This window comes from Dipteris shenzhenensis, chromosome 27 (assembly GCF_047967505.1).
Source record: "Dipteris shenzhenensis isolate YYH24624 ecotype China chromosome 27, Dip_SZ_1.0, whole genome shotgun sequence".
In the NCBI taxonomy this organism is placed as follows: Eukaryota; Viridiplantae; Streptophyta; class Polypodiopsida; order Gleicheniales; family Dipteridaceae; genus Dipteris; species Dipteris shenzhenensis.
Genome location: NC_141622.1, coordinates 22,722,205 through 22,794,293, shown reverse-complemented (window position 1 = coordinate 22,794,293; position 72,089 = coordinate 22,722,205). Strand labels below are relative to the sequence as shown.

The following is a 72,089-nucleotide window of genomic DNA, read 5'->3' as shown; positions in this document are numbered from 1 at the left end:
TCTTTCGACGAGATGCAGGATGGAAGCAATTTGTGAAGCAAAACAAGTGTAAGGAAAGACGCTACGATAAGAATATAAGCAAACAGCTAGCAGTAACAAAAGATCATGAAATAAATCTCACGATTCGATGCAATGGCTCTAATAGACTGATCTGTTGAACGCAAACAAGACGCGTCAAAGGGGGCTGCCATAAGCATATACACTGATTCATGGAAACAAAGTGGAGATTCCGGCAAAATACTTTGACTAATTCATGTAAACAAATGCAGCGTTCCGCAAATACTTTATGGGATCAATCGCCGAGCCGGGGAATTTGCTTCTATTCTTTCCCGACACTCATCACTTCTGTTGGACTAATGAATTCCCACCTCCGATTCGCCAATCTTTTGGGTCACAGCTCGTACTTGTCTCCTAGTCTGCAGCCTTTTATCACCACGCTCCCTTTCTGCAACTTTTCTCTAATTAAGCATTCGTTTGTGAGCACAAACGATTCGTTTTGGAGCTGCAAGCTGTTGGCAGTTCAGTTAGCTTTCCACGTTTGAATCACCGACTGCTTCCATTCCTCTAATCTAATAAGCAAAGGAACGATATTATGCAATTCTAATTCCTTACGCACGTGTTAAAAATCGCGACGCTTAACTCCAAAGAATTAGAGCTCTTGTCGCAAATTAAGCATGAAGATTTGTCAAAGTTTGTCCGTCCGAAGGTAAAATTCGAGTTTTATTTGTACGAGGAAGCTTATAGCTTCAGATCTCGCAACAAAAACGCAACGACGATGACTGCAAATTTGAACAACCTCGAGTCAACAATTTTGCATAGGTTGCAGCAACTTTGCGTGAATTCTGCATAGGCTGCAGAGTTTGCCATTGACCTTCCTATCTTGCAACAAGTTTGGAATCATTTCTGCATAGGCTTCACCAAACATGACTTTGCAATTCACTCCATATCTTGCACAAAGTATGGATATGTATTGTGAAATGCTCGGAATCCAGCCTATCAGTCGCTAGTCTCTTCCCTTTATTCATCATAGAATTGGTTATACCTTGACACATGGTGGCATGCTGACCATCATGCATGGCCTAGCACTTGGCGGCATGCTGCTTGCTGATCCCCCTCACACCTCCCCCTAATTTGCTACTTACACATTTGCTGCACAACTTGATCCGGCCCAATTTATGCATGAAAATCTCTAAGAGTCCTTTTTTGCAATTTGGGTACTACAAGGAAACCAGATGCCATGTGTTACACTGCACTTGAGCGCAACCATCGTTGTAGTTGCACTATTACCCTGCTTGAGCTAGCTGGATGTTTCTGAGGATGGATGATTGCATTATAGGCTGCACTTGCTCGAGATGCTAAAACCAATCCGTGGCGTCTTTGAAATGTGGGGGAATGTTCAGATTTGGAAACTAAGGTGCGAATTGAGGATCTCATCCATAGAGGGCTCAAAAAGGGCTTTTTTTTGTTGAAGCATGAACCGTTGTTTGGTATGCATGGAGAATATATAGAAGGACTTGATCCCAGTTATCATGTTGTCAGAATTTGTTAAGTCAAGCAAGTTAAGAAAAATGTTAGTGACGAACAATGTTAGTGATAAACATTGAATAAGGATCTGAATCGGTGCTACGAAAGGCTCCTATGTGAGGATGTCTCTAAAATCAGCTGTAACGCTCGTCTCTTGGCTTGGCTATATGTATACGAGATTGATCCAGGAATAACAACAGAGCTTTACATGTCTCTCTCTTGTTTCAATTCTTCCTCTCCCTTTGATCGTCAGTCTCTTGTTATCTTGTATTTCAGACATGGTATCAGAGTGTTGGTTCTGCCCTTGAGCCTGACGCCCACCAAGATCGAAGTATGCTGCAATTTGACGATGGGGGATGATCAAATGCAGAGTTTGAGGATGTAATGTTAGGAATGCTTCCACGGCTACCCAAACGTTAGATTGTTGAAGACGTCACCCGACTGAATGGCCTCTTCTCAGAATCTCTGAAAGAATTCAGAATCGTGGATCGATTTGATGGAACCAATTACCATCTGTGGAAGCTGCGCATAACTGCAACGCTTCAAGCAAAAGCTTTATGGAAGATTGTGAAGGGAGATGTTAAAAAGCCTTCGAAAGAGGAGGCGGGTGAACTTGTTGTGTGGGAACGTCAAGATGCAAAAGCCAAGCAGGAGATCTTCTACCATTTGGCTAACACTCAACTCCTTCATGTCAGCAGCGCCAGATCTCGTCAAAGGAAGTGTGGAAACTTCTCGCAACCCTGTATGAAACAAAATCATTGGCAAACAAGACTTACCTGAGGCGCCAACTACTCAATCTCAAGATGGATGAAGAGGACTCGATAACTGCACACATGTTGAAGTTCAAGATCTTCACTGACAACTGGTGTCAATTGGAACGACAATTGAGGAGGACGAGGAGTGCATTATGTTCCTGAATTCATTGCCCGAATCCTATGATCATCTTAACGTCATGCTAAGTGCTGTTACAGAAGAAATGAAGTTTGGAGAGCTGACCAGTATAATATTGCAGGAAGAGATTCGGCAAAAGCAAAATAAAGCTAAAGACAGGCATTCAGATGGGTTTATTTGCAGGTGGAAGACAATACAAGAAGAAAGAAAGCACCAAGGCTACAAGTTCATGGAACGGAGCTGGTCAAGTCGACATGAGCAAGAGGGAGTGTTTCTACTGCGGCAAGCTTAGGCACTTTGCTCGAAACTGCAGAAAGAAAGTGGAGGACTTGAAGCCTGGGAGGACTGAAGCGAATGCAGCAAGCATTGAGAAAGACTCAACGTTGAAATTCTTCTAAAGCTAAATGCTTAGAAAATTGTCAGATAAACAGATAGGTTATTAGACAAATTGTCAAATTGTTGGATAGATGGAGAGAATGCTTGACTGAAGGGAGGGTGTCAGAATTTGTTAAGTCAAGCAAGTTAAGAAAAATGTTAGAATTTGTTAAGTCAAGCAAGTTAAGAAAAATGTTAGTGATGAACAATGTTAGTGATAAACATTGAATACGGATCTGAATCACTAAAACATTGAATAAGGATCTGAATTGGTGCTACAGAAGGCTCCTATGTGAGGATGTCTCTAAAATCAGTTGTAACCCCCGTCTCTTGGCTATATGTATACGAGATTGATCCAAGAATAACAACAGAGCTTTACGTGTCTCTCTCTCTTCTTTCGGTTCTTCCTCTCCATTTGATCGTCAGTCTCTTGTTATCTTGTATTTCAGACACATGTGTGGAGCTGATATAAACTCGTAACATTTGTTTTACTGTCTTGTTGAGCCTCTATGTGAGACCAATCACCTGATGATGATGCACACTAGAGAAGGATAGTGTGACTCCCATGTATGCAACTAAAACTCACATCACTTGTGAAATCACCACGCTGGTTCTATTTTACTGTGGGTTGCAGCTAATCCTTAACAAGCAAAATGTATTTCCTTGCAACCACCACGCTGGTTCTATTTTAGTGCAGTGGTTGCCCACAGTTAAAAGTTTTCTTGCAAGAGTCTCTATGCTACGTCTTTGTGCAATATTAGACTATTCACAGACTTTCCTATAATTTACCTGCAACTCGCTACCTATCATCTATGCGCATCATTTCTAGTGCTTATTTAGATTTACAAACCACCGCGCTCATGTTGGCTTGGTGGTTCTTAGAGTTATTTTAGGTGGCACTCCTAATTAAACCCAAAAAAATGTATTTACCTTAATTGGATGGGGTCCCCTTTCATGTCGATAGGGACCTTGAGGGGTCCTCTTTAGGGCATGGGCCAAATAGACATGCCACATATGTCCAGTGGCATGCCACATATGTATATCCTTGTGCAACCACTGCGCTGATTCTTGAAATCAAGGAAAATGTATTTCCTAAACCAAGATTGAGATAACAAAGCATTTGAGAGATCATCTCTTTTGGTGGAATGTGCTTGGTTACAGCTCCTGCAAAAAGCGACGAAATTCATTTCCTACGAGGATTTCATGTGTTGGACCTCCATATCCATGCCACCATTTGCAGTTCTGACACTCCCAGTGATCCAGAGTGGTCCAAAACTTCTACTTGAGAAGCTGCTTTCGGTTCCGTGAACTTTTGAAGTTGTGGTGAATCTCTGTCTACTCCGACGTCTTCATTTCGCCATTTCCTGTGTGAGTGGGATCTCAACATCCCAGCCTCCATTTACAGAGCTGTCTATCCCGTTGGATTCGAGACTGCCTGAAACATTGTCTACAAAGTGGCTTGCCATTCCGTGAAGAATCGAGGGAGTTGTGATTCTCTGCATTTTTTTGTCGTCTCTTTGAAGGAAATTTCTCAAAGTTTCCAAGACCTTCTCATTGATTGCCATGTGGCATTTTGGCTAAGGTTAAGTTTCCTAAGGTTCATTTTTGCAAGTAAATGCAAGGGCTGACTGGCTCTTACTCCATCCTTGGATGAGATTTTGGAGTTGTGGCAGAAGAGAGATATTTACAAATTGTCTTGTTGAGTTTGATTATGCAATGACGCCCATGTTTTGAGACATCCCAAGTTTTATTTTCACTAGCGATCATTGCCATAAGGCCGTGATTTCTTAGATATACCTTACGCATATCATGTTGGTTGCAGTCTGAGCCATGTGTGCTCATTTGTGGTTTGCATTGGGTTGCAGTGGATGCTTTATAGGCCATTTGGATGCATTACGATCCTTGTTGGATGCGCTGATAGGCTCAGATTGCCTTGTGGGATGCTTTATTGATGGACGTTTAGCACAAAGATGCTATTTTATGCTGAGGGACAACTTTGACATATTGCAATGGCAAGTTGTGCTATGATCTTTTGGATGAGACATTATTGATGCTTATGCCCATGGACGGTGTTTATGCTTGAGGCATTTGGCTCTTATTGGCATTATATTTGCGATTGTTTTGTCATTGTGGGTTGACATTTTCTTTTGGGCCAGATTTGCTCATATGGATGCATAGTATATGCACATGAGTCAGATGCATTTTGATGCTTTGAGCCTTGATTTTTGGCGACACTATCCTTCATTAAACCAGACATATTGGGTGCACCTAGTATTTGGTGTGATTTCTCTTTTGTAGGTACTAGCATTTGGGATTTTGTTTCATTTCATCATGGCATCCTCTTCCATGTCTGAAAAGGAGTTTTTCAGCATTAAAAAGTTTGATGGGACAAGCTTTTCTTATGAAAAGAACAGATAAGGGATGTGCTTATTTGAAAGAAGCAAATTAAACCCTTGGCAGGGATTGAAGCTAAGCTTGCAGATATGTTTGAGAATGATTGGAATGAGTTGGATGCATTAGCAAAGTCTACTATTAGATTTCATCTTGCAGAGTCAGTTTATTTCACAGTAGTAAATGAGCAGACTACAGAAGATTTGTGGAAGAAATTGTGTGCCACTTATGAGAAGGAAACTGTCTCCATTGCTTCTCACTTGAATGAAATTAATATTATTTTCAGCCATCTTCAAGCTCAGAAGATGAATTTTGATGCGGAGACTAAGGCAATATTTCTCTTCTGTACAGCTATCAGTAACTCTGCACCTGGTGGAGTACTAAAGTTTGATGATGTTGTGGGTAGCTTGTTGGCCAAGGAAATTAGACAGAAGTCTATGGATGGCAACAAGCAGTATGCAGCCTTAAATGTGCAAAGGGGCAGATCACAGTTCAGGGGGAAGTCCCAAGAAAGAGGGAAGTCTCGTAGCAAATCCAGGGCACGGAACATTGAGTGTTACCACTATGGCAAGAAGGGCCATATGAAAAAGGACTGCTACAAGCTGAAAAGAGAGCAAAAGGATAAGAAAAAGAATGCAAATTGGGGTGCAAATAAGAAGGAAGAGAGTCCAAGGAAGGACAAAGGAAAAATGAAGATCGAGGAGATTAATGCAATCACTGATGATAGTGACAATGACATTCTCTTCATGTCTAGTCTACCTGCAGACTTGCTCACCACTTTAGATGATGCATATTCCCAGGATTGGATTTTGGATTCTGGTGCTTCATTCCATGTTACTCCCCATAGGGAATGGTTCTCCACTTATGACAATGGAAAGACAAGTTGTGTGCATCTTGGAAATAACTATGCATGTGACATAGTGGGAGCAAGTGACATAAAATTTTCTTTTGCAAATGGGTTTGCATTTGTTTTGAAAAATGTGAGACATGTGCCTAAGTTGACCAAGAGTCTTATTTCAGTGGATCAGCTAGATGATGCTAGTTTTCACACCACTTTTGGTTTTCAGAGTTGGAAAATTCAAAAGGGCTCTATGGTTTTGGCTAGGGGTGCCAAGTATGGGAGTTTCTATCTCGTACATGTATCAGGGGTGTCTGATCATGTTGTTCCAATAAGCGAGCAGCCAAGTACTTCTTTGTGGCATTGCAGGTTGGGGCACATGAGCCAAAATGGAATGAAACTCTTATGCCGTTTGGGTTATGTACTGCATTTGAGTTTTTCTTATTTTGAATTTTGTGAGCACTATCTCTATGGGAAGCAGACTAAATCAGCCCATAAAAGAAGGGGAAAGAAAGAGCTTAAAAGGCTTAATTTGGTGCATTCAGACGTATGTGGTCCCATGCCTACACAGTCATTAGGTGGGGCTAAATACTATGTGACATTCATTGATGATGTAACTAGGAAAGTGTGGGCTTATGCAATAGCTTGGAAGAGCGATGTGTTCCAGGTATTTCAAAAATGGTTGGCTTTGGCTGAAAATCAGTCAGGTAGAATGCTTAAATGCCTACGAACTGGTAATGGTGGAGAGTATATTTCTCATGACTTTCAGCATTTATGTGATACACGTGGGATTAAGAGGGAGTTCACGTCCCCTCATACTCTAGAGCAGAATCCAGTTGTAGAACAGATTAACCACACCATTCAAGAAAGGTTGCAATGTATGCTTTCCAATGCAAGTCTTTCTGGTGGTTTTTGGGGTGAGGCAATGAAGACTGCAGTGCATGTGATCAATAGATCACCTACTAGGAGTTTGGATGGTGGTATTCCTGAAGAGGCATCGAGTGGCAACAAGCCCTCTTACTCTCATTTGCGTATATTTGGGTGTGAGGCATATGCACATGTGCCAAAAGAGCTTCGGAAGAAGCTAGATCCTAAGTCTAGGAAATGCATATTTCTAGGTTATGGTGAAAGTCGAGAGATGGGCTATCGTCTCTGGGATCCAGAAGCAAAGAAAATCATACGAAGCCATGATGTGGTCTTCAATGAGAAGAAGATGCATAAGACACCCATGAGGGATGTGGAAATGAGGAGAATCACTTTCCAGGTTGTGAATCCACCCGCATATGTTGATAGACAGCAAGCTGTCCATGCACCAAATGTGCACGAAATGGTGCCACCAAGTACTCCCACAGGTACAGAATCAAGGGCACATGATGGATCATCTATTGGTGGAAATGATGAGCCAAATGTGGCTGATATGCAAGTGGGACAGCAAGCTGAAATGCCCTTGAGAAGAACAACTAGGGTGTCTAGACCGCCTGAGAGATTTGTTCCAAGGGTAGACTATGTTGAGATATCGAGCTCCACTCGCGATATGCCAGGGTGACCGTTGTGCATTTATGTCACCGACTTGTTAGCTTCAGATGCGGTTGGCACACCGCCCATGAATAATAGCTGGATGATAGCTATCCTTATGTACTCTAGTTCGTGGCTTAGTTAGTATGCCACCTTAGTTAGCTGAGTTTGGTTTGAGACCCACATATAGGGTTCTTCCATTTCTTTGTACTAGAGTTCTTTGGCTTTCACAACTAAGAAGAGGAAAACTGTTTCCAGCCTCCACCTTTGTGTGTCTTCCCCCATTGTGTATGTGAGAAAGTTGCAAGTGAGCTTCCTTCCTTCTCTCTCACTATCTTCACATGGTATCAGAGCCTGGTTCGTGGTAAGGAGCTCAAGAAAGCAAACCAAGTTCGCTGTGTCTTGGTAAGAGGACCAGTGTTGCTTTCCTTTTTCGAGTTTGGGAGCAAATCTCTGCAGGTAGCATAACCGAAAAGTGCAAGAGTGCATTGTCTCAGATTGAGACGCCCTTCGCGATGTAGCGTGAGGACAATATATGCTGTAGGAAGTGGGCGTAGCCCTTGGTGACTTTATTTTTCTGATTCGAGGCCATTTCGGGGCCCGTTTTAGAGGTGGAAGTTCTTTGCAAGCACTGAGAAAAAGGCCTTGTTTTTGCTGTGCGACCACTGCTCTCCAGGTCGGTGAAAAGTTGCCACAGAAATTGCATCGTATGCCTGTGTGCAGAGATACTCGGAGTTATAAAATCATCCTTATTGCCTGTTGATGCAAAATCATCACTAGGAAGTGACTGTGTGGTCAAATACCACTTTCGTCAGTTTTGCAGATTTGCCCATGTGAGGCAGAAGCTGTGTTTTTTGCAGTGTTCTATAATGGCGTCTGATTCTCTTTCACAGATTGTCACTGAAAAGCTTGACAAGAATAACTTCCAAGCATGGAAGTTTAGAATGACGAATTTCCTTATGGGAAAAGCCTATTGGGAGTTCATTATAGGAAATGAAGAAGAACCAGTTCTTCCTAATGTTCCCAATCAACAGGAAATGCAGGCATTTAAAGGATGGCATGAGAGAGCCAGAAAAGTTATGTACTGGCTGTCTATCAGTATTTCAGATTCTATGATTGTGCATATTCAGGATGCAAGTACGCCAAAGGAGGCATGGGATACTTTGGCAAAAATGTACAGTACAAATACGCAAGCCAGGAAAATGCAGCTCAAGCAAGAGTTTTGTGCAGAGAGAAAATATGAGCATCAATGACTACCACATGAAGGTGAAGAAATTTGTAGATGCACTTACTTCCATTGGGTCGCCAATGGAAGATGATGATCTAGTTTCTGTGACCTTGAATGGTCTAGGAAAGGATTATGCATAGTTCTGAACATGCATTGCCGTCCGTGAAAAATTTCCTGATTTTGAGGAGTTGTTTGCTCTTCTAATTTTTGAAGAGCAGAGAAATGGTGGTGCATCTTCTTCAGGAGAAACTTCAAAAGAAAGTGTCTTCTACTCAAATGCTGGAAGAGGTAGAGGCAAAGGTAGAGGAGGCCGCTCTGGAGGCTGTGGTAGAAATTAGAATATGCAGCAAACTCAAGAAAACCAGTCCAGTGGAGGAGGACATGGTAACTCTAGAGGCAGGGGGAGCCAAAGAGGTCGTGGTGGATGGCAGAGAGGCCAAAATGCAAACAGCAGTGTTGAATGCTACTATTGTGGTAAAATGGGCCATATGGCTAAAGACTGCTACAAAAAGCAGAATAACATTATGAATGGAAAATTGTAGTAAGGCAATTATGCATCCTCTAGTAGACAGGGTGATGACAGAAATGAGCATTTATTTATGATGCAGCACATGACCAATTCTGTGACAAGTGCAGAAGAAAGCAATGATGTGTGGTATGTTGACTCAGGTGCATCAAACCACATGATAGGTCATGCAGAATGGATGCAGGATGCAAGGAAAATGGAAAGACCAGGATTTGTGGAGACTGGTGATGATACTGCACATCCTATTGTGCAGATTGGTAAAATTCCTTTGTCCATGCAGGATGGGAAAAAAAAAATACCTCTCTGATGTATTTCATGTCCCGAATATCACTAAGAACCTGGTTTCTGTTGGTCAAATGGTTGAGCAGGGCTTGCAGGTCAAATTTAATCCTCATGGATGCTTTGTTGAGGATATGAAAAATAATAGCCACTTAATAGCAAAAGGAAAGAAGAAGGGCAGGATGTTTACGTTGGATGCGGACATGCCTGAATTGAGTGCAGCAATGTTTGCACATGGGACCGGTGTAGTTGCAGATATTGATATCTGGCATAAACGCATCGGTCATGTTAATGTACAGCGACTTAAATCAATACAGGCCCAAAATATTGTTGCAGGATTGCCTAAATTCAAGGTTGTAGAAATGCATAAGGTATGTGAAGCCTGTCAATTTGGAAAACAAGCAAGGAAACCATTTCCTTGACATGTTCAAGAGAGTAAGAAGCCATTGGAATGAATCCACTCTGATGTGTGGACTACTAAAGCTGCATCTATTGGAGGCTGTCATTATTTTGTCACTTTTATTGATGACTACAGCAGAAAACTTTGGGTGTATTTTATGAAAAAGAAACGTGAAGTGTTTGGGCATTTCAAAGCTTTTAAAGCTATGGTTGAAAAAGAAATAGGCAAGCAAATAAAATGCCTAAGGCCAGATGGAGGGGGAGAGTACCTCTCAAATGAGTTTGCAAGGTTCCTGCAGGAGCATGGCATAAAGCAGCATTTTATGCAATCATACCCCACTGCAAAATGGACTTGTAGAAAGGATAAACAGGCATATTGGAGAGGTATCTCGGGCCATGCTAAATGAAAAAGACCTACCAGATTATTATTGGGCTGAAGCAATTGCTACAGCAGTTTACATAATGAATAGGAATCCCACTATAGCAATACATGGCATGATGCTAGAGGAGATGTATACTGGTAGGAAACCAGATATTTCTCATTTGAAAATTTTTGGTTGCATTGCCTATGTTCATGTGCCAGATGAGTTGAGGTCCAAGTTGGATCCAAAAGCTGAGAAGTGCATCTTTATTGGTTATTCTCTATAGCAGAAAGGGTATAGATGCTATAACCCTTCTACTCGTAAGTTTACAGTGAGCAGAGATGTTGTTTTTGATGAGATGAGCAGCTGGTATAAACCAATAAATGTGATTGATGATATAGATGCAAAAAATGGTAATGCTGCACAGAATTCATAGCAGCAATCACAAAATATTAGTGGACCTGCAGTGTCCTCTAGCACTAGTTCACATACTTCACCGTGGACAGGTAGATTGAGATCAGGAGAATCTCCTCAAAGCAATCCAGATAGTGGTATGTAGGTATCACGAAAAGGAAAAGAGAAGGTAGATCAGCCCATGTTTGATGTGAATGCAGGTCACTCTTATGTGGATGGTGAATCCAGTGGCTCAGAATAGAGCATTGATGATGAGTTGGGTATTCCTTCTGTTGTTACACCTAGAGTAAGGAAGACTAGGGATGTTTTGAGAGCACCTGGAAGTGAGCCTATTTTGCGCAGGTCTACCAGAGCTAGGTATCCTGTGGATAGGCTGAAATATGATGGATTTACAACCATTCACTATGCCTATATGGTCAAAGTGATACAGGAAACAGAACCCACTTCTTTTGAGCAAGCCATGGGAAAAGAAAAATGGGAGAAAGCCATGGATGAAGAAATGAATGCCTTGAAAGCAAATGCTACATGGGAATTGGTGCCTTTAGCTGAGTTTGGTTTGAGACCCACATATAGGGTTCTTATATTTCTTTGTACTAGAGTTCTTTTGGCTTTCACAACTAAGAAGAGGAAACTTGTTTTCAGCCTCCACCTTTGTGTGTATTCCCCCATTGTGTATGTGAGAAAGTGGCAAGTGAGCTTCCTTCCTTCTCTCCCACTATCTTCATAGACTATGTGATGCTTACTGATTGCAGGGAGCCTTCTTGCTACAGAGAGACTATGATGTGCGAGGATCAGCGCAAGTGGCAGTATGCTTTGCAATCAGAGATGAGTTCACTCATAAAGAATAAGACTTGGGACTCATGGAAAGAAAGCATTGCCATGTAAATGGGTCTACAAGATGAAGGTCACAGGTGATGACGTGCCTAAGTACAAGGCCCGTTTAGTTGCTAAAGGGTTCAAGCAAGAGAAGGTGTGGACTTTGATGAGATATTCTGTTCGGTTGTGAAGATGACCACACTTAGATGTGTACTTGGACTTGTGGCAATAGAGGATATGGAGCTTATGCAGATGGATGTCAAGACAACTTTCTTGCATGGGGATTTGCATGAGGAAATTTACATGATACAGTCGGAAGGCTTTGAAGAAAAGGGAAAAGAGCATTTGGTTTGCAAGCTGGAAAAGAGTATCTATGGCCTTAACCAAGTGCCTAGAGAATGGTATCACATGTTTTATGCTTTCATTCGGTCCCAGGGTTTCAAAAGAAGTGAGATTGATCACTGCCTCTACACTAAAAGGGCTTAGGATAATATCCTGATATTCCTGGCACTTTATGTGGATGATATGTTATTGGGGCTAGCAAGAACACTTATGAGCTTGATGCATTGAAGGCCAAGTTGTATGAGGCCCTTGACATGAAGGATTTGGGACCTATAGGTCATATTCTTGGTATGCGCATCATGTGTGATCGGAGTAGGAAACTCCTTTGGCTTTCACAGATGGAGTATGTTACAAAGTGTTGTAGCATTTCAATATAGAGGGGGGGAAGGTAGTAAGTACTCCATTGCCTCCATATGTGAAATTGAGTCAGGCAGATAGTCCCAAATCAGATGATGAGAGGGTCATGATGGCCAAGGTTCCTTATGCGTCAACAGTTGGGAGTCTTATGTATGCTATGATAGCTACTAGACCAGACATTGCATTTGCAATGGGAGTTGTTAGCCCGGTATATGGCTAATCTAGGAAAGAGGCATTGGGAGGTAGTTAAGTGCATCATGAGGTACATGAAGGGTACCAAGGAGGTGTGTATCAACTTTGGCAGAGGAGAGATGAGTGTATTTGGGTACACATATTTTGACTATGCAAGGCATGTTGATAGCAGGAGATCCACTTCTGGTTATGTATTCACCTTTGCAGGCGGTGCAGTGTCGTGGATGTCTCGTGCACAGAAGTGCATTGCTTTGTCTACCACAAAGGCTGAGTTTGTTGCAGCCACATAGCATTGCAATGATCTACATTCCTTGGGAAAAGTTGACACTTCCTCTGCAGTCCTTTTCTTTTTTTCTACATCATTGTAAACTCTTTATTAATATCAGCTTGTAGACACGAACATAAGAAAACCAAGACACATAGAGTGAAGAGTATACCAAGTTTTGTTAGATATGCTCAATGACCCACCCTCCTAGTAACCACCAGTGGTCCAAGGTGCTCAAGTTGTAAGGCCCTCATATGAGGAGAAGCCATGTGTGAGTTCAGGACACTGGATGGATCCTGACTTGCATGTCAGATGAGGTCTATCAAATGAGACTATTGATGGTAGAAAGGTGATTGTGTGGGAGCCCCTTATTCTTGCTGGGGCCTGGGGGTCAACAGCCCCCCCGGTGGGGGTTTGGGGGCGAGAGCCCCCGAGGCGACGGTATAGGGAATATTCCCTAAATATTCCATGAACGACTAGTCGGTTCCATCAACTAAGTTGATTGGTTGGCTTCATCGACTATGTCGGTTCCACTGACTACATTAATAGCTATAAAGAGGCAACCTCCCCAATCCATCGCACCAGATCAGATCTTCCAGGAGAGATCTTCCAGCTAGTAGCTCTTCACCTAGTATCTGTCTAGATTGCCATCTAAGCTCCACTATGGGAGCACACGGGTGGATGGAGCTATCATCTGTACTACATCTGTATTGAAGGAAAATTTTGTTCATCTCGAGTTTGTTGTGTACTCTCTATTTTTTGTTCCACTGCGTCGTGTAATTTAACATGGTATCAGAGACCAGGCGGCTCTAAGGATCAAAGAATAGAAGAGGGGTGAGGGCTTCAACATCATATGGAGTGATGGCAACGGGAAGTAGCTCAACAGGAAGCGGCTCAAGTTCCAGCAGCTGCTGTTGCACCAACAATTCAGGCGTGGAGGATTCACCCACCAACCTTCACTAAAGGCAAGCTAGATGCTACGAACTACACTCTGTGGAAGTTTAAAATTACTAATATTCTAGATTCATATGAGCTTCTGGAGACAGTACTGGGGATTGACCAAGAACCACAAGGAACCCCCAACCCAGCAAATCCAAGGAGTACAATACCTCCTAATGCCGACCTTCTATGAGCTTGGAAATGCAGGAATGCAAATGCTCTGTGTGCCCTGGTTACAAGTACTACTGATAGTGTTTTGACCTTGATTCAGCATACATCTAAGGCAATTGTGGCTTGGAACATATTGAAGAGTCACTATGAGACGTGGAATCAGACAAAGATCCAGAACCTGGAGAATCAGCTCACAGCAGCTAAGAAGTTTAATGAAGGAGAGACAGTGGAGGCGTTCATCATTCGAATCAAAAACCTGCGTGACCAGATGGCTGGTGTTCGAATACAAAAGACTAGTGAAGAGCTAGCTTGGCGGTGTCTCCGGATATGTCCACCAAGGTTTGATGGACTGGTAACAACACTTCACACTCAGGTGAGACCCCAACCATTGTCATTTGAGAAGTTCTGTGCTTTACTTATGGAGGAGGAATTGAGGCTTAAAGCTCGAGATGGAGGTGGCAATGGGGATGTTGTGTTCTCTGCCACTGCGAAAGGCAAAGGTGGTTCCTCCACCAAAGGTGAGTCCTCTACTAGTGGTGACAAAAAGAAGAAGGGCAGCAAGAAGAAGTTTCAAGTAGAATGCTTCTACTGCAAGAGAAGATTGATAAGGGGAAAGAGACAGCTAACACAACAAAAGCAGAATTGGATCTATTCTGGCCAGAGAGAAAGAGTGTTCCTCAGTTCAAGAAGTGTCAACCTGTAATTCATGGGTGTTGGATAGTGGTGCCTCCCATCACATGACCTAGAAGAAGGGTCTATATTGTTCCATGCAGCCTCTACAGGAACCCATCACTGTGATGGTTGGAAATAATGCAAAATGCCCTGTTGAGGATACAGGTCAATTTCATTTGTTTCTGTAAATGGAGATGTTAAGAAACTATCTAATGTGCTATATGTCAAATCAAGAGAATTTTGCTATCAGTTGCTTTCATAACTGACCTTGACCATGAGGTGAGGTTCAACAAAATAGGAGCAAAAATTCTGGATAGTGATGGCAATCTTGTTGGCTTAGGAGTAAGGAGGAACAACCTATATGAGCTAAGTGCTCTTACAGCCACTGTTGGAGTGGGCACAAGCAGACTTTAGCACGAAAGATTTGGCCACATCGGATTTGTAGTGCTAAAGGAGATGTAGAAGCAAGGTATGGTTGTTCACTTACCTGCAGTAGCAGAAATCAAAGAACCATGTGAAGCTTGCATTATGGGCAAGCAACAGAGAAAGGCATTCCCACAAGAAAGCAAGGATAGATAAACGCTCCTCTAGAGTTGGTGCATGTTGACTTGTGCGGTAAGATGCCTACATAGGCCTTGGGGGGATCTTCCTATTTTTTATTAATTGTCAACGACTATAGTAGGAAGATGTGGGTGTATTTTCTTTGCGAAAAGGCTCAAGCTTTTGGTAAATAAAAAGAATGGCTACAACTTGTTGAAAATGAAATAGGGAGAAAAGTGAAGGAAATTAGATCGGATGGTGGTGGTGAGTTTGTTTCTACAGAGTTTGGAGATTTTTGCAAGAGCAAAGGGATCAAGTGACAAATGACAACACCACATACGCCTCAGCAAAATTTGGTTGTTGAATGCCGAATGCAGACCACTGTGGAGATAGGTAGGTGTATGTTAAAAGGTGCTGGACTGCCAAACCACTTTTGGGCTGAGGCTGTCAATACTGCAGTTTACATCCTTAATCGCAGCTATACGAAGGCACTCAAAGATAAAACACCACATGAGGCTTACAACAGTAAGAAACCATCTGTCTCTCACTTCAGAATGTTTGGGTGTGAATGCTATGCACATGTACCAGTCAAAGAGAGAAACAAGCTACAACCAAAAAGCACCAAATGTATCTTCTTAGGCTATTGTGATGAGAAGAAAGCCTATACGTTGTATGACCGAGAGGCAAAGATGATCATAGGCGAGCCGCGATGTGGTGTTCAGAGAGAAGCCACATGCAGTGGAGGCAGAGAAGAGCTCTTCCACTTTATCATCAAGCAAAGAGGTAATTCACTATGGACTTGTCCCAAGAGCTATAAAGGAGGAGGAAATATCTGATGATGAAGGTATAAGTCACCAACCTATTGTTACAACACCGGAAAAGCCATTGCCACTATGGGTAAGGCAGCTCTATGACCATGATAACTAGATGCCTATGTTTGTTGAGCAGCATGCAGATGGACCAAGGTGGTCTCAGAGAATCGAGGAGCAAAGGAGGGCTTCTGCTCACATAGTCACTATGGCCTTGATGGTTGAGATTATTGCAGAAGTAAAGGGGCTTGTGAGTTTGGAGGAAGCACTTGCAGACCAAGATTGGAAAAATGCTAGAATATGATAGCATCATGAAGAATGAAACTTGGGAGCTGGTAGATCGACCACCTAAGATAAAGGTTATTGGCACCAAGTGGGTTTGGAAGGTAAAGTACAAGACCAATGGGACTTTGGAAAAGTACAAAGCCAAATTGGTTGCACAAGGATTTTTGCAGGTTGAAGGGTTTGATTTTCAGGAATCTTTCACTCCGACTACTAGAATGACCACTATTCGCACAGTACTATCAGTGGTTGCTCATAAAAAGTGGCCAGTTTATCAAATGGATGTTAAATCATCATTCTTGAATGGTGACCTCAAGGAGGAGGTGTACGTGGCTCAGCCACCTGGGTTTGAGGTCCCCCATTCTGAGAACAAGGTATGTAAGCTAAAGAAGGCTCTGTATGGGCTGAAACAAGCCCCAAGAGCATGGTACCAACTAATAGACAAATTCTTTCATAAATTAAACTTCAAAATATGTGCCTCAAATGCTAACTTGTATGTGTACAGGAAAGGTGGAAATTTTGCTACTATTGTTCTATATGTGGATGATCTCCTTATTATAGGTGACTATGAAGACATGATCCAACAAACTAGAAAGGCATTGAGCACAGAATTTGAGATGACAGCAGACTTAGGCTTGATGCACTACTGTTTGGGGATTGAAGTCTAGCAAGAGCTAGGCAAGATCTTCATCTCTCAGCAGAAATATGCAAGGGAGATCTTCAAGGCATTTGGTATGTCCGAGTGCAAGGAGATAGCTACACCTATGGAGGTAAATGCAAGGTTGTCTATGGAGGATGCCTCACCACCTGTAGACATCAGGAGGTACAGGAAGTTGGTCGACAGTTTCATCTATTTGTGCAACACCAGACCAGACATCAGTTTTGCTATTGGCATTTTGAGCAAGTTCTCCAATAAGCCCTGGGAGAATCATTGGAATGTAGGGATGTGGGTGCTCAGGTATGTGAAGGGCACTCTTGATTATGGCATCATTTATGGTACGACCACTTCTTTGGCTGGTCATTGTGACTTAGATTGGGCTGGAGATGTTGATTCCAGGAAATTCGTTTTTGGATATTGTTTCTCTTTAGGTTCAGGTATCTTCTCTTGGATCAGTAAGAAATAACCAACAGTGGCATTGTCTTCTACTGAGGGTGAGTACAAGGTAGCATGTTTTGTTGCTTGTGAAGCAGTGTGGCTAAGGAGGATCTTATGGAACATGGGAGTGCAAGAGGATGAGGCAACTGTGCTGAGGTGCGACAATCAAAGTTGCATGGCCATTGCTAAAAATTCTAGTGTTTCATGTGCGAACAAAACATATAGAGATTCAGTATCACTATGTGCATGATTTGATCGAGGATGGGATAGTGGAATTGGTCTACAATCCAACAGAGCAAAATGGAGTAGATATCTTCACCAAGGCACTCGGGAAGGATCAGCTTCAGTGTCATCTTCAGAGACTCGGCATTGGGCCGAGAAGGTAGTTCACCTATGGACATTGAGGGGGGGTGTTAGGTATGCTCAATGCCCCACCCTTCTAGTAACCACCAGTGGTCCAAGGTGCTCAAGTTGTAAGGCCCCCATATGAGGAGAAGCCATGTGTGAGCCTGAGACACCAGATGGATCCTGACTTGCACGTTAGATGAGGTCTATCAATGAGATTGTTGATGGTAGAGAGGTGATTGTGTGGGAGCCCCTTATTCTTGCTGGGGCCTGGGGGCCAATTGGCCCCCAGCTGGGGGGTCCCAGGGTGACCAATGGTCCCCCTAGTGGGGGTTTGGGGGCAAGAGCCCCCAAGGAGATGGTATAGGAAATATTCCCTAAATATTCCATGGATGACTAGTCGGTTCCACCAACTAGGTTGACTGGTTGGCTCCACCGACTAGGTCGGTTCCACCGACTACATTGATTCGACTATCATCCTCATAGCTATAAAGAGGCGACCTCCCCAGTTCATTGCACTAGATCAGATCTTCCAGCAGAGATCTTCCAGCTAGTAGCTCTTCACCTAGTATCTATCTAGATCACCATCTAAGCTCCACTGTGGGAGTGCACGGGTGGACGAAGCCACCATCTGTACTACATAAGTATTGAAGGAAAAAAAATTTCATCTCTAGTTTGATGTGTACTCTCTATTCTTTGTTCAGTTTCTGTTCCACTGTGCCATGTAATTTAACAAGTTTAGGATCATCTCTAAAAGAGAATTCTATACTGGGCCTTTTTTATATGTCTTGTCCTTATTATCTCTTTGATTTGACAAAGAAAATATATTTTCAAACCGTAAACAAGTAAAATTGAGCATAATATTAGGAAACCTACAAAATATACCTAAGAAGCAATTTTGTCTATTAGGTAGACCTCCAATAATGAAAATCACTTTCTTAAGCACTTTTTTCACAGTTGTGCTAAAGAAAGGAATATGGGCTATGAGGAAGGTTTCCAACAGCTTAAATCTTTGTGCTCAACTAAGCTATTAGGGCTCCAAAAAACCTCCTATAACAAGCCCAATTTCTTTCTTGATAATGTAATCATAGGAATATCAGGACAAATATAGTGATGATTCTACCTAGTTTAGGATGGTCTTTGAACAAAGAACTAAAAGTGAAGTCTAGAGACTTTTTCTACTAGGACTTCTTGGTTTTATCTTTTGGATTTGATTTTTTAAAATTATTTTTAAAGTGTGGCCAACCAAAATGTGAGAAGCAATGAAGAAAATATGCAAAATTGCTTGAGAAAGTGATTTGGCATGTTGGGCAGGCTTCTAATAGCAAAAATTGCCTTCTCAAACACTATTTCCAAATTGTGCTGAAGGAAGCAATTTGAACTATTGGGCATGCCTCCAACAGCACAAATTGCTTTGTTGAGCACTATTTCTATAAATGTTGTCAAAGTAGCTACTTGGGCACTAGAAGGCCTCTCAACAAGCCCAGTGGATTTCTTAAGTTAACCAATATATATTCAACATGTGAACACCTAGAATTTGCACATCCCCAGAGCAAGCCTTTGGAATGTGCTTAAGAAAGAGATTTGGCCTATTGGGTAGGATACCAACCATCCAAATTGCCTCTTAAGCACTATTCTAGCAATGATATGATTCTAAAAAACACTTGCTAATGCAAAGCCTTGTCTTTTAGATTTGGAAGGTTAAGGGAAAGACTTGCATATAGATCTGAAAGGTGGAGGTGGATGAAGGTGCAAATTGCCAGTTCTTTAAAAGATTAGAAGCATTGGAGACGAAAAGTTGTGCAAAGCAAAGGACAAAGACTAGTAGGACTATATATAGACTTTATCATTGTCCATACACACGTCATGATTTCATCACGTTTCTATATTTAGTGCCCACATTTTGAAATGTTTCTATTAAATTCCCATAGGTGGGACTCGCTTCTCAAGGCAACATGTTATTGTTTTGGTATGCTACTATTTATAGATATTCTTTTCCTTCATTTATTAATTTCAAGGGATCTTTCACCTCATTTGTTGATAGTCCCTCCGCCTTTCATTCCTGAGCATGATCACTATGTGTAAGCCAAATCTACCATAACTACAAATCTATCAATACTACTATAAGCATCAAAACATTGGTATATCTATGTGCTCCAATCAACATGTCCACTTTTTTCAACAGCACCCTTGCATGTTTTGATAGCACAAATTGTGTTAACAGGACGCATTTGAGTTTTGGGTCTCACAATGAAATCTGGGAGAGAAAATTGTGTGTGATGACTTGTTCACCAAAATGTGCTGAAGAAATCAATTCGGCATACTGAGGTTATCATCAACAATTAAAATCTCTTTCTTAAGACACCTTTTTGCAGTTTCTAATTTTGTTCTCTATCTAGGTTCTGAGTCTTCCTCCAAATGGTTTAGAAGTTAACAAAATGTTATGTTAGGAGCACAAATTTCATTCATGGATGCTTTTTGTATCGGAGTTTGTGCATTTTTTATCTATTGAATTGTCAAAGAAACATGTGCTTAAGAAAGCAATTTTCCTTGTTGGGCTAGCTCCCAAACCCCCAAATCTCTTTCTTGATCATCTTTCTTCTTTTCTCATTTTTATCTTCTATGTATGTGCTCTACTTCCTGTAGAGGGTTTGAAAGCTAACACAAATGTTGTAGTAGAAGCACAAGATTCAATAATGGATGCTTTTGGGTGTGGAATTTGTGCATTTATGATCTATAGATCTATTAAAGAAAAATGTGCTTAAGAAAGTGATATCGGTTGTTGGTTCAGCTTCCAAACTTGCAAATCATTTTCTTGAGTACAATTCTTTTTTTCTTATTTTTGTCTTCTATTTGGGTTCTCTTCTTCTTCCAAAGGGATTAGAAGCTAATAAAATGTTGTATTAGATGCAAAAAATCCATTCTTGGGTGCTTTTGGTTTCGAAAGTTGTCCATTTTTTATTTATTGAGCTGTCAAAACAAAAAGTGCTTAAGAAATCGATTTGGCCTATTGGGCATATCCTTAAGCCTTAAAATTGCTTTCTTAAGCACATTTCTATGTTTTTCTTTTTTTTGCCTATTTTGGGTGCTTTTCTTTCTGCAGAGGGCTTGAAAGCTAGCACAATGTTGCATTAGGAGCATAAATTGCAATTATGGATGGAATTTGTACATATTTTATATATTGAATTCTCAAAATAAAATGTTCTCAAGAAAGTGATGTTGCCTGTTGGCTCTTATCCCAAACTGCCAAATTGATTTCTTTGGCACTTTTTCAAATTTAGTTCTTGCTTGCAGGCTAGGAGAAATTCTTTCTTATGTCAAGGACAAAGCAAACAGCTAGGAGGGGGGCTGCTAGTAAAGGGCCTACTATTGCAAAAACAGCCACAGCAAAGGCTTCCAATCTTAGACTCATCAAAGGAAAGGGAATTCGATGCATATCCTCCAACGGGCCAAAGTGAGGAGGTTTTCACAAAAGGTGAGAGTGCTAAGGGAGATCAGGAAGCGACATAAGTCCATTGGATTTGTAGTCCCAAAGACTCTCTTTTAGAAGTTTATGAAGGAGATTTGTGACAATTGGTAGTTAGGATAAAGATGGTAGAGGACTGCATTATAAAGCCTCCAAAAGGCAACTTAATATTGGATGGTAGAGTTCTTCCTGTAAAGAATGAGGGAGAGAGATAGGAGACTCAAGTTTAGCTTTCTTCACAACACACAAAAAGAGAGAGGACACAAGGTTGGAGGGTGAAGCCTTTCTTCACTTTTGCACACAACAACAATACAATAGAAGAGGGAAATACCCTATATGTCAAAACCTAGAATACGTGGTTCATATGTGAACCCAAACCAAAAACATACGTGGTAGTCTAACTACACCACGAGTACAACTAACATAGGCGATGACATAAATGATAGTCATCCAGGAGATATATCGGGGGTAGAGCTTGATATCTCAACACTCCCCCTCAAGCTCAAATCCATCTCACGTACACCAAGCAAGCTCCTAAATCTGCGAAGCTTCTCGGTACCCAATGCCTTCGTAAATATATCAGCCACCTGCTCCTCAGTGCTGACATAGACAAGATCAATCTCACCAGCTAGAACCTTCTCTCTCACAAAGTGATAATGCACCTCAATGTGCTTCGTTCTAGCATGATAAACTGGGTTATTAGCAAGCATGATGCTGCTAATGTTGTCACAATGAATGACAACTGCTGCATGAACTGACTGTCCCATATCTCCAAGTAGCTTCCGTAACCAAGCTACCTCACATGCAGCCATTGCTGCACCCCTGTACTCAGCCTCTGTGCTTGACAAGGCAACTGTTGGCTGCTTCTTGCTGCTCCAACTGATGGCACCACTCCCAAGGGAAAACATAAAACCACTAGTAGATCTCCTGTCTGAGACACTACCAGCCCAGTCAGCATCTGTGTATCCATGTACCTGTAATGCACACCCAGCTTCATAAAATAGTCCATAATGCAATGTGGACTTCACATACCGCAGTATGTGCCTAGCCGCATCCAAATGTGGCTTCCTCGGTGCCTGCATAAACTGACTCACCAGCCCCACAGCATAGCTCAAATCTGGTCTGGTTATAGTCATGTAAATCAAGCTACCTACTATGCGCCTGTACATAGTAATATCTTCAAGAAGCTCACCAGACTCTGCATTGAGCTTCACATTCTGCTCCAATGGAACAGAGATAGGCTTACAGCCTGTCATCCCATATTTGGACAGCATGTCCAAACCGTATTGCCTTTGCAACAGCCATATCCCACTCGGGGATCTAATAACCTCAATGCCCAAGAAGTAACGCAGCTCTCCCAAATCCTTCATCTCAAATTTTTGCTTCAACAGTAGCTTCACTTCATTAATGTCTGCATCACTATCACCTGTAATAATCAAGTCATCAACATAGATGACTATAAGCACAATCCCTCTGTTTGTCCTTTTCACATAAAGTGAAAAATCTGAATTGGAAATCTGAAATCCAATAGTGACAAGATATTGCCCTATCTTGTCTGACCATGCCCTCGGCGCCTGTTTTAAGCCATACAAGGCTTTGCGCAACCTGCATACAAAATCGGGGTGTGAGTTATCCTCATAACCTTCTGGCTGCATCATATAAACCTCTTCCTGCAAATCACCATGCAAGAAGGCATTTTTCACATCCATCTGATGTAAAGACCATCCCTTTGCAGCACCCATAGCAATTACTGCTCTCACAGTTGCCATCCTTGCAACTGGGCTGAAAGTTTCCTCATAGTCAATTCCATATGTGTGCGCAAAACCTTTGGCAACCAATCTTGCCTTGTACCTGCTAACAGACCCATCAGCATTGTGCTTTACTTTGTAAACCCACTTGCAGCCAATAGCCTTCTTATCATGAGGCAAAGGCATCAAATCCCAAGTGTGGTTTGCATCCAAGGCAGCCATCTCTTCATCCATAGCTGCTTCCCAATTTTTATGCCCTGCTGCATCCTCAAAACATGTGGGCTCTGGCTCCTCTAGAACCTTGACCATATAAGCATAGTGATGTGCTGTATACCCATCATATCTCAGCCTATCAACTGGATACTTAATACGAGTGGACCTCCGTACAACTGGATCAGTTGCAGGAGTCTTTAAATCATGCCTGCTTTTCCTTGCACCAGGTGTAACAACAGAAGGAATCCCAAGTTCCTCATCAAGGCTCATTTCAGAGCCACTTGACTCTCCATCAACATGAGAGCTACCAGCAGACACATCAAACACTGGAGCATGGTCCACTTTTTCTTTTCCCTTATGTGGTGATACCTGCACAACACTATCAGGACTGCCATGTGACGATTCACTAGATCTCAATCTCCCTGTCCATGCATTAGATCCACTAGTAGAGGACTCTCTGGGTCCACTCAAGGCTTGAGATTGCTGCTCTGCATTTATTGCAGCATTCCCATTTCCTACATCTGCATCTCCTACCATAACAGTTGGTGCATACCAGCTGCTCATTTCATCAAAAACAACATCTCTGCTCACTTGCATTTTGCGGGTGGAAGGGTTATAACAGTGATACCCTTTCTGGTGCTGAGCATATCCAATAAAGATGCATTTTTCTGCCTTTGGATCCAGCTTTGTTCTCTTCTCATCAGGAACATGAACATAAGCTATGCAACCAAATACCTTCAAGTGAGAAATATCTGGTTTTGGGCCTGTATACATTTCTTCAGGCGTCATGCCATGGACAGCTGCAGTGGGGGTTCTGTTCATAATATAAACAGCAGTTGCTACTGCTTCAGCCCAAAAATAATCAGGCATGTTTTTCTCATTTAGGATCGCCCGTCCTACTTCTGCAATATGCATGTTCTTCCTTTCTGCAACCCCATTCTGCTGAGGGGTAGACCTGCATGAGTACTTCCTTTGAATTCCCTGTTCTTTCAGATATTCACAAAATTCTTCTGAAAAGTACTCTCCCCCTCCATCAGATCTTAGCACTTTAATATGCACACCTTTCTCTTTTTCAACCATGGCCTTAAAAGCCTTGAAATGGCTGAACACTTCACTTTTGTGCTTCATAAAATAAATCCACACCTTCCTAGTGTAGTCATCAATAAACGTCACATAATAATGGCATCCACCAATAGAAGCAGTTTTGGTTGTCCAAACATCTGAATGGATCACTTCCAAAGGTCTTCTGCTCACCTTAGCATTTTTGAGAAATGCATGTCTAGCCTGGTTACCCATTTGGCATGCTTCACATACCTTTTGCATTCCCTCAACTCTGAATTTAGGCAAACCTGCAACAATGTTTTTTGTTTGCATAGATTTCAGCCTTTGTATATTCACGTGCCCAATGCGCTTGTGCCATATCTCAATATCTGCAATGACACCTCTCCCATGCGCAAACATAGCAGCTTTCACCTCAGGCATATCAACATCCAAGGTGAACATTCTGCCATTTTTGTTGCCTTTCGCAACCAAGCGGCACTTATTTTTCAAGTCCTCAACAAAGCATCCATCAGGATTAAATCTAACCTGCAGACCTTGCTCAACCATCTGGCCTACTGAAACCAGGTTCTTAGTGATTTTTGGAACATGAAGTACATCTGCAAGTACTTCGTTTTGCCATCCTGCATAGCCAATGGCACTTTACCAACCTGCGTAATTGGGTGCGCAGTATCATCACCTGTTTCAACATAACCTGGTCCAAATTTCTAACATCATGAAACCACTCACCATGACTGGTCATGTGGTTAGAGGCACCTGAATCAACATACCAAACATCATTGCAAGCTGCAGCATCTCCTGACATGGAGTTAACCATATGCTGCATCACAAAAAGGTGCTCATTTCTGTCGTCACCATGCCCACTTGATGATGCATAGTTGCTTTGCTGCAACTTCCCACTTTTGATGTCATTCTGTTTTTTATAGCATGTATTCTCCTTGTGTCCAGGCTTTCCACAATAATAGCATTCTGTGCTGCTATTTACTTGCTGGTTCCTTTGCCATGAACCATGACCTCTTTGGCTCCCCCTGCCTCTAGAACTACCACGTCCTCCTCCATAGGACTGGTTTTCCTGTTGTTGCTGTTGGTTCTGATTTCCTGCACAGCCACCAAAACGGCCTCTTCCTCTACCTCTGCCTCTACCTGTATTCGAGTAGAAAGCAGTCTCTTGAGAAGTTGAGGTGGCTGAACCACCATTCCTTTGCTCTTCACTCAGCAAGAGAGCAATAAGTTCCTGAAAATCAGGAAATGTTTCACAGACTCCAATGGATGTCCGAAACTGTGCATAATCTTTCCCAAGACCATTCAAGGTCACGGACACTAAGTCCTCATCATCAACAAGTGCTCCAATGGAGGCAAGAGAATCTGCAAGGCCTTTCACCTTCAAGGAATACTCATTTATATTCAGATTTTTCCTTTGCACATTGTGCAACTCCTGCTTTAGCTGCATCTTTCGTGCTTTGGTATTTGTGCTATACAGCTTCACCAATGTATCCCATGCCTCCTTAGGCGTCTCTACATCCTATATATGCACAATCATAGAATCTGAAATGCTAACAGATAGCCAATACAAGCATTTTCTGGCTTTTTCATGCCATTCCTTAAAGGCCTTCAATTCAGCAGGAGTGGGAGCAGTACCCAAAACTGGTTCTGCAGTTTCACCACTGATGTTATCCCAAACTCCCTTTCCCATAAGGAAGTTTGTCATCCTGAACTTCCATGCTTGGAAGTTGTTCTTGTCAAGCTTCTCACTGACAATGGTAGACAGATTCTCAGACATTTTACAAATCACGAATTGCAACAGCAACCTGTAAACACAGCAAATGCCTCACAAGGGCAAATAGCAAAACTTCTGCGAAAAGCCTCACAGGGGCAGATCTGCAACACTGATGAAAGTGGTATTTCACCACACAGTCACTTCCTCGTGACGATTTTGCATCAACAGGCAACAGGCATGAATCTACAACTCCCAATATCTCTGCACATAGGCATACGATGCAATTTCTGTGGCACCTTTCCACCGACTAGCCACGCGGTGGTCGCACAGCAAAAATAGGGCCTATTTCTGAGTGCCTGCGAAGAACTTCCGCCTCCAAAACGGGCTTCGAAACGGCCTCAAATCAGAAAAATAAAGTCACCGAGGGCTTCGCCCCTTCCCGCAGCATATACTGCGCTCTCGCCACACCGCGAAGGGCCTCTCAATCTGAAATAGTGCACTCCTGCACTTCTGGCTGTGCTACCCGTAGAGATTTGCTCCCAAACTCGAAATAGGAAAGCAACACTGGTCCTCTTACCAGGACACCACAAACTTGGCTTGCTTTCTTGAGCTCCTTACCACGAACAAGGCTCTGATACCATGTAAAGAATGAGGGAGAGAGATAGGAGACTCAAGTTCAGCTTTCTTCACAACACACAAAAAGAGAGAGGACACAAGGTTGGAGGGTGAAGCCTTTCTTCACTTTTGCACACAACAACAATACAATAGAAGAGGGAAATACCCTATATGTCAAAACCTAGAATACGTGGTTCATATGTGAACCCAAACCAAAAACATATGTGGTAGTCTAACTACACCACGAGTACAACTAACATAGGCGATGACATAAATGATAGTCATCCAGGAGATATATCGGGGGTAGAGCTTGATATCTCAACACTTCCAAGATTCCATCCTTATTGTTTCTCATTCACATAGAGTGGTTAAAGATTTAGAGACACTTGAGTGAATAATGTATAGATCTAATTGGGTGGACCTGAAGATGAGAGATTTATTCTTGGTGCCACTAGCAAGGAAGCTAGAGAATGAAGGAATGAAAGCACCTAGATAACACATAACAAGTACACAAGGGGCAAGTATGCTTATTAAGAGTCCATGAGAGCCCAAAGAGATGCATCCAATGATAATTTATTCAAGAGAATACCATAAGGGATGTTCAAAATTTACAAAGACTAACTAAGTTGGGATCAAGGATTGTCACAAGTTGAGAGATATCGATTTAAAAAAAGAGATTTCTTTGACCATAGAAGGTCTCCTAGCCTTGAAGTCATAGACAACGTGGGTGACAAATACCCAAAAAAAAAAGTTTTTCTTAGGTAAGCGATCTTATTGCTTAGTGAAGATATGGACCAATTTTCTTATACACTACACTGACAATAATATTTTTACTCGCATGTACAAAGCAGAGCTAAAAGCAAAGTATCTAATTGAAGTTCATACACTTGATCCCTGAATCTCTTCCTTCCTAAGAAATATAAGGGTTTCTACTACCGATCTTGTCAAGTGGTTCAAGTACTACAACTTCAACTTCCAAGGTTGTCTACTGCCAATCTTATCAAGTGGTTCAAGTACTACAACTTCAGCTTGATCACTATTATTGTTTCCCCTCAATTTAGTTCAAAGCTTCTATCATTTATTGTTGTAATGTTCTCACTAGTTTATGTGTCTTGTTTGCAGTAACCATTGGAGCCTAGTTTGTATTGACCTTTAGTAGAAGCAAATGTATGGAACGACTCTATGGAACATAGAAGGAGCTTGATCTATATGTGTTCTTTACTATAGCCCTATTGAACTCCTGAATTATTACTTAAGTATTATTAACAATAGAATTATATTTTGTAGATGCCAGAAAAGGTTGTTGGATGTCTTGGATCATTGTCCTTCAAATGTAAATTTGCTAGATTCTATTTGAATATGTTACTTGAGGGGAAGACCATTTTAGGATGTTTAAAAATTTTGTTCCTCCTACATAAACAGCCTATTTTAAGGTTGTTATGTTTGTACAGGCACCACAATAGGAAGGTGCTTATTCATGAGGGTGGGGGACAATAATCCATGCCAAGTATATGCTAGATACCTAGTTTCTTTTATTTTAACCAAAGAGGGTAAATGTATATATCATATATATTCACAATGACTCTTGTACAAATTCTAGTAGGAGACAAGATATAATTGAATCTTTGTTACTCTTCGTCTTGCTTTTAGATTAAGTCGGAATCTAATGTGAAAGGTCCTCAAAAGCTAGGTGCTGACTAGGCAGAGGTTACAACTCCTCATATACAATGATCTAACGTAAGGAGCTTTTCTATGGCAATCGATCTATATCCAACCACATAGATTGATGTGTAAGTATCCTCTAGCTCCATAGGAGTAGTTGATGTCATCATAGTTATACTCTAAATTGGTTATGACTCAAGTACTCATTTTTGTATTGATACAATACCAATAATCATGAGTTTTAATTTATCTCAACAATCCCATTTGGGATGTCTTTGCATTAAATTATACTTTCTCTTCTTTGCAATACCTATTAACATAGTGTTAATTAATGGAATTAATTGGAAAGCATAAACAATGAATTAAAGTAAAGACTTGATGTTTACATTCTTGTTGTTGAGAATGAATAGAAATCCTTTTGAAAATTGCCCTCTGTCTCTATAATATGAATGTCATGGCACATTGTCTAAGTGATCTAAAAGTGAATTAAAGTAAAGACTTGATGTTTACATTCTTGTTGTTGAGAATGAATAGAAATCCTTTTGAAAATTGCCCTCTATCTCTATAATATGAATGTCATGGCACAATTGAGCCAGTGCACAACATTGTTTGAGTGATCTAAAACTGAACAAATTTCTAGTCTCATTAACCATAATGTCAAAGAGCAAAAGAGTTAAGATTTTGATCCATTGGAACCAGTTGCTTCCCAATTAAACTACTACATTTATAGTAAAAGTAAAATATAAAAGTATGAGTCACAGTCATGTACTTAAATTTGATCAAATTTCATTACAACCTCATAGTACCCTTTGTTGGATGTAGTCCTATCCCATCCATCATCTAAGAACTTTGGAATGCCTTCAACTCGATTTTCTTTATAAGTGAGCATTGTTTTGTAAACCTTAGTAGAAATGCTTGGCCATAAACACCATTTTACTTTTGTAAACAGCTTTGCTCTATATGTCTTTCTCCACTGCCATGAGGAATTGTCTAGTGCATGGTGTTCCATAGTGGGAGATATTGTTTTTGCAACACATCACACGTGTTACCCTTGTCCAATAGTTGGTTAAAATTATCATATACTTGATTGAGACAATTGTGTTACAGGTCTACCTTGATATTGCAATTCTCCTATCGCCCCATCTAATACATCAAAGAATCCTAAAATGCATTTAACAAGCTACCACTACTCATAAGATGAAGGGTATATGTCTAAATCAAAAATCAAATATTGTGGGTCAAGAACAAAGCAAAGAAGTACTCGTTACAAAATATGAAGACTCAAAGGAGTCAAGAATAAAGTAAAAAAGTTCTAGTTACAAACTAAGAAGGATCACAAAAGTCACCTACAATTGGATCTGAAGATAGTTTGGATAATTTTGCAACACAAGTTCTTATTTTGTTTATGGAATTTTTTCCATACATTGTTCTAAAATATTTCACCCTACCCTTCCAAGATGCCCTAAAAGTATTGCTTAATTGGGGCTCTTCCTTCTCATGTGTTGCATTAGCACCCAAGTTCCTTTTGAGAAAAATAATCTTTGCCACCAACCTTCTACACTAGCCTTGTCAGCAATTCTAATAGGAGATATAAAACATCAAAGAATCCTAAAATGCATTTAACAAGCTACCACTACTCATAAGATGAAGGGTATATGTCTAAATCAAAAATCAAATATTGCGGGTCAAGAACAAAGCAAAGAAGTACTCGTTACAAAATATGAAGACTCAAAGGAGTCAAGAATAAAGTAAAAAAGTTCTAGTTACAAACTAAGAAGGATCACAAAGTCACCTACAATTGGATTTGAAGATAGTTTGGATAATTTTGCAACACAAGTTCTTATTTTGTTTATGGAATTTTTTCCATCCATTGTTCTAAAATATTTCACCCTACCCTTCCAAGATTCCCTAAAAGTATTGCTTGATTGGGGCTCTTCCTTCTCATGTGTTACATTAGCACCCAAGTTCCTTTTGAGAAAGCTAATCTTTGCCACCAACCTTCTACACTAGCCTTGTCGGCAATTCTAATAGGAGATATAAAACATCAAAGAATCCTAAAATGCATTTAACAAGCTACCACTACTCATAAGATGAAGGGTATATGTCTAAATCAAAAATCAAATATTGCGGGTCAAGAACAAAGCAAAGAAGTACTCGTTACAAAATATGAAGACTCAAAGGAGTCAAGAATAAAGTAAAAAAGTTCTAGTTACAAACTAAAAAGGATCACAAAAGTCACCTACAATTAGATCTAAAGATAGTTTGGATAATTTTGCAACACAAGTTCTTATTTTGTTTATGGAATTTTTTCCATCCATTGTTCTAAAATATTTCACCCTACCCTTCCAAGATGCCCTAAAAGTATTGCTTGATTGGGGCTCTTCCTTCTCATGTGTTGCATTAGCGCCCAAGTTCCTTTTGAGAAAGCTAATCTTTGCGACCAACCTTCTACACTAGCCTTGTCGGCAATTCTAATAGGAGATATAAAACAAATAGGTTGATGAGGCACAGAACTCATGTCGATATCTTGGTCCTGGACATTTTTAACACACAGTGTTTTGAAACAAGTATGATCATGGTTTCTTGTTGGGCATTGAAAACTTATAAAAGATAATCCAACCTAGAACTTGAACACCTAGAAACTCAAAGAAATAGGTCAACAAGGCAAAGAGCTCACATCTATATCTTGGTTCTCAGCATTTTAATTTACATAGAGTTTCATACAATACACTGTCATATTCCATTGGAATTTTACAGAAGACAATTCAATATAAAACTTGAACATTTGAAAACTCAAATAATTTTAAAATTTTCCAAAATTTACATCTTTTTTTCTAAATTCAAAAGAAAAAATATAAAAATGTACTATGTTCTATCAATATTGTGAAACTTAAAAAACTAGGTCGATAGACTTTTGCCAAGATTTTATATTGAGATATAAGCATACCTTTGATAATAACATCCACATTTAGGAGGGAAAGTGGGAGAATCCTTGACTCATGAACAAGAAATAAACGTGACAATAGGTGAAATGCAAGCAGGAAAACTAGTTTAGGAGAGAAAGCACATTTGAATCTTTGATTTGTGAAAGAGAACTGAATATGTTAATGGGTTAAATGCAAGCAAAAACTAGTTTACGAGGGAAACCATGTTTGATTCATTGATCTTCTTCAAAGATGACATTGTCAGGTTTAGAGTCTCGTCTAGATCTAAAAAATATCATTTCATCTATCATTTACAATTGTATATCCATAAAGTATTGTTTCTCTCTCTTATTATGTGGAATTATGCTAGTTTTCCATAATTTTTGCAACATGACATTGGCCATCCTGTGATTGGTGGAGAGGGATTTTTCCTTTTGGCCAAAAGGCCCCAAAATGAGTTCCCCTTTTTCCTAATGATTCTATGAACTCTAATAATCTCTCTATTTTTTTATCCCTAGTTATTTCCACTACCTCTAGCCAAGAGACATATGCTAGTCTAAAATTAGCAAGTTAGTCTCTAGACATTATTCATTTGCTCTTGCACACTCTTCAAATGAAAGAGTTTAGGGTTAGCTTTAAACAAGCAGGAGGGAGACCTCCTACCTTGCCAAAATCACAAGAAGTGAGAAGTGCCTTGTGATCTAATAGTGTAAGGGTAGAAAAGAACTTAGAGAGTGACTAATGGTTTGTCTTGAAGATATTGAGAGAGGTAAAGTCTATCCAATCTGCCTCCCTCCTATTATCCCCTGTCTATCTATTGCTCGAAGTGAAAATGCTTGCCTTACCACCAGCATCAACTAGTTGTAGAGCATCCTTTATATTTTCCTAGACCTACAATTTAGCTCCCTTGGCCCTAGAACCTCTATTCATCCATCTATCGATGTGATTCACAACCATTTTAAAATCCACAAGCATTACAGTGTTACCCCTTAGTAGTGTTTTCAAGTTTGTGCCCATGTAGGAGCATAATTAGAGACAATTATGAACTATATTCCCTTCACTTTGCATTGTAGACCAGCCACCTCCTCTCCTTAATATGATTCCAGTGTCTAATGATACCATCTTAAAAGTGAGAGAGAATCCAAATGAAATCCCCCCTCTACCTTTTTCATGATTAGTGTAAAACCAAAACCTTCTTTTGTTCAGTATTTTTCAGTCTCATCTCAAGAATTTATTGTGTGACTTTAGCTTCTTTGTAGAGCTAAGAAGGTTTGGAAAGAGATTTTGACCTCAAACAACTAGCAACTCCCACCCTTTTCAGGGGTTAGTCAAACCAAACACATTTAGTGTGAGGAAGCACAAGGCTTTACTCAACATTGTTACTCTTCCCCTTCTTAGCCCAAGGGGGAGGGATTTTAGCCAAGATTGTTTCTTTCTAGAGTTGGGAAAGTCTCCTTTTGCTTTTCAAAGTTGCCAAAACCTTCCCTTGTATTGCAAAATCATTTTCCCATATCTCAAGGCCTAGGAGTTCCTCCTCAAATTTCTCCCCACAATTTTGTATCACAAAATCCCCTTGATTTATCTCATTCTCAAAATACATGGACCATCCAGGCCTGATTTCAATGTCTATCATATTTTCTTTATCTTTCTAAATCCAATCCTTAGTTTCCTTATCTACTAGTTCTTCCATGGCATTTTTTGATATGAGCCTTCTGCATCTAAGAAGGGTGAGGGGGGAGGGGGGGGGGGGGCAGGAGCTCTTTGGATGCCTTTCTCTTGTCCTTACTTTGAGGGAAATATTGTAGCCATCCCCATTCCTATTCAAAGTCACCAGAGTATCAAGTAGATCTTCTTCAGGATTTATTTTGACTCATACCTATGGATTGCCCCTTGGGTTAATGAATTTCTCCTTCCTGGGATTTTGGCTGCTCGGTAAATTCAAGAGACCAAGGGATCTAAATATCAGGTCCAAAATCCCTAATTCAAAGCTTTAAAGACCATTTCTCCTTTTCAAACAAAAATACATAGTAGCCCCTCCTAAGGAATCTAATGTTTGTGACTACTAATCATGTGTTGTTTCTCGCCCAGTTTTCTATGAAAAAGAGTAGGGGGTCAAGGCCCAAGGAGGAATCCTATCAAAAAGCAAGATCTCCACCATGCCATGGACTCAAAATGGAAATCCTCATCTATAAAAGAAAATTTTCATAAATTATAGAATTAGATCATGCTTTCTCTTCAAATTCCATGCCTCCCCGCCCTCTGTGTGAAGTTTTTGTGCATACTCCGATGCTCTGTTTCCTCATGCACCATTTCTCTTTACTACATGGGGGGGTCTTTGCATCATCATTTTGTTCAATATTTTAGAATCTTTCCTTTCAAATTGTACCTTGGTTCCTCTTCCTTCTTCACCTTCAAAATGGTCTCTAACTTCTCTTCCTTTTGATGACGGTTTAGGTGCGGTAGGTAGTGTAAGGTAAATGGAAGATATCATCTCTATCAAGTATTATTGGGTAACTAGTATTTGTATAGTTGCCTTTTGGGGGAAGCTGGAGGTGATAGGCTATCCCATCACCTCCATGCTCTCCTATGAATTATATTTTCTATCAAAGGATGCAAAGTTTTCATCCTTCCAAAATCCTATTTGATGATGGATATTACCAACTAGGAAGGTGCTTATAGCAAGAGCAAAGTGCTAGCAAGTAAGGTCAATGTCAGTCAAAGTTGATCTTCTCCAAGTTGAAACCCCTTTCTATCTTAATGCACTTAAAAAATAGTTATTGTGATGGGTGATAAAACTCTAGGTGAGGATGAGCGACAAATAGAATCTACAAGGAATTCTAGGATTCGGTAGACCCATTTTCTATTGCTTCTTTCAAAAGAAAGTGTGTAGCTTGCTTGTATCCCTTCTCACCTCAGTGGAGGAATAATCAAGTTGAGGTTCATAAGGAAATGAGAAGATAGATTTTGCCTTAGAAAAGATAGGCACCTCCTTGAGGCTATAAGTCTCTACAAGGGGTGAGTATGGTAACTCTATTCCACAAGATATCTGCTTTCTGAAGATATATTTTGATAATGAGTTATAGTGCAATATTTCACTTCAATTTCTGCAAGATGGGGGATTAAGGCCTATCTATGCGAACTTCATCAAGATTTTATTTGATAAATACGAGTGCAAATGTGTATCAATGTATCATGACTTCCTCTTTCCTTCTAGGTTGACCCATTGCCCCTTTCCTGTTTACAACTATGACAAACTCTCTAGAGTACTTGACAACAGTAGTGGAGACATGTCATCTTAAGAGGTATTTAAACTTCCTTCTAGAAAAGTGTGCTCAACCAACAATTTGTAAATGATACATATAATTAAGGAGCGGTCCATACTCTTATAGCTAAATTTTTACAAGGTAATGTGTTCAAACTCTAAACGACAAAGTATAGAGAAATATAATGGAAATTTAAGAATGCCAAGGCTCAATTGCAGATGTTATCCACATTTTTATTGCTTTTTAACATTCTAAAAGAGTTTGGAAGCTAGTACAACTCAAAACTCTTGAACCCAAAAATTAGGCCATTATGCTTTTAGGAGATGCCACCAAAATGAAGAGTGATGAGTGATTCACTTGAAAGTTATTCCTAGAAGTCCACAAGTGATGAGTGAATTATTTAAGATATCATACTTGCAGACTTCTAGCAATAACTTTCAACTTAACATCATTATGTTATTTATGCACTCGTTAGGCAAGAAAAGGACAAAGTGACGTAGAAGATCGATGCGTTGAATGGACAAGCTCATCCATCTCATAGAACAAGATCTCTAGCTTCATCGCGTCAAATTTCTATGCTCTCCTCAAAGTTGGCATCTTAAATTTTCATTTTGTATCTCTAATTTATCAAGAATTCATGGTTATTAGCCCTCTCTAGAGGTGATCTGCCAATGACTGGGTGAAATCTATGTAAAAGTTTTCATGCCATAAGTAGAGCACACTCTTTCTTTTGCAAAAAGGAAAGAAAGAAAAAGAGAGTGAAACATAACAAAAGTTCTATAATTGAGATAGATGAACCTTTGATGGTTGGAGGGAAATGGACTTGGGAGGCCTTTCCCGAGACACAAGCCCCGAGAAGGTGGCGAGCGGCCAGTAGGCCACAAGCCGCATTTTGTGCCAGCTTCTCATTTGGAAAAGGGCGACTAAAGTCCTTTCCTGGCCGTCAAGGGCCACTGAGAGGGGATAAACAGAGTGGCACTATAGTAACTGGACAATAAAGTTTTCAAAGAGGTAAATTTTGAGTCCGGGTAACCATGTGCTATCTACACGCTTGCCATGTGTTGATGCCCAAGCATCTGGTGTCTCTGCCCTCATATACATAGTTTGCCCCTCGCCTCTGCACCTTTTCCCCACCACGCTGACACGCCCCTTTGCCCCATCCATTCGGTGTGCCTTCCGGTCCTTCGAGTGCATTTACTTCTAATTCTCTAGGCATATGTTGCGCCTTCTAGTCCCATTCGGTGACATGAGTTCTATCCTTTGTCACACATTTATATTATGTGCCTCTGCTTCGCTTTACTGTGCCTTCTGGTACTCTACAGACACACAGTGGTAGCCAAAGTGGCTAGCGACTGACGCACAGGAAATGGTGTGGTTGTAGATAGACTTGGGGTTGCGTGGCGGCACCGAGCTAGGAGATGTCATATTTCTGTGTGTGTCAAGTTGTAATTTCATCATGGGTCCTTTTTGAATTGTGGGAATGCGTATGTGTAAGCTTGAAATGGGATTTGTCGATAGTTTTTACTTTCCTGAGGATCGATTTATCTCAAGTTCGACTTAGAAAGCTCATAGATCGGACGATGGAGGTTCACTTTCAAGGCCCTTCACGGTTGGACGGAAAGGGCCTTGGAAGACTGGGGCACCAACTCAATATGTATTATGTGGCTAGCCTCATCCAAAATCTAGGGTATTGGAGAAATATGTCCATATATAATGTGCATGGATTCCCTACGAAAGTTTTAAATATGCAAGGGGAAAAGACGACAATCTCTAGTCCTCCGTACCACAAAGCATAAGGTTTATACTTCAAAAAATATAAAAGATTTTAAAATTTGTACATTATTTCATAATATGTGAGACCCAAGAGGGGACGGGGCGGAGGGGGGGGGGTCTTTTGGATGAGAGGGGTTAAAACAAAAACTACTAAAGTATAAGAACCCAACTCCTTCAAAACCAGGTAACTTTTTCATGCGTTACCCAAATTTCAAGGTATAAAGACATATTTAAAGCTCTTTTAGTGTAGAACACAGCATGCTAATATGACTAACTTTTACTCATGGCATATTATTAAATTCATATCATACTCAAAAAATTTATAAGTATTCTTACTAAAGGGGAGTTGGCGCCCCAAGCTTGGGAGTCCTTTTCTAAGAGGGAATCCCCGAGAAGGTGGCAAGTGACCAGCATTATGTTTGCTAAAACACCAAGAAGGTGAGTGATTGTTTTAGCTTGCTTGGGATGCATCTGTTGCTGCTTCTCTTGAAAGAAACTTTAATCCATATTGCCCCAAGAACCCAACGGCAAGGGAGATCCCTTGCCACCTCCCTTGCTTTTCTTGCCCATCTGCTTTTCTTTCTATTTCTTCACTGTTTGGCCTCCCGACTATAAGCATTGGAGATTCACTATCAACTCCTTGAGAGGGAAGCCTCGGAAAGGTGGTGAGCAGCCAACATTATGTTTGCTAAAACACAAAGAAGGTGAGTGATTGTTTTAGCTTGCTTGCACTGTTGCTACTTCTCTTGACAGAAGCTTTAATACATATTGCCCTGAGAACCCTGTCCCATGGTGAGGGAGCTCCCTCACCACATCTTCTACTTTTCTTGCCCATTTGCCTTTCTTTGAACCCTGTCCCGTGGTGAGGGAGATCCCTCGCCACATCTTCTGCTTTTCTTGCCCATTTGCCTTTCTTTCTGTTTGTTCACTGTTTGGCCTATTATCAAATATTAAGTGAGTATTGCAAACCAATTCCTCCGACAGTTCCTCAATCTCAAGAATCAAACGCATTTTTCTCGACTGTAGACATTGGAGATCACTATCAACTCCCCAAGAGAGAGCCCCGAGAAGGTGGCAAGTGGCTGGCATTATTTTTGCTAAAACACAACGAAGGTGAGTGATTGTTTTAGCTTGCTTGCACTACAACTATTGTTGCTTCTCTTGAAGCTTTACTCCATATTGCCCTAAGAACCCCATGGCAAGGGACCTCCCTTGCTTTTCTTGCCCATCAGCCTTCCTTTCTGTTTCTTCACCGCTTGGCCTCCCCATTGTAGACATACTCTCATCGACTATGGTACAAAAGGACCCTTCAAGAGAGACTGGGAGTCGGGGGTTCAGGGGGCATCTTCAGGCTTTGTTCAGGATTCTTTGTTCAGGATTCTCCTCAACAACACCACCACCAAGTTACGCTTTGCTTTTGTTGTCGGCACCTTTTCTCACATGTGAGACTAGCATGTTCGAGGAACATTTCAACCGTGTTGAGCATTTCGAACAACACTTGTTAAAATATTGCGTGCTCCCCCATTTCTGATCTGGTCATACTACCTGCTCCCCCATTTCTGTTTTTGATCTGGCCATACTACCTCTAATAACTTCAACACATCATGATAGAGGAAAGAAGGTTACTTTTTGTCATGGGTGTGAGAGTTTCCTATGTGAAACTGTTGGGGCAAGTTATCAGGCATAGCTCCTTATCTAACTATGGCTAATTTTTCAAATGACTTTGCTTTCTATGCTTTTCCAAGCTAGCTCCTCCCACTCTCCTTGGCTAATTACTTCCCATTCCCCCCAACATTCTCTTCCCTATGTGCCCTCACTCTTGCTTAACTCACAAAGTGTTTCTCATATGTCTCCATGTCATTTTTTGGTTTTTGGAAAAAAATAGCTTTAGGTTTGCATCCAACGCTAACTCTCTTTGGCATTTTTATGTTCAATTATAGACCTACTGTAGAAGTAGAGAATTGTAATACATCTACCACCACCTCTAGAAAATGATATTTTCCTTGTGCTATTGCTTTTGGGAACATGCACTCGTATAGTTTTGCATCTTATGTCAAAACTGTTCATGTGTATGTTTTCTTAGGAAACTCAATTGAACGTTTTACACAATACTTCTATTAGGGCAAGATAAAACAAAACGCACTGGCTACTATAGGAAGCTTATTTATTTTTTGTCGTGTGACCTCACACAAAACCACATGGCTTCTTTGAGATTTTTATCTTAGAAAACATCAGGTGAAATAACTTAGCTTTTTTTTGCGCAAAAAGTAGTGCTAGTTATATTGCTTGAAAACGAGAGTACAAGAAGGCCTAAAGGCCAGCGGGCTGTAATCACAAAAAACAGATATAGCTCGTGGTAACAAAATAATTACAAGCCTCTCAGGGCATAATCATCTAAGTGTGGACAAACAGCCACGGTGGGGGGGAGTAATGCCACTGAAGACTCTGAGCAGAGTGCTGGAAGAACAGCTCTTGATGGTCCCAGTCGCGAAGGAAGCGTCGTCGCTTCTCCTTCCCTACCCGGGTCTCCCCCTGAATCTGATCCCACTGACCCTTGAGCGTGTGAATGATCGTGCTCCAGATGTCCGCTAGGGTCTGGATAGCAGAGGAAACCTGATCTCCTAGGGCCTGCGCACATCTGGAAGTCCAGATATGCCAACCTACAATACTCCCTATGATCTCCCAAACTGGGTGCCGAGTCATCGCTCCTGCATCTGTCTCTGCCAGATGCCAAGGGAAGCTGTCCATGTATGCCCAGGTGGCCTGCGTGATGAAGAAAACTGGATCCTGTCGAGAGAACTCATAAGCCAAGTGATGTCCCATCTTGGTGCTGCACCAGTAAACGGCTCCCCAAGTGACCGGTCCTAGCTCGGGTGCAGCCCTCGCTAAGATCCCCATGACTCCCTTCCACACTGTCTGAGCATGCGAGCAGCTCCAAAGGCAGTGCTTCAAGGACTCCTCCTGAAAACACATCTAGCAGTGCCCCTCCTGTCCCATCTGCCTCAACCATCTCCCAACTGGTAGCCCCTTGTGGACCACCATCCAAAGAAAATAAGAGATCTTCCTCGGCCGCCAACTTGCCCAGAGAGTCTTCCAAAATGTACGAAGAAAAACCAAAGATATATATCCCTTGGGCATACCAACTATGTGCTTGGGTGGGGTAGCATGCCCTGGAGAGCCCCAAGAGGACGCCTACCGATACGCGCACTGTATGAGAAGAAGGGGGTAGGGGACTCCAATGGTGGCCAACGCCAGTCCCCTAGGTCCCACTCCACCTCTGCCAAGGAGTGGCCCTCCCAAATCCAGTCTCTCCAGTCCTGGTCCTGAACAATCAGGGGGTCTATATGCCACGCTTTCCCTTGTAGCCCTAAGATGCGAAGGCGCTGCCAGGGAAGCTAGGGGTCGATCATGGCCTCTCTGCTCTAGAGATGGCTACCATCGGCGACGGAGAAGAAGTGGATCGAGTCGTCCGAGAAGAGGCCTGCAACCACCAATGGAATGCCACGGGTTGTGAACTGCCCTAGCCACCTTTCATCTCCTGGAAAGAGCTGTCTGGTGATTACTGGAATCCTCCAACCTGCAGGAATGGCAACATCGATCTTCGCTCGCTGAGCCTGGATCCCACGTGCCGTACCTACTGCTGCTGCCAGCTCGCCTGGGCCCAACTGGCTATAGACATCCAAACTCGGAGCGAGCGCGCAAGCCCACGCGCCCAAAGCGCCCATGGGATATGGGATCTCTCTCCAAGCTGGCAACCTATATCATTTGTCACCTGGCTGCTCCAAGTCAGGGGCTGTCTGTCTACCTCCTCTCGGCAGCTAGGGGAAAGCTGAGAGAGGCTATGCTGCAACTTCCTCCAAACCGAGATGAGGCCACGGAGGAAGGGGGAACGGGGCTGAGTCAGCGGGGTTAAAGTGAAAATCCACCGAATAGACGACTGCCAATCGCCCCCTCTCTAGGGGATACACGCACTGAGACCATGCTGAAGCAAGAGCTTCCACGTCTGCCCGCCTGGGATCAGACCGCGGATGACTAACTTGCCAAGTAATGCCTGGCTGTGCAGTTCTGGATCGATGATGCCAAGACCGCCCTCTGTCTGGGGGAGAATGACCGTCTGCCAGGTGACTCGGGCTCTGGTGGTGTCGAAACCATATGAGCTAGACCACAGAATGTTCTGCACCAGTCTCCTCAGCTGGGCTATGCATGATCTCGAGAAACACCAGCAAGAACCCATGTACCAGGCGGTGGCTAGAAGGACCTGATTGACCACAAGGGCCCTGCCTGCCAGAGATAGCCGAGCCATGCTCCAGAAGCCTAGCTTCCGTCGTATGGAAACTAGGACCGGTAGGAACTATTGAGCCGGTGTGATATCCAGCCCTACCTGGAATCCCACGTAATGTGTCGTCTGTCCTCTAGGGATCCAGTGAAACCCCTGGAAAATACCCCACTATGAACTGGCTCCCGATCCTAGCTTCCTTCGTATGGAAACTAGGACCGGTAGGAACTGCTGAGCCGGCGTGATATCCAGTCCTACCTGGAATCCGACGTAACATGTTGTCTGTCCTCTAGGGATCCAACGAAACCCCAGGAAAATACCCCACTATGAACTGGCTCCCGATCCGTAAGAAAATCGACTTATGCCAGTTGATTTTCGCCCCAGCGGCTAGGCAAAAAACCTCTAAAGACAGTCTCACTCACTCCAGTGACTCGATATCATCCTGCACATACAGGGCCGTGTCGCCTGCATACTCAAAATCCAGAAGTTCTACATTATCCCGAATAGGGAGGCGCATCCCTCGAAGACCAGTGGTACGAGCTCATAAGAAGTGATTCATGGCCTCCGCAAAAAAATAGGAAGAGATAGGGCGCAAGCGGGCAGCCCTGACGTACCAAGCGCTCGAGGGTGAATCTCTCCCCCATCCTGCCACTGATGATAACCCGGCTCGAGGCCGATCTGTAGAGGCTAGCAATACCCTGATCCACTCGTCCAAGAAACCGAACCGAGAAAGTGTGCCCTCCAAGAAGGACCAGTCTACCCTACCGTACGCCTTCTCAAAGTCAAGGAGGAGTATGGCAAGGTGCTGGCCACTATGCTGGGCCCACTCCGTCGCCTCTGCGAATGTGAAGATGTCCAAAATGTTGCGATCTTAGACAAAACCGGTCTACGTGTCATGGATCAAGTCATGTAGCAAAGTTCGGATGTGGCTACTGATCATCTTGGTGAGGATTTTATAAGCACTCGGGAGAAGGGTGATAGGTCGCCACTGTCTGATCTCCTGACGGTCCCCCCCTTTGGGGATGAGGCAAATCAAGCCTGTCGCAAGGCTCTCTGGCATCTGTCCGTTGGAGAAGATATGCTAGAAGGCTGCGAGCAAGGGCTGGTGGATCTGCTCCCAGAAGGGTGAAGAAAGCTCTAGAGAGACCATCCTCACCTGGGCATTTCTGCCCATCAATATCGCTCACAGCATCCTGCATCTCTGCCACGGTGAATGGGGCGAGAAGGGTTTCACTCATGCTAGGTTGCACGAGCAACGACATATACCTCCACACCTCCTCCCTGCATCGGCGAGCACGACAATGCGACCTCCTCAATGTGACTGTCCTCAAGGTAAAGAATGGACTGCAACCAGTCCATGATGTCTACTCATGAAGAGATGTAGCTAATGACTTCCATAAACAGACGTCTGGGAAAAGTCAGTGGCGTCCTGCTTCACCAAGGAGACCTGATGCTCTATCAATGTTATGAGGTAGGCTGAAGTAGGGAGGGTCCGTCCGTCTAGGCCATTGGTTCCGGACTTACAGCCGCCATACCGCACCGACAAACTGCGAAAGCTCCAAAAGGTGAGGGAAAGGAAGTGACAGAGGCGAGGGAGGGAGAAATGGGACGGAGACGAGGGAGGAAAGAGGGAGGGATGGAGATGTACGAGGAAGTGGGGGGAGGAGATGTGGTAGAGTGGGGAGAGAATGGCGAGGGAGGGGAGAAAAGGAGGAGGAAGGGGGGTGGCAACGCGGCGCAGGACGGGAAAGGGGAGGGAGGAGGGCGAGGGTGTGGCAACTCGACGCGAGGGGGGGCGGGAAAGCGAGGAGGAGAGGGAGGGGAGGGGGGGGATTGGCAGCGTGGCGCAAGGGTGGGGAAGGGGGAGGAAAGGGGCGGGGGGGGTGGTAGCACAACGCAGGGGGGGGGAGGCGAGGAAGGGTGGAGGGGCAGAGAAGGAAGGAGATAGGGGGGGGGTGGGGGGCAGATGGCGGGCAGAGAAGGATGAGAGGGGGACGTGGGGAGGCGCGGTGGCTGCGAGCGGAGAAGCGGCGGAGAGGGAGGAGGGGAAGGGGGGAGGGGGCCGCGCAGCGCGAGGGAGGTAGACGGGAGCAGGGAGGGGTGGAAGCATTCGCAGGAGCTTTAATGGAACTACTTACACAGCCAGCAACTTGTTTCACTATATCTCTACATGGTTTTCACCTAGTTGTTTTATCTTCACAGTTTCAGCGACGAGTCTGAAAGCTCTTGCAGCAGAGAGCTGGATAAAATCCAGCAAGAAAACCAGGCATTGGTGCAAGATTAAAACCCTGTAGTGCCTCTCTCTCATGCCCTAACATTATTCTCGCTTCAACACATTATTTGGTGCTCTTTTAATGATATTTTTTAGACACATGCAAGGAGCTCTGAGACGAATCTGACAAACAATACAGCTCGAAGTTTACAAGCCCAACAGGAACTCTCTGGATTCTCCCGTTGTCGGCTCCTTCATGATCGTGACTCATCTCTTCATGCATTTATGAAGCATATACATGTATGCCTTAATCGAAAAAGGACAACAAGACTTGATGGTGCTCCAACAAACCCAACCACTCCTGATTTAGGACCTTTTCCAATTCTCTGCTCTCACAATACACAACAGACAAGAAAGAACAGGGAGATCTGTTAGACAAAGAGATTGAGAAAGGGTCACAATTGTTATTTGTTTTTGGTTTGGATTGCAAACAAGAAGAGCAACCCATCGGCTATGAGCATGAGTACGCATCATTTATCATGAAATACCAGCTCATTTCTCATTTATTCAAGTTTTGTGCACATCTAGCATGCCTCGTGATACGTAAATACTATTTTCATTATCCCATACAACTAACCACAGATTCTTTCTTAAAGGTTATTTCTTAAAGGCGAGCAGCTTTCTGGTGAACCCGAGCTTTTTCAGCATCAATTATTGCACAGATCAAAGAAACTGCCTTATCAACTTCATTGTCTGCGTTGACCACCACATAGTCAAAGTCCACCATTTGTTTGAGCTCCTCTCTAGCTGTACCAATCCGTAGTAGCAACTTATCTTCTGTCTCAGTTTTCCTTTGACCCAACCTTTTGACAAGGGCCAGTTCACTCTCAGCAACCAGATAGATAAAAATGGCACTAGAGCCAAGAATTCTTCGTAAGGTTGCAGCTCCTTGCACATCTACTCGCACCACCACATCCATGCCTCTGGCCATATGTTCTGCAATCTGTCAAACCATAAAGTTTTTTACAGAAAAGGACAGTCATTTTGAGCAGGAACAGGATTAACACATAGCCCTAATTTGAGTAGTATTTTAACCTTTCAGCAAACCACCTGTTTTTTGGGTATGCCTTTGTAATCTCCATATACAATAGCATATTCAAGCAGCTCATTATTCTGAATCATCGACTGAAACTGCTCCATAGTGACAAAAAAATAATCTTTGCCCTCAACTTCCCCTGGCCGCATTGACCGTGTAGTAGCTGTCACCAAAAAGTGCATGCCGCCTCTAACTTCCAGAAGTCTCTGCTTAGCTCAATTTGCACATCGATGTAAAGGTTAGTATGCCCTCCCAACTACGTTTGAAAATCCTACTCACACATGACAGTATCCTCTAGTAAAACCCATCCAAGTAGCTAGAAAGGACAAATGAAAAAATGGGCAAGCACCTTGGTCACAGACATTATAATTTTGACGTTTCCAACAGTAATCATTTCACTTCTTTTTCTTTCTCTTGTTTGTAATCATTGCACATTGAACACCAGATAAAAAATGAGATGATCTTATGTGCAACTAGCTCCAAGCCATGCAACAACCTGATCTGGATATTCACAGCTCATTCATCCTGAAGTCCACAACAATACATGTTCAACAAAAGCCATATCCTTCAGTACCTTGATGACAGAATCTTTGCCAACACCACTTGGTCCACTGATGACAATAATCAACGGCTTCGGAAGAGGTGCTTGTGGTTCACTCCCAAAAGGTGAATCTAACTTTTGTTCTACCTTCTTCATAATCGCGTCCTAAATACACGAGAGTCAAGACGTAAGAAATGCCATGCTTCCCTCAATCACATATTCAACTAAACATGCATGTGCCCATGCAAATCTATAATTAAAGTATATATATCAAATGACATTGACAACAACCCTCCACACTTGGGAATGTATGTGATGTATGTGAATACAGGCACACGGACGCAGGCAGATAGATGCTCACATATTAACGAGTATTTGAGTTAAGCACAAATGCAAACACTACCATGTCCTTCAAAAAAATATTTTGAGTTTTCCAATGATAATCTTTTGTAATTTTAGTTTGTAAACAGAGTACTTCTCATAACCTTTCAATAGTAGGTGGAACAAAAAGACCCGAACCTCCTGCTCGCTGTGCTCCAGCTCTCCTTTCGTCATCACCTCTCCAGCCCGTACCCTCCCTCCTCTTCTGGCCACCCCTTCTCCCTTTAGCCTTCCTCTTCTCCCTTCCCTTCTTTCACCCTATTCTGCTTTCATCATCTCAACTCACAGGCTTACTTGCCATGATCTAACAGCTCCCTCCCGCCCGCTGCAGCTCCCTCTGCTGCTCCGCCTCCTCCCCGCCTGCTGCAGCTCCCTCTGCTGCGCCACCGCCTCCCCTTCTGCTCCACCTCCTCCACTCCAGCCACCCGCCACCCCTCAGCCCCCCGCCACCCCTCAGCCACCCCCTCGCGACCCCTCAGCCATCCCCGCCTGCTCTCCAGCCACCCCCCCTTACCTCCTAGCCCCCCTGCCTGCTCTCAGCCTACCTACAGCCCCCCCACCACCCCTCAGCCACCCCCTCGCCACCCCTCTACTACTCCCGCTACCCCCTCAGCCACTCCCCCCCTGTCGGGACACCTCTCCTAGCCCCCCCGCCTGCTCTCGCCCCCCCTAGCCCACCTAGCCTAGCCTAAAGCCTAGCCTAGCTTACCTTAACCACTCTGCAGTCCCCCAACACCCTCTACAGCCCCGACACGCTCACACAGCAGCCTATTGGCTGCTCTCTCCTGTGGCGACACCAACAGCAGCTGATTGGCTGCCTCTCTTGGCCAACAGCCCCCCCCACAGCACCTCGACATCTGTCCTTGACCTGCAGAAAATCAAGAAAATCAAGAACCTCAAGAAGAACAGGAAAGAGATACAAGGGGCAGTCATCCATTGAGCTCTCCCGCTCCCCACCTCTTTTCAGCCCCCTGGGGGTACCTCCCATCATGGGGAGGGAGCTCATGCTCCCGCTCCCACTCCCACTCCCGCTCTAAGACCTGCACCGAGTACGGGTCAATCAAACAAAATGGGAAAAGGTGGCAAGGATACGGATAAAGCCGCCAAGAAAGATGACAACAAAGCCCAAAAACAGACACTAATGAAACTCGAAGATGTGAACACACGCTACAACCGCAGTGGACTCGAAGTGGACAGCAAAGCAAAGGAGGGACCCACTTCTGCCTCAGCTTCAGTCTCAGCTTCGGTTTCAGCTACATCCTCATACTCAGCCTCAACGCCAGCCTCAGCTTCAGCCTCAGCATCAGCTCTAGTTCCAGTTCCAGCTCCACTTCCACCCACAGCCTCTACAATTACAGCTATTGGCTCTGATATACCCCTACCCATGACATCGATTGCCCCACCCTCCCCTAGGATAGAGGGGTTGTCACTAACACCATCTCTTCCATCTCTCCCTTCTTCTATTAAAATGGCAGCGGAAGATGCAAACAAACTGAAATTATAGAGCCATACAGAGAACACTAGAGATAACAAAATGTGCCACAACTGATCTGCTGTAAATCAGCCCTTAAACCAGGGCAGCAACTGAAATACAAGATATCTTGAATAAGATAAGAAAACAGGAGCTGCAGGAGAGGCTGAACTGAAGCAGAGAAAAGGGGGGGGGGGCACAAGAAAGCTGAAGCTTGAGAGCACGGAGGCAGGAGAGGCCTGAAACGAAGAGGCAGGGGGCCTGGAGTGAAGAGGCTAGAGGAGCCTGAACTGAGGAGGCAAGAGCCTAGAGAAGAGGAGGCTGAAGGAGCCTGGGTGAAGAGGCAGGAACCTTGGAACAAGGGAACTGTAGAGGCCTAGAGCGAGGAGGCAAGAGCCCTGAAGAGGCAAGATCAGCTGCGGGAGTGTGGGCAGCCAACTGAGCAGCTGAGAGGGGGCTCTGAGGGGATGATCAGGAGCAGGCTGTGTGCTGGAGCCTTGAGGAGCTGCAAGGAGTGGTGGAGGAAGTGAAGGGAAGGAGTCCCTTTTATAGGGCAGGCCAGGGGGGAGTCGGCCAGATTGCCTCGACCGACCAGCCTGGTCGGTCAGGCCAACTGGGCCGACCAGCTGGTCGGCCAAAGCCTGGCTGGTCGGCCAGCCTGCCCCCTCTGGCCCCCCTTGCTGCGTGGGAGCTGGTCGGCCAGCCACTCCTGGAGATGCCTATTCTCAACATCTTCTCCCGCTACAGTTCTCTCTCCGATTATGACACCTACTTACACTATTCCGCACTACTCGACCTTTCTCTCCCCTCCGCCTCTCAATCAGGCCACGCTCCCTCACCCTGCTGGGATCGCCTCATCATCCCCATACCGCACCCATCTTACCTAGTCATCACCCAGCCTCCAATCTCTTCCTCACACTTTTAGGCCACAATCCTTTCAATTTCTGTTAGAGCACGGACGAGCTGACCCATCAAAGGCTTGGGAGTACTTACTGATGGAGGTCCAGAGCATCCGAGAGTGCGAGAGGGAGCTGTCACGCTTTGCACAGGAGCAGGCATGACTCATACATGAGCAGTCTCAGGCTATCCGATTCTAGGCTAATCTTATTCAGGGCTTAGACAGGAGATCTCACAGCTCCGACAAGAGGTCATTGCTATACATACAGTCCCAGGGAGCACCCCAGTTGTGGAGGCACACATTGCGAGCACGCAATCTACCATCGAGGAGACGTCCAAATGGGTCGACGTAGCCAAACGGGAACCTGCAAGGGTAACCATTTCGGCTACCCTCCTGGAGCAGCAGCAGAGAGCCAACAAGGCTCTCAACATCAGAGTACATGGGATTCCCTGCACTGAGGCTACCTCGATGGCAAATGCGCAGGCCTTCGTGACCACTACCCTAGGGACAACTATGCACAGGATTGAGAGAGCATGGCGGGTTGGGAGGGACCCCAACTGAGAGCAGCCCCTTATCATACGGTTCCATGACGCCCAGGCACAACTTTCGGCTTTACGTCGTAGGTCAACCTTACGAGACCAGCCAACGATCTGGTTTTCCCACTCTCTATCCTCACTCCCACTCCCTCTCCTTCCACTCAGACCCCTCCACTCCCACTCCCACTCCCACTCCCTTCCACTCAGCCCCCTCTCCTTCCACTCCCTTCAACTCAGCCTCTCTCCTTCTACTCCCTTGAACCTTTTCCACTCAGCCCCCTTCCCTTCCACTCCCTTTTCCACCCCTTTCCACTCAGCCACTCAGCCCCCTATCCTTCCACTCAGCCCCCTCTCCTTCCACTCAGCCTCCTCTCCTTCTACTCCCTTCTCCACTCAGCCCCCTCCCCTTCCACTCCCTTCTCCACCCCTTTGCCACTCAGCCCCCTCTCCTTCCTCCCCTTCTACTCCTTTCCATGTGATTTGATGACATGTCATATGACGTGGTGTTCCCATTCCCGTTCCCCCGTTTCCCCTTCCTGAAACATTCCCGTTCCGACCCCCCCCGTTCTCGAAACATTCCCGTTCCCTGGTAACTATGCTTTCTATCCCGTTGAGTTCTTGCTCCACCTACCATGATATATGCTTTAATCACAATCACTCACCTACTTACTCTGGCCGTCTGTACATACTTCTCGCATACATTGACTTTATATCCTTATTAGAGGACCGTGCTGCCCTAGTCACTACACGAGGCTGCTCTTCACGCCTTCCCCCACACCACCCGCCCACCACCTCCTAGGACCGTACCCTATAATAGCTAGTACGATGATAAGTGTAAGGCTTTACGCCATCAGCTTAGATTCGAAACAAAAAACAGCCTTCCGAGCGAACCAGAGACGCTACGCGAGTACCGTCGTCTGGTACGCAGGAAGAAACTTGACTCCATGCGTCAAAACGAGGAGGAGCTATTGAACATTCTATTCAGTAACAACTCTAAGGACTTCTGGCGGATATTTCTAGAGGGGCGGTCCCCCCCACCACTCACTGACACTCGGGTGTGGTCTGATTATACACGCACGCTCTATGATATCCCAAATCAGCCAGCGATGCATGAGTCAGCTTAGGCGCTTGGTGTGTAACTCTTTATGGGCAGGATCCAATGGTACGCGGAAACACCAAAGCCAAGGTCGCATGGCAGGAAGTGATCCAGCCATAGGCATAGGGAGGGCTGGGAATCATCATCCAGAGATGCAAAGCAAAGCCCTTCTGGGCAAGCTAGTGATTTGAGGCCTCATCCCAAGCTCAGAACCCTGGAAGCTCTTGCTTCGACCTTCGGAACACACCTCAATACAGGAGGATAGCGGCAGCTATCTCACAATTGGATCTTTTCAAAGGCCCCCTCACAGGGAAGGGCTCCCCTTGATCACAGGGATTGGCAGCACTTGTCAGGGGACTCATTCGGGCCAATCCTACTTGCCCTGAGGAGTTTGAGCAACAGTAGCTCATGGCATCTCGAGGTTAGGGATCAAGAGGGTCTAGTGGGACAATGGTCCTACCAAATTGTTTGGGACCTCGAGACGTCTACCCTTCGACAAGGAGGCACGGATACAAACACTTTTCCATCTGAGAAGGACAGGTACACAAATGAAAAGATCGCCGCAACGATCCCTATTACATGGTGGGAGGGGCTGCACAGCTCCCTGACTCCTCATCATTGGTATAGACAGTTCTTGAGGTTGGGGGTGCCTCTCAAGCCTATTTTTATGGCAGTCACTTGGCTCCTACTACTACAAACCTACGGAGTAGGGCCGAGGGGCCTCCTTTAGCCCGAGATGGCAAGAGACATCTAGGACAACGAGGCTCTAGGCTCGCTAGAGTGGTAGAGGGTCAATATTGTGGGCCGGTTGGGTAAAGTATGGACTATAGACCTTGACAAAGTCTAGACTCATCACGAGAGCGCACAATTTGGGCTTTCGTAATGGGAGGGCCGGCCTCTTCGGGACATTCCATGGAGCCCGGGAGAGTGGTTTTGCCCCAATTTTCTTACAACCCCCGCATTGGCCAACGTCTTCACTATAGGCAACAGCCTAGATCCCCTCGAGGGGTCATCTCTCGCTTCTGGTCGCATCTCTAAACCAATCGTAGACCATGGAAAATTTCTTACTTCTTGCTAGTCGTGCATGGGCTTGCCCATTCGCCCCTCGTTGGAGCAGATGCAGGTGGATGGTAGTTGTCATTGTTGTGCTAATAGAGTATTGGAGACGATCCCACACTGTGTATGGGGTTGCCCAGAGCGCAGAGGATCTAGGCAGTGGCTCTTAAGATTGTGGCCAAAGTGTAGCAGATGCAACAAGACTTTACTTGGGGGACGGTGGCATGGCTTACAAAGTGGGGCCATGCATTCTCGATTGAGCCAACCTCTCCATTCTAGGGTTGGCATGTGGTTAGGATTAAGGCATATGATGCGACGCCTTCTTCCCACATGCGCCCTGTGCCTTTGCCAGAGGATAGCGTATGGAAGATGGTGTCCAGCATCACTGCTTGGAACATCTGGGTTGCCCACCCGCGGTTTGGTAATGAGAGGCTTGGGTCTCCCTGGCAGCCACTCTTGTTGCCATCTGGCAAGACATTATCTACACCATGTGCATCATTTGGGAGCGTGGGACATTGGGTTCTAGAGCGACTATCGAAAGGCGGGAGCGCTTTTGAAGACTTGGCCTGCAAGCAATTTTTATATCCTCACCGCAAGAGATATTCGCTGGATGTATAGCCTGCCACCTTGCCCTATTCCAGAGATTCCCTAGTCAATGAGCTGGATTCTCTAGAGCAAGCTGGTTTTTCTTTCTCACAATTGAGTTTGTTTTTCTCATTCTCCCACGATTAGCACCTTCGGATAGCTGATTTGTATGCTTGGTTTTTCAAGCATTAATAAAAGCTGGAAAAAACAAATAGTAATATGCTTCTCCAATATATTAATGAAGTTCATATACTTACCATCATTATGTGATTTTTATGGATAGGCATTCTTATATACTTCTCGAAACACTCCTACTACATTTGTAAAGAAAGTTACCATTGAATCAGTAAGAATAGGCTCACTCAGCCTCGTTTAGTCCCCATTCATGAACATGGCGGGAGAAAGTAAAAGGATGGGTATAAACACACGGCAGTCCTCCAAGCTTCCGTCTCTCATTCAGCCCCCACCTCTACTGCGCCGGGAACTGCCTCGAAACCTTTGTACAACACAACTGCCAACTACTCTTCAAGCTAAAAGACACTAATGCTCTGGCAGCATTGACCGCAGAGGCAACCGAGGTGGTCAATGTCTTGAATCCATCGCAACAATGAATTTCCCTGGTCTGTTTTAATGATACCCGACCGACTGAAGGGAAACCAAGCTCGAGCTTGGAACCACTGAGATCAGGGAGAAGCTCAACCACCCGCGTTAAGATTACGACAACCTCCATGCATAACATTCTACCTATGCCACCCGGAACCAACAAATCGAAGCAGACGTAGCAAAATACCACGGATGATGCAAATCACAAAATAGCAGATAAAGCAAGCTCAAAGCCGAGGCAGTGGATCAACCACCAGCACAAGATGTCACTGCCCTCACAAAAGAGCAAGATTCACTCCAAGCACTGTCAGAATTTCAGGTACTGAAGTATGCACCTGTGCACAGCAGAAATCAAAGACAACTCTCCAAACACAACAGCAAATCTGAACCCACAAACTGTAAATGAAACAGAGAAATAAAGCAGCGAAGGTATCCAAAATATACTCAGTCTAGGTCACCACAAGAATGGCTGGACTGCTTCAGGTGAAGCCACAAGCATCCAGCAAAGTGCTGGGCAAAATACAGTCACTGAACAAACTGAGGTAGAGATGTAGAGGGAAGGCTCCAGAAAGTCTGCTCCTGTGTGCCTTTGACAAGGCTTCAGTGGGATGGGCAAGGACCTCATATTAATAGGCCTAGAGAGACCTAGAACCGACTGGGTATGTCCAGCCAACCTGTTCTGCCGACAAGGCATGTCAGTAAAGGCCAATCCAGTCTGGTGTTTGACCCAACCATCTGATCGATTGACTGCCAGGTCAGCCGCCCTGAGCAGTCTACAAAATCTGCTGGTGGCAGTCCTTCCAGGTACCTAAAAGGTGACCTGTTTTCGGCCCTAATCTCCTACTGACAGAGGTTGCAGTTGCAACCCTAATCTTCTGAGAACTGCTCTCCAGCTCAGCCTACCTTCCCCTGCCTACAGATGCACTGCCCTGATGTCCTCCTTATATGGGGCCTCACAAGTGGGTCAGTGATCCTTTCTGACACCCGACTCAATGTGTCCACATCAAATGAGAGCTCCATCTGCTCACGAGAAAGAGCTTGTGAATAAATCCACAGCATTTTGTTTTGTAGGGCAGTAAGTCAGCTCAATCAATTTGTCCATGATCAGCTCCCTGATGACGTGTAGTGAACCTCAATGTGCTTCGTTCGAGCATGGAACATTAGATTCTTTGCGATCACAATGCCAATCTGGTTGTTGCACTAGATCTCTGCCCCTTCATCCTGTAGAACCTCCATGTCTTGAGGATCCACTGAAGCCATAAGGACTTGCATGACACCATGCAGGCCAATCTGTACGCTACCTCCGCATATGAAAGAGCAACCATGGGTTGCTTCTTACTAAGCCAAGAAATGACTCCTGACACTAGTATAAGACAATAGCCCGTAGTAGAACATCGAGTGTCCCCATCTTTGGCCCAATCAAAATCGCAAAAAACCCAAAGAAATTCATCCCTGTGCGGTACCCAATCCCATATCCTAAGGTACCCTTCAAGTATAGTAACACCTACAAGCAAGCTTGCCAATGATTCTCTCAGGGTCTTGATGACAACGGGCAAAGTAGTCCAACTGAGAATGCAATGGAGCAAGCTCCCCACAAGTTGTCAATACTTGGTCAAATCCACCAGCTCAAAAGCATCTTCTTTGCTGAGTTTTCCGACTTCCATGGCTGTCATTCCCTCCTTGCACTCTTCCATTTGGAACCACGTCAAGATCTCCTCAAAGTACTTTTCGTGAGAGATGAAAGTCTTCTCTTCCTCCTACCATATCTCTAGCCCCAAAAAATAGTGCAATAGACCAAGGTTAGTCACTATGCAAGAGAGTCTCTACCTTCCTTACCTTGATACTAGGACCCCCATCAAAATAAGATCATCTACATAAAGAATCAACATCGTGCTCATGTCCCCCTTTGAATGCAGGTACAAGTTTGCATTCGACGAGCCTCAAACCAGATGACTAAGAAGCACTCGTTTAAGAACCTAGCTAGAGCTAGTGTTGGTTCATCCATTACAATTGGGAACAGACGGAGCTGCCCAATCAAAGGCATTGGAAGCGTCCCTTTCACAACAAGTGCAAGTGAAGACAAGTTATTAACAAATGTCTCATATGTCCCAGATCTTTGTGAAAATCTACTTTTTGTAAGCTAGCTTACAAAGGACAAGATGAGAGTCATCTTTGACGAGGACCAAGTGGCCATCGCATCCAAAACAACAGACCTTTAGAAGAAGAGGGTGTTTGCAAGCACTTCCCAATCAAAGCTTGGAACATTCAGCTACTTCATGATAGTCAAGAGGCAAAGCGCTAGGATGTTACAAGGGGATGCTAGGATGTCTCAACTACGGCACGAGAGATTAGGGCACATCATGTACACCGCTCTAGAGGAGATGTGCAAGGGAGGCATGGTGGATGGACTTCACAACTGCCAAACAAGAAAGAGAACTGCAGAGCTTGCATGGCAGGCAAGCAACACCACTCACCATTCCCAACGTAGGCCACAAATTTGGCCATGGATGGTTCATTCAGATAGGAGTGGGCCCATGACTACCAGATCACTTTCAAGGTCCTAGTATTTTCTAACTTTATACATGATTTCAATAGAATTTGGGTATATTGTCTTTCTAAAAAGTCATAGCAAAGTTGGAGAAAAAAAAAGGAAAGAAAGTCAAAACTTTTAGAACAAAACCAAGGGGGAGGATTCACGTCAAATGATTCATTGTTTACTGCAAGAAGAATGGCATCAAACGTCAATTGACGACAACACGTACATCCCAACAAAACGGGGTGGCAGAGCATAAGAATCAAGCAATAGTAGAGATGGGTTTGAGCATTTCCTGAGAGGGCCACAATAGTTCTTGGGATGTTTGGAGTTTGGGACCCATAGGCCACACACCCTACACAAACTAAGACCCAAGCCTAAACGAGGGGATCATGTTCACACACGTTTTGAGCAAGTTATTACAGATATGTTTCCTCTCACACACTGAGTGTTACACATAGAGCTATGCTCTCACACAAACGAAATGTTTAAGTTACACCTACTTGAAAATATATTGGAAATTCGTCACCTTGTAACTTTCTTTTCCTTCAATGCTTAAGCAATTGCAGCAAGTAATCATTTGTAAGTCGATCTTGACATTGGAGCACGATGTTCCTCCGCACATTCCCTCATTTTTCCCGGTAGCACGAATGAAAGGATAAGTTTGACGACGTTCTTTTTCTTTCCATGCACACTCACATATCGTCCTGTGAGCGAGCAGTGCAAGCATGCGAAGTTTGCACAAGCACGCAGGGTAGGAGAGAGTTGTTGGAGGTCAACATCTCCTGATGTCACCGTAGAGAGAGAGAGGGCCTTGCTTGTGGGTGTGCCAATCCAATGAGAGGCTAACCTAGATGAGGGAGGGTCCCGCCCCACGTGAGGATAGGTGTTCACTCCGTGTTGGCCCATATTCATGCCATAGTGTCTGGCCATGTGGAGGCTGTTCAGGTCCTTCTTGAGGCCCGATGTGCTGCCGCATGGCAGCCTCTTTAAGGCACCTAGGGAGTCGGCTCCCTTGTGAGCAGGTTGGCTGGAAGGTAGAGGGCTGTGCAGATCCCTATGGAGGGCTAGGAGCAGTCGACTCCTGAGCCTAGCTGGCCGGGCTTGCAGGCCGATGCCTTAGGGCCTTGTCCAGCCCTTTATAGGCTGCTGATGGGTCAGCCATGCAGGTCTGTTGGGTCGGCCACCTAGCAGGCTGGTCGGCCAGCCTGCCCTACCCGACTAGGGAGGGGCTGGGGGGCTTTATATAGGCCCCCCCTCAGCCCTCTTTGTAGCATCTTGTGGAGTAGCAGTTCAGCTCATTCCAGGTCCTGGCAGAGGAGCCGAGCCAGCCCAGTCTTGCACCTGTGGAGCAGGGTACTGGAGCAGTTCATATACTCCATTGTGCTCCCTTCCACTTGCTTGTTGAGCTGTGTTCTGAACTCCCGAGCAGCCTGTTGTTTCCGTGGTTTTCCCCCAGATGTACAGGGGTTTTCTCCAGAGATCACTTGCAATTCTCTTGTGAATTCCTCTCTCCTTTCCCTCCTTCTCAGTGTGTGTGTGAGGTGTGCTATCTTTCTCTCTCTTCCGTTCATTTCCACTGCACTTCTCACATGGTATCAGAGCCACAGTTGGCTTGAGACCCGAGGAGCAGAGGGAGTGTTGAGCCCAACACACAGAGAGGAGGATTAGGGTGCTGTTCGGAGGTGTCTTTGAGGAGGAGCATGTTCGAGGAGTGGACTGTTCGGGTGACCAGCAAAGGGGTGACTTTGAAGGGTGGAAGGGTGTTTTCAGATCAGAGAGGAAGTGTTTCCAAGGGACAGAAAGCGAGGTGTGAAGGTACATTGGGCTGTCAGCCCCTTCATCCTCTTCTTCCGCTTTCTCCTTTCAGTTCCCTTCTATCCCATCCATCTTCTCTTTCAGTCCATCATCCTCTTCACTCCGACACGGCAACTTTGTCTGAGATGGCAAAGAACAAGACTAGAATTCCAGTGATGCCCACGTTCCTGGTTGATTGGCAGATGGATGGGCTCAACTACGGCGTTTGGCAGGTGATGATGGAATCTGTGTTACAACTTACAGTCATACAACATCGTCTTGATAGGTGTTGCCCGCCCAGATCCCCTGGCAAAGGACCTTGGCATCCTAGCTCGGAAGGAGGCCAAGACTCTGTCCCAGCTAGGGGACCATGTTAATGCCAAGGTAAGATCATTTATATTTCTTAATTGTACTCCTCATGTGATTAATCATGTGAAGCACATAACAGTGGCCAAAAGTATATGGGAGCATTTGACATCCATGTATAACCGAAGCTCTCCCATGAAGAGGGTTTCACTAGTCCAGATGAGGTTGTTGGATCCCGAGAAGTCTTCATTGATGCAGGAACACATCAACGAGTTACAAAACTTTAGCCAGAGATCCTCAGGCAGGGAAACAAATTTCATCAAAGGACATGGCCATAACTCTCCTGTACCATTTATCCTCTTAGTAGGAGGCCTTCTATTTATTCCTAATCACCAGTGGTAGGGTGAACGAGTTGACCTGGGAGGAATTGGTCCCCATGGTGCTTGACCAAGAGGAGCGCTTCGTCGATCGTACCTATGACAATCAGCCTGAGGCTTTGACAGTTGATCAAAAAGGAAGAAAGCACTTGACAGCTGAGGAACGAGAAGCTCTCAAGGCATCGTGTACGTGTAAGGTGTCCAAAAAGATCATTATTGACGTCAGTGTCCACAAAGAAACGCAGAGGGGTCCAATAACCAGGTAGCCAATAGTGTGATGACGCCACCATGATTACTCCAACCTTTTAGTAGCACTTGGCAGAAGCTGCCAGCAAGCTTTCCAGCTCTAGAATGGAGGATTGCTTTCTTGCTTGTGGCAGCTCAACCTACCGATTAGGTGTACTGAGCAAGGAGTCATTTATCGAGGCAGGCTTTAAGACAGACCTCAAGCCACGAGCAGTTATCCCCGCTGACTCAGGTGGCAGTATGTTACCAATTTGTATCTTGTTTGGATGTTATGACCTAGCAGATCCAAAGGGGGTCTCCTAGTGTTTTGCTGCAGCTATTTTCTAATGCAGCTGGAGATCTGGATGGGTCAAAAGATTGCCAGTGCGAGAACCCAGACACAGTTGATTGATCCTTGTGAGCTGTTATATGGCCGTTGCCACTGGAGTACTGAAGTTCATCAATGTGGCGATAGTATACCAATTTGGACTTGAGAGGGGGCTTCTGTCACCACAATGTAAATATCCTAAGTCAAAGCACAGTTGACCATTTATTTGATCATAATTAAAGAGTTTTCCATCTAGGTTAATTATGGTCGAAAGAGTTCTTCTATTGGTCAAAGAATCGACTACAGTCAAAGATACTGGACTTCGATCAAGTAAGCCTGACTTTGGTCAGGAAGACTTGGTTTATTACCAAGAGGGTTAACTGCAGTTAACCAGAGAACCACAGAGCTGACTACGGTCAGAGAGTGTTGACTTCGATCAACGAGACTTGGCATGCACAAAGAGGGTTAACTACAGTTAACCAAGTTGTGCCAACTTCGGTTGGAGAGATGTGCCAGCTTCGGTTGGAGAGACTTGGCCATAATTAAGGCACCTCGACCATTGGTCAAAGCCCCCTTAATTATGATCAAGAGCGTTGACTCCGGTCAACCAGAGTATATATATATATATATATATATATATTTGTTATGTGTGCACATGTGTTCAATGGGGACGCCCACAGTGACTAGGATTAGTCCACAATTTATTATTTGCATGCAAAGCGCTAACAATTGATGGGTGCCATGGTGGTGCCCTTTAATTAGTTGTTACAGGTACTATGAGGGGCTGAAGACCCAAGCAATTTCGAGCATAGCAAGCATTTCGGAGATCACTCACGTGACCAAATGTTTCGAAGACTCCAAAGTTGCCCCTAGTGGCATGTAAGTAGGAAAGTAATTTAGAATTTGACAAGTGGCATGTTGCCAAGAAAGAGAGCTTGAGAGCTCATATAAATTATTCACGTTTTGGATTTTTGGGAAGAGCAGCTTCACGCTGAACTCTTTTTCTCTCAAGTAATAAAAACCTTCGAGGGGGTCCAGCCCGACATGTTGTCCTAGGCCCTAGCTGTTTGCAGAGTGAGGGAGTGAAAGGGAGCTTGAGGGAGCAAAGTGGGCATAGATTGCTGTGATTAGGAGTGAATTAAGCGTAGTAGATTAATGCTGGTGTATGTCTCAGATTGCATTGGTATCAGAGCAAAGGCTCATGGCCTCCTTAGGCTATGACGATCTAGCAAGAAGGCAATAATGGCTAATGGGCAGAGATAGTGCATAGTGTCTAGTTCTCGATTGTATGATGAAGATAGGCTATACGCAGGCGTGAACCAAGGCTAAGCGTACGGTGACCAGAAGCAATATCCGAAGTGCGAACGCTGGCAAGGTTCTGAAGCTAGGTATTTGGCTTGGACCCGTGACGAATTTAACGCCGTTGGATAACGTTTTCTCAGAGGTTGTCTTAATCGATACACTCGCTTGCATATGCTGATACAGTAAGCTAAAGTGAGGTCTATCGCTTAATTACGAGTGTGGGTTTACACTGTTCTTCGGAGAGATGCCTTGAGTAGACGATTGCTTGACGCCTCGGGCAGATAGCCAACAAGGATACAGGCTACCTACGGGTGTTGATGCCATTGAGGTGTCTGACTGAGGACTCTCACAGGGTATCATGGATTGAAAGGTGATGGCCCGAGAGAATCGTGAGTCAAACAGTGAAATGGGCATCGGTGATCATCACGCAGAGATGCCTTCATATGGAACAGCACCTTCATGGGAATGCGCCTTACGAGGCAATGCAAGGTCTCCGTTGCCAACGAGGAAGCTGACTTGGCAGATGTGCATGCTTGTGTGACACATGGCAGATGACTTGGCAAGGGTGATGTGGCATAAGCATGTGCAGAAATGACATGGCAGCCAGCTCAGCAGATGACGTGGAAATACACTTTGGTTAGTTAACCTTGGTTAGAGGTTCAGTTGGTTTAACCAAATCAGACTGGTTAGACAAACCAGGTCTGACCAACTAACCTTGGTTTTAGCTAACCAGACCATAGCTAATTAACTAGACTACAGTTGGTTGACGTCCAGTTGAGAGCAAACCAGACCAGGTCTGACTAGTTTGGTTAGTGTAACCAGCCGGTTACTCATCCAGTTACTGTTTCACCCCCCCCAAAAAAAAAGGACAGTTGCAGAGAAAGTTCTGGCCACCAGTTTCCACCTACCTGTCAGACTTTTTCCTGTCAGACACACAGCAGAAAATCAGTAAAATCAGAGATTTGCACAAGTAAAGAAATGCACGCCTTTGTGCTCAGTCCAGTTGAAAGCAAACAGACCAGGCCTGACTAGTCTGGTTAGTGTAACCAGCCGGTTACTCATCCAGTTACTGTTTCACCCCCCCCCCCAAAAAAAAGGACAGTTGCAGACAAAGTTCTGGCCATCAGTTTCCACCTACCTGTCAGAATTTTTCCTGTCAGACACACAGCAGAAAATCAGTAAAATCGGAGATTTGCACAAGTAAAGAAATGCATGCCTTTGTGCTCAGAAAAGGGAATCAGATGCATTCTCAGTTCTTTTTGCAGCAGCCAGAAAAGGGGCAACACAGTCGTTGATGCTTTGGCAACCTTGTGGGTTTATGCGTTGAGTTGACAGCCCATTACTAGTACAAGTTGTGAATGCAATACACCTCTTGCTGAGGTATTTCTTTTGGGAAAGCAAAGGGTGAGTGCATCAATTGCTTACACTGTTTATGTGAGAGAGTTGCAATTCTCAGATTTTGGTTGCAGAAATGGCTTCACAGCAGCATGCCCAATCATCCCATGAGGGAATGGCAGAGTTTGACCAGGTATAGCAGGCAGAGGCTATTTAGATAAATAAAGAGAATGCCTACAAAGAGTTGATTACTCAGTTGGGAGAGGCAACAAGCAATCCGTTGTTTCGCAAGATGGTACAACCTCTCTTTGAGGAAAAACCAGAGACTTCTTCTAGCTCTACCTCTTCATCCTCAACATCAAAGCCAAAGAAAAAGAAGAAGAAGAAGAAGAAGAAGTCCAGCAGGAAGGCAAAGACTAAAGAATTCAAAGATAGTGGGAAGTCTGTAAGATTTGCCACTTACAATGGCCAGTATGGCCAAGCTGAAAAGGCAATGCAGTTTATAAGGCAGTTTGATGCTGCCTTCAGCCTGGAAAATTTCAGTGAGTCCTCAACACTTCGTATGGTTGGTTTACACTTGATTGGTACAGCCAGTGCATGGTGGATAGCTAAAACAGCCACCTATGTAGCCCCCAGGAAATGGAAGGACTTCAAGAAAGCTTTCTATAAACAGTTTATTCCCAAACATGTTCGGGATCATGTCCTTCTTGGTTGGGAGATCATTCATATGGAAGCACAAGATACAGTTGAGTCTTACAACCAGAAATTTTAGGACTCATACTTACAGGTTTCACCTTTCAAGAAAATTTCTGACAAGACTCAACTCGAGAAGTTCCGGGCCTGACTCACTCCAAAAATACAGGCCCAAGTGAACACTAAAGACTTTAAAGAAATATCAGATCTTATGCATTCAACCAATGTGGCTAGTCTCGTGTACATGCAGGATCCTACTAGTGTGCCTTCACTACAGGCAGGGATACCGGGAGATAAAAAGCCAACGCCCCAAGTTTGAAACAAGAGAGTTTCCCAAGGCTCAGAAGAGGGGATTTCAGCCTCAAAAGCCGAGGGGAAACTAGGTACAAAAGCCCTATAAAGGAAGACCACCGTTTACACCTGAACAGATTGAAACTTTCAAGAAAAAGGGTAAATGCTTCAGATGCAGCAAAGAGGGGCATGTGGCTGCCCAGTGCCCAGAAAAGCCTTCAACTCCGAAGGGAAAAGAGACAAAGAAGCCACGGGGACCGCACAAGCCAATGGCAGGAGGAATTCTTGAGATTCTGGGTCATGTTTCAAACCCAGAGGAATGCGAATTGCTGCTATCATGGGGCAAAATCAAAGACCAGCAAGCGCTGATTTTATTTAATCCAAGGGCTACCGATAACTTTATATCAGAGAATCTAGCCCTGAGGCTTGGAATAAAGACGGAGGAGTTGGGCAGGGCTCTGGATGCCGACCAGATGTTCTGTAGGAACCCTGTGCCAGTCACTCCCTCGATAGGGAAGCTCGTCTTCATGTATAGAGTTATGTGGATCAGGAAGACTTCTTCATTTCTCCACTGAAACATCATGATGTAGTCTTGGGTATGCCTTGGTTTCATCGCAACGCAATGAAGTTGACTCTTCCTGAGACAGTGCTCGAGTTTGTACATAGGGGCAAAGCACATCGTGTGTTGCTAGGAATAGAGAGGAAACTATTCCCATTGTATCAAATAGTTCTGTTGGAAAAGAAATAAAGTCTGCAGTTTCAGCTTACATGGTTTTTGTAAAAGAGAGAGATATGGAAATGCATGCTGAAATAATTAAGGCAAATCAAAATAAATTTTAGTTTCTTGATAATTTTAAAGATTGGTTTTCTAACGCTTTGCGAGGGGAGCTACCCCTTGAGAGACATGAGGATCATGGCATAGAGCTCATTCCTGGCAACGAGCCACCCAATAGGCCCCCATACTGAGTTAGTGCAACTCAACGAGAGGAGATTATGACTCGAGTCCAGGACTTGTCGTCCAAGGGACTGATTCAGCCCAATTCTTCTCCTTTTTGTTCCCCTGTACTACTAGTACAGAAGAAAGATGGCTCATTCCATATGTACGTCAATTACCGCACACTGAACAAAATGAAGAGATACTTGGGAATCTATGAGAAAGAGTTGCTGGCTGTAATTCATGCCATCCATACATGGAAGCATTATCTTTTGGGTGCAGATTTTACAATTAAAAAAGATCACCAAAGTCTGAGATATTTTCTGACTCAGATAAAACTCTCCGAGAAGCATATGAAATGGGCAAATATGCTGTCAATGTATCATTTTCAGATTGCCCATACTCCAGGAGTTCGGAATAGAGTGGCAGATGCCTTGTCCCGAAGACCCCAGGTCAACAATGTAACTAATGCTTATCATCAGGATCTGGAAGACATGAGGAAGCAATATGCTAATGATGCAAATTTTGGTGAGATTTTACAGCAAATGCAAGAGGGGCAGTCCACCAGTCACTATTCCCTGAAAGATGGGTATCTAATGAAAGATGATTGCTATGCATCACCCAAGAGATGAAGAAATAGATTTTGGAAGAAGCCATGCACCTCCCTATGCTTGGCATAGAGGAATTACAGCAACAACTCAAGCACTAGAGAGAGATTTCTTTTGGCCAAGGATGCAGAAAGATATACATCAGTTTGTTACTGAATGCCTTACATGTCAGAAAGTGAAGTATGATAGACGAAAGGCACCTGGCCTACTTGTGCCTCTTCCCGTGCCTCAGGCACCGTGGGAAAGTATTGCAATGGACTTCTTATTTTATTTGCCAAGATCAAAGTCAGGGAATGATGGGATCTTTGCAGACCCTACCTGGCCATATGGCAGGCTACCACTGGCCCAGGCAGGCCTGCCCTTCAGCCGACCACTTTTGGAGTTCTTTTGGCCCCAAACACCTTTGTGCTGCACCTGTTCCGGGCCCAAACCAGCCTCCATCAGCTCTGCACACCCTACTGTGTGCACCCGTACAGGTCCGTACCAGTTCCATACATCAGCTGACGTCAGTGCCACCTCATCGCAGCCTCTCCAGCCTGCAAACCCTGCTGGATTCCCTGTGCAGTCTGGCCCTCTCCACCCATGGACAGCCACATGGCACTTCTGCCTCAGATCTGCCCTCCAGGAGGTGTCCTCTCTGCCAGGTACTCTCCTCTCTTTGCTGTCCAAATGGCAGCCTGTTTGCTGCCCATGTGGCAGCCCCAAAACCGTTCCTTTTTCTCTATGGTCCACCCCCCCCGATGCACTCCTCATTTCGGGGATCTCTACAATCCAAACAATAAACTTCTTAGAAATCAAGTATCTGAAGGTCAAACAAAAAATAAAACTTTATATAGTGGACAAAATTACAAAATTTCTCAGAAGGAAAATAATCCACCCAATGCAAAATTATTCTAGCCTCATAATAGGAGCAACAACCACTCTTGGGTCTAGGAGTTTGGTTCATCCAAAATACTCTTCATAAAGGATTTATTATTATCTGTAAAAATTCCCATCAGTTGACCAACCATCTAAGTCATCACTTCTAACCAACCATGTCTCTCTTGGTGGTGTTGGACTATAGATGCTACCTTCGTTCCTAACTGCTGCAATGAAAGAGCCAGCTCATTTTGCGGTCCTTCATTATTACTCCTGGATAAAACACTTGCCTTTTACTTCAAAGTTTCTCATCATGAAAATACAATCTCGCAAGTACTAACTATTTCACCCACAACCTTCTCATACTTAAAATGTGTCAATCTATTCATGGAAATACGTCAAACCAAAAGTTGGCGATGCTAGCAATGCACCAATAAACTCTTACAAGGTGAAACAAGATCTTTGGAGCTTGGCACCATATAATCTGTTGTTTTGCTAACTTGACATTAAGCGCAATTATTATTGCCATCTAGCCCCCATGAAAATCCCTCCCTCCTCCCCCCCCTCCCCACGGCTTTATGTATGATTGGTGAATGGCACATGATATTGACAAATAGGATGTGCTGTGTGACTGCATGTGGCTGCAAACCAGTAGCTCCATGTGAAACATGATATGCATACTCTCCTATGTTCCTGTATGTACCCTTCGTTAGCCCAAGGCCCCCTATGCTTGAGGCCCATTATAGGGATCATGAAGTGTGCCCACCAAGCTGGAATTCATAGATTGTCAGTATTGTCATTTGATGATGAGGCACTTGCATAGCTTTTGAACTCGTTTTTTCTTCCACCTCCTTGAAACTTTTTCTTATGAACATAACCACATCAGACAATGAGCACCACTTTGAAGCTCAAATGAGATAACCTGAGGATTCATATTTCAGTTGGAAGCACTAACCACACTTTACCTAAAGCTATTCCTATTCTTCCAAAAGCTTTCTTCAACAATCCTTTCCCCTTCAGCCCAGGCCCCTATGTGCCAGAAAATGCAGGTGTTCCTGCTCTGACGACTCTAGAGAAAAAAGGGGCTAAGCAAAAACAGAAGGTATGTAAAGAAAAGGTTACAGGCTTCCACCCAGCAACATCTGGTAGCAGCAAATAGGAAATTGTTAGCACATACTAAAGGGGAAGATGAATGGCAACTGATGGTAGCATGAATGGCAACTGATTGTAGCAGCTGACCTACAGCTGAATAAGCGGCAAGAGGAGGCAGCTACTAGCAGAAACATATGCAGGTACAGGTGCGTCAAGCAGGGGGCCAGAAAGCAGTTGTGGATTTTCAGAAAAGTCATGCCCATAATCATGTTGTAGAAACAGGGTAGCAAGATTGAGAATGCCATTGGGAATTGCCTACTCTTTTCTAAGATTGCAGAGGCTAGAATTTTGAGATGTAAGTAGAACATGATTGGTTTTTGACTCACCACCTTCATTCTAACAATAAATAATTTTTGAAGTTAGCATAAAGCTCTATAAATTCTTGTTATCAATAAACAGAAGAATCAAGATGAGATTTGGCAAGAGGGGCAAAATTAAGATGTTTTAACCTGCCCTTTCTGGTCTTCCTGAATCCTCAATGCTAGGAAAAGGTTTTAGAACCCTATGGCAGAATGTAGGCTCGCATCCAAAAGAAAATTCAGACAAGGCTAAGCTAAGCTCTCTCTCTCTCTCTCTCTCTCTCTCTCTCTCTCTCTATATATATATATATATATATAGAGAGAGAGAGAGAGAGATATGAAACACAAGTTTCATTCTCATGAGAGTCACTCATAAGGTTGAAAACCATAAACTCCATCACGCATAGCAGGGACTAGCTACTATGACATCCCCACTGACGTCATCAGAGCCCAACAGTGGGTGTAGACCATATTCAGCAACTAAACAATCCCCAATTTATGGGGCAATCTAACAGCTCACAGGCCAGCCAAAAGGCCAGCCACCTCAGCCAAAGTGGCTAGAAAGACCAGCTGGTCTGGCCGACCAGAACTGGCCGACCAGCTAGGTCTGGCCTATAAAAGCACAAGCTCCCACACTCCTTCTGACAGGACAGGACCTGCAGCTGCTCCTCTTCTCCTCCATGCTTTGCTGCAGCCCCGCCTGCTCCACTTCTACCTCTCCTCTTCAGATCTGCCTTCTCTCTGCCTCTCCTTCCTGCCTCCTGGCTGCTCCATCCTCTCCTCCAGATCTGTCCCAACTTTTGCTCCTCTGCTCCAGATCTGCTCCTCTACTTCAGCTCTGTCCCTTCTGCTCCAGATCTGTCCCATCCTGCTCCAGATCTGTCCCCTTCTGCTCCTCTGCTCCAGATCTGCTCCTTCTGCCCCAGATCTGCTCCTTTTCTTCATCATGTTGCTATTCCAGATAGCCTGAAGGTTCCTTCCTCAGAGCATGCTGGTTTTCAGCCATTTCCTAGGGCAGCTCCAGCCCTTCATCATCTTCGTCATCATCAAGCTACAAGGAGGACTGCGTTTCGCTCCCTCTGCTGCTATATTTTCTACAGTTTCTCTACATGGAATCATCTTTCTGATTCACCTCAGCCACGGTCCTTGAGACACGACAGCTTGAGGTTCTTGTATTCAGTTTTTCATTTTACCAACACGCACTATGTTTTATGAGTTCTGTTCTTCAGTTGTGTCTGAGTATTCTCTATTTTTGATCGCTCCACTGCAAACCCTATCGTTTCTCTATAGACCATAGTATAAACATATGCTCTCACACATACAAATCCACACACCCACACATATTGAGCATCCTTTGGTAAGCTCTAACTAGGCTTTCCAAAGGATGCTCAACAGGAAAAATAACACTAGTAGAAGCACAATCAAACAAGTCTTATACAATGCAAGTCCACAAGCTTACCAACTCTTCTTTGTTGCTTCCTTGTTTAGTGAACGCTGCGGTCACCATGTTGGCTCTAGCATGCAATTGCTTATGGCTCTGCTGCCTTTAAAATTCAGAAAGATAACAGCCTGCATGCACTCAAAGAGTTAGTATGCAACTTTGAAACTTCCCAGTAAAGCAAAAACTAATAGTTTGGTGCATGGAATGATGAGAAAACCAATTATCATAGTGAAGCAACAAGTCAGGTGGCACTAAGACAAGCATAAAAGAATAAAGACAATTAATATGATTTAAACTATAATTAAAACTGTCATATGTTGTACTATCAATATCCCTCTCAAGATCATCCAAAACAAAAACATGAACACTGTGTTTTCAGCAAAATACGTTGCTATTAAACAGTAAAATATATAAGATAGATGTGATAGTTATGAATGTGGGAAGTAAAAAGAGGAAAACAGAGAGATGTTTTTGGGGACGGCTATCCTCCTTTCAGCATTAGGTGCCATTAGAGAGGACCTACAATCGGCCTTTAAGAACAGGCAAGACTGAGGACATTATTTCCGCAAGGACAAATCTAACTAAACTTGAATTATTTATAAGCCCAAATTGTGCTGATACAGTAAGGCCACTTTAGCGACATGAGAAGATATCTTTTTCATGCCCTTGTCAGCCGGCACTCCCATTAGGCCCAGACCCTTTTCAGCAAATAAATTTGGATCAATTTGCAATCTCAATGTAACTATATCCAAATAAGTTATTCCCACCTTACTTTCCTTGGTGGAGGGCTCTTTATGCAAGATTTTCTTGAGCATGACACTAGAGGCTGGTATGCCTAAAACAGTAAGGTTATTGAGCACTCAGGTCTGGAATATTGAGGGGCAACAAACCCAAAGGGGGACCTGAGGGGCAAGCTTGATCCGAGAAGTGAGCTCAAGAGTCGAGTATGAACAGTAGTGCTTCCCCAGTGCAATCAAAAAGGGAACCAAGCTGGGTGTTAGTATCAGGCATGTGCGCTAAGGGCAAGTGGACAGTGGAAGCACAGTATGGAGTTGAGAACCCCCGTTGTGCCGCAATAGCACACGGATCCAGAAAAAGACCAAAAGTCAGACCTGCTGCATTAAACTTGGTAGCAAGAGAGGCAACCAAAGTGTTCTTACCATTCTCTTCAATATAAGGTACAAAACTTGACAAGATGCTCCACATAGGTGGGCTAGGTGCTGGCCTACCTGCATCCTTGGCTGCACAAAGTGGTGAACACTCTAGATGTGCCAAACTCTGCTCCTAAATCTGCTGCAGACTTCCTCTCATCGACATGCTATTTAAGGCTTCTGTAATGAGTAAGGGAATGTAGCACAATGGCTCCTTTCTATAAAGGGAAAGCAAGTCTGTCCCCCTCCCCCCCACTATGTGACACAGATCTACAGGGCCGGTCTTGCTTGACAGCCCAAGCTGCTGTCCAGGGCAACTCCATATTGGCCAACCTACCCCTGCATGAGCCAACCCCTAGGCAGCTTTGTACCAGCTCATGGCCCGCCTAAAAATGCCTCTTGTTGGCTGTCGTTCGAGCCCCATATGGCAACACTTCCTTGCTGCTCATGTAGCAGAGTCCATGCTGCCCATGTGACAGCCCAAGCACTGCCTACTGATGGGCATCCATGCGGCAGTACGAAAGCAGATAATTTGTGCAAAGGCTATTTTTGTTTCCTTATTTGGCATCAAGGACGAGGGCGAAGCATTGAACAACTCCTGCGGAACGATTGTTTGCCGAGAAACCGTCCGTAGAATCTTTGGAAAGGCAAGAGTGAAGGAGCTACCGTTGAGGGAAGGACGTAGCTTAGGAAGCCTTTGACGATCACTGCGACAAAGACTATGACGAAAAGGTGAAAACTCCTGCTCAAGAAGCGCTACGAAACAGATTATTCGGTCGAGCTCCTCTCTTCCAAAGATTTGCACAAAAGCCGACTGTCTCCGTCTCCCTGACCTTCGTACAGCACCTTCGCTCGCTTGCTGCATCGCCCTCCATTGCAAGCATAACTCTTAGCTTGTGATCGACTCCAAGCATAACTCCCATCTGACGTTGGTTGCTGCATTGTGTAGAGCAGAAGCAGCGCAGAGCATCTGCAGGCCCCATGTCTTCCATCATTGCGAGCTCCTGCTTCAGCAGCAGATCATATTCCTGCAGCGGCTCAGGCCTCGTCCATTCGTTATCCATGTGCCCATTACCATGCGCTATACATATGTGTACTTTACATACATATAAACATACGTCCGTCTCATAATTTCAGGTTTCAAGACCCCCTCAGTTTACTCAAGGATTCCGCTAGATGAGCAGTCATGTGATGTTGATCCAGGCGACAAAAAATCGCCGCCCCTCTCCCGAATCCCCCCTCCGCTCTCTCTCTGTCTCTCACTATCTCAGCAATCATACGATGTAGAACCAAGGGACAAACCCCTCGCGCGCCCCCCTTCTCTCTCTCTCTCGCGTTTTGAGTGTCTCCCTCATGCATGCACACGCACACACAAAGGTGCTAAAACACCTCTCTCTCTCTCTCTCTACACACAACGGTACTTCTCTCTCTTCTCTCTCTCTGCTTCCCTCCCTCTCTCTCTCTCTCTTTAAATATAAGCATATCTCACTCAACAAGGGCCTTCGCTTTAGCCCTCAACGGTTTGTGTGAGCTCCATTTGTTGTACTTTGGCCCATAGCCTCGTGAGCCCTCCCAAGGACATTAATCTCTCTCTCTCTCTCTCTCTCTCTCTCCACACCCGCATGTCACCACCATTGTCCCCTCGTGTGCAGTGTGTAGCCACATGTTGCGTAGGCTGCTCTCTCCCATCGTTGCCACGTGTCAGATTGCTCAGCAAACTTCCTTGTGTAGTCACTGGCTACTGTCAAACTGTTTGTCCTCTATTTCATCAGACCGCACCCTCTCCAACACGTGGCAATCTCTAGCAATTTCTTCCTACTCAATGACGTGTTGCCTCCAGCTAGATCTTCTTTGCCAATTGTGCTCTGCCTCTGTCACAGAAGTTTCTTCATCGGGTAATCAGCCTCTAGTAGCAAATCATCCTGCTACCCAATGAATCAGCCTCTGCCAATGAATCAGCCTTCCTATGGCTTATCCTGCTCCATCTTGTAATCTGCCCTTAGAAGGTCACCTACCTGCTGTTGCGCTTTTGTTCCTACTTTGTCATTCAGTGAATCAGCCAGTCCATGACAGCCACCTGTTGGTCACCATGCTAGTGCAAATCTAATTGCTACTAATTGACCACTTTCTTAGCCTTCTCGGTTGCCTTCTTTGTTGCACCGAATCTCGATGATAGAGGGTAAGCTTGTCACGCCAAATTACGTCTCCATTTTTTCCTGATTGCATTTTGTTTTTTTTTAGTACCTTAGATAGCTTTCAAATTTCAATCCTAAGTTCTCTCCTTTGATCTACAAATAGCTAGGGTTTAGTTTATAAATTATTGAAGAATATCTTTAGGGTTTTTGTCTATGTACTAATCCTAACATGTGAAAACTTTGTTGTGGCTCTGTCTCAAGGTTTTGGAGAAAGATTTGAGCTACAACCGTGGCACTCTTCACCTAGATTCAACCAGGGGCTGCTAGCGGTTATTTTCTTAGGGGTGATTGATATAGCCAAAAGAAATCATTGCACATTCTCGAACCAAACCCCATTCTATGCATTACCTGAATAGTATCAAAAGCTTTATCAATATCAACCTACATAATTAGAACAACTTGCTTTGTATATTTGGCATATTTGATGCTTATATACACATTGGACATATTGACATGTATGTGCCTTCATGGCATAAAAGCATACTAGGTCGGATGCAAACTTGCATCACCAATTGACCAACATTTTTGTGATGATCTTGTAGATAATAGGCATTAAAGTGATGGGTCTCCAATTAGTAAGGGTTTCACACATTTGCTTTTTCAGGACTAACTTCAGACAATCCCTCCTTCCATGAGGATGAGGGGAGTTATCTCCCAACAATGATTAACCATGTGAAGGATTGGGGCCTTGAATTGACCCCAATATGCACGAAAGAATTCCATTGTAATCCCATCCCATCCTAGGGATTTCTATGCACCCAAAAAATTTAAAGCATCATCAAGCTCACTTTGGAGAAAAGGCATATCCATAGTGAAAGCATCTTGAGGAAGCACGATAGGCATGACCGTATCCAAAAAAAGATTTCTAGCAACAATCTGTGATGGAATAAGTGGCAATGGTGATGAAAATAAATGTTAAAAATGGGCCAGACATTCAGTTTCAAGCTCAAAAGCATCCATAGTTCAAGTCGCATCCAATTTTTTAACCTTAGCAATGGATTGTTTTTGTCTTGGAGAGTGCAAACTTTTGAAGAAGCATTTTGATGAGCAACCCTTATCCTCAAAGACTTTTTTCCATGCACGAATTTGACATTTTTAAAGCTTACACTAGTCAATTTTGTCTTGTACAGTTCCTAGCTCCAAGAAAATGAAGCATCTCAGCATTTTGCAAGGTCGGAGCTGACACAATACTAAGTAGTCTTGCATTTTCTATTTTGCAATTGCTACATGGCGTCTTTGTTCTCCTAAATATTGGCAGCCACACTGCTTAATGGCATACTTTGTAGCACGTGAATAGATCTGCTGACATAGGCACTCATGTAGAGGCGAAAGAGATGGATGAGATTGACATTGAGATGCCACGTTGGGAAGAGGAGGACATAGATGTACCAGGATACTTCGTCTCCTTCCATGGATTCACCTTGCACTTCAAAGAAAAAGGCTTACAAAAGGGAACAAAAGATGCTCAAGTTGTTAGAAAATTTTTAGTTGAGCTCACCGGTCCTATAGAAATAGCTCGAAAAGCAACAAAAGGCCTTGCTGGATCCAAAAAGGAGTCGAAAGTAACAAAGAACTCAATCGACTTTTGCCTTCAAAGCCATAGGAGGAGCAGATGGAGGGGGAGTGCAACCAACCACGTCAACTAGGGTGGGAAAAAATATTGTGCGTGAGTTGTCGAATAAGTCCTTCTACACAGGAGCCATCCAAGGAGGACTTTGGAGCTTTTTCAAAGCTCCCGACATGCCAAAACAAACATCCTGAGAGATCCGCAATACCGATCACATGGTGAACCTCAACAAGGTAAGCTCCCTTCCATCAAAGTGCATAATGGACTGCTAAATGAGACAACCAAGTGGCTCTCTATGCATGTAGTCATAGGCTATGTTCATGGTCCCCACACCCATCAACGGTCTTCCCTGAGGGATGGGTGCCTAACATGTGGACTAGGAATAGCTTCGGTGGTGGTAACTTATATTCATTTCTTGAGGAATGGTTTCATGGTGTTTCTCTTTGAGAAGCTAGAAATGGCCAGTGCAGTTGTCAAAATGGCACGTGGACTAACAGGAATCAATCCTTTGGGTGATCTGGGTCAGAGAACATTTTCTAAGGTTCAATGGAGATTTTGGTATTATGCCTAAAAAGGTTGGTGCTTTGGGAATGGTAAACATTGAGAAATTGTCAATTGGATTCATGGGCCAATGGATATTAAAGGCCCTCCTCAACCTAGACTTGAAGGGGCAGAGTTAGTTAGGTGGAATGTAGACGAGGTCAAATCGGTTTGATGCAAGCACTAGAAGTCCCTGTTAGAAGGAGCCGCTATTTTTGGAAATGAATAGTGCATGACTGAGGGGTTGGAACTATGGAAGGAAATGTGGAGAGGCTGGGAAGACCTACAGTATGCATTGGTTTGGAAAGATTTTTCTAGAAGGACTGGCACTTTCTGTAGTAGGGACTCCATCTAATTCTCAGTCATTCAGAGAGATGCACCAATTAGAGAGGAGGCCATTAAAGGAGCACTTTGACTTAAAAAGAAGGGAATTAGACTTTGGACTTGTGGGACAGAGCTACAACAGCATGGAAAGATGGTTGATCCATGATACAAGACTATAAGATTAACATGTTTAACTTAATGATCATCTAAGAGAGATGGAGCCTTTGGAGCAGTGACACCCTCTCGTGGGTGGGTGGGTGGCTCGAACTATCTCCCGGAGAGTTTAGGTTGGCCATAACTAATAAGATTTTTCCAGTTTCGGTTCTCAACTTCTCTCCAATAGGAGATGGCATAGGAGGGATATGCCTAGTGGTTGACTAGATTTGAGAGAATTTGGATTAGGAACATCCCTAAAAAGCAGGGGTGTTTATTGTAATTAATTTTGCATAAGGTAGTTTGGACTACCAATAGAGCTAGGTTGATTGGCATTGGAGAAGGTAGGTGTAGTAGGTGCAAATAAGCAATGGAGGATATCCCCCACTTGTTTATGAATTGTTCAATCTCCATTCTTGTTTAGAACCTAGGTGTTTGATGTTTCTTTCAATTATGCTTATGTATTACTGGGGGATAAACCGAGTAGAGCATGGGAGAATTGGATGGAAATTCGTAGTCAAAGCCTCTGGTGTATTTGGTTGCAAAGATGCTCTAATCTTTTTTGCAATGACTTTGTGGATGTAGGCCAAGTATTTCTAACTTGGTGATAATGTATAGGTATGAGTTGAGAACCTGAATATCCTACACAAGCTCTCCAACCAGCTTCATGAATGTTTGGAAAAAAAAGTGGCAATGTCCAACACTCGAGTCAATCTGGGAGTCCAAACCTAGAATTTTATTTCTGCTTTCTTTGAATCCATTCCCAAAGAGGTGAGAATTGAATGACAGCCTGATGGTGAGTAAGCTAAAAGAAGAACCAAGAAGGTGCACACGCTAGCCCAAAGAGAGAGAACACTAGAGGTTTCTTCAAACTAGGTGGTGTGGGCTCCTCTCCCTTGGACATATCCATTGAGACTCTGA

General features: G+C 44.0%; 1 protein-coding gene across 2 annotated transcripts; it reads right to left on the bottom strand.

Annotated features, from left to right (window-relative positions):
* Positions 1-42,955: 42,955 nt before the first annotated feature.
* Positions 42,956-67,600, bottom strand: LOC147884049 (guanylate kinase 2, chloroplastic/mitochondrial-like). Of its 2 annotated transcripts, none has more exons than XM_087398703.1 (5): positions 67,056-67,600; positions 65,257-65,366; positions 44,167-44,298; positions 43,607-43,798; positions 42,956-43,499 (listed from the first exon to the last, which is right to left on the bottom strand). In XM_087398703.1, exons 2-5 carry the CDS (start codon positions 65,302-65,304, stop codon positions 43,161-43,163), a joined length of 711 nt encoding a protein of 236 aa, XP_087254829.1. In that variant the 5' UTR covers positions 65,305-65,366; positions 67,056-67,600; the 3' UTR covers positions 42,956-43,160. The 2 variants fall into 2 exon arrangements, with proteins under 2 accessions (XP_087254829.1, XP_087254830.1); XM_087398704.1 differs by lacking the exon at positions 67,056-67,600 and adding an exon at positions 66,468-66,543.
* Between the last annotated feature and the right edge of the window lie 4,489 nt (positions 67,601-72,089).

Excerpts from the sequence above, each read along its gene's own strand:
- LOC147884049 (XM_087398703.1), bottom strand. The coding sequence starts at position 65,304 with ATGGTGACCGCAGCGTTCACTAAACAAGGAAGCAACAAAGAAGAGTTG. Across the intron at positions 43,799-44,166 it reads GCAAAGATTCTGTCATCAAG|AGACTTCTGGAAGTTAGAGG; the intron begins GTACTGAAGGAT and ends TGAGCTAAGCAG. Across the intron at positions 43,500-43,606 it reads AAGGCATACCCAAAAAACAG|ATTGCAGAACATATGGCCAG; the intron begins GTGGTTTGCTGA and ends ATGGTTTGACAG.